The sequence below is a fragment of the Aulostomus chinensis genome, chromosome 18 (assembly GCF_037954235.1).
Source record: "Aulostomus chinensis isolate RoL2024-O1b breed Wild chromosome 18, RoL_Achi_v1.0, whole genome shotgun sequence".
NCBI classification, from domain to species: domain Eukaryota; kingdom Metazoa; phylum Chordata; class Actinopteri; order Syngnathiformes; family Aulostomidae; genus Aulostomus; species Aulostomus chinensis.
This window is the reverse complement of record NC_141337.1, coordinates 4,727,648-4,788,595: the sequence shown is the minus strand read 5'-3', so window position 1 is coordinate 4,788,595 and position 60,948 is coordinate 4,727,648. Positions and strand designations below refer to the sequence as shown.

The window sequence follows — 60,948 nt, the reverse complement described above, 5'->3', positions numbered from 1 at the left end:
GATTTTTCAGTGAGAAATGAGTGCTTAAGTCCCATTTACGACACTGGATTTCACTGCTTTTATCTGACCAAACGTTTTTGGTTCTTAAGCCTAACCTAACTGTCATACCACATCATTACTCAACAGCCCCTAAATTTTCAAGAAGCTGCAATGAGTGAATAAAGATAAACGTTCAGCTCATCAGTAAGAATGCTTGACGGTAATCGCTTCATCATTGACCCAGAGATTTCGTGACCTGCCGCTGGCTCCGAATGCCGCGCGTGTTCTGAGGTCGGGGTCATCTCACTTATTCCGAAGAGATGAGCGGCAACGTGTCGAGAGATCACGCGCTATCAGTGATTAATAGGCCCCGTTTAAGGAGTTATGAGACAGTTGATTACAGTCTACATTAATGAAATCATCTAAATCTCTCATGTCAGCAAAGTAAAGCCGTATTCATGAAAAATGAGCCAGGAATGATCGTTTCCCTCTGCAGTCAAGCTGTTGCTTTATTTTACACTTCAGTGAAAGTACAACAAAAATAACCCTAACATTTTACCACTTTATATTCCACAAAGAAACATCTTTAAAATAGCCACAACAGCGTTAACTTCAGCAGATCAAACTGACACAATTGGAGTTGATGAGAAAAATAGTGTTAAATGAGCAAAACTAATTCAGATATGTCCTTTTTTTAATGCACTTGTGGTAGTAATGCTTGTACACACCTTCACAATTAATAAAAGCTCATTTCTAGCTCGAAATTGTTTGGTTTGAGCCTTCATTACCATAATGACCAGAATCCCTTTCCAGCATTACTGTACATACAGGTTTTCCTCTCAAATATGGCAACTGGGGGCAACGAGACACTCGTCGTCGTGTCTGCTGAGCAACAATGTCTTTGAAAACAAGCCTCATCCTGCGATGTCCTGCTTGCGCGCGGTTCTCTTCACTCTCCGTAGCGTCCGACATCCTTTCAGCGAATTCACCTGCGACTAGACAGCACTTCCTCTATCACAGCCTCCTCATGTCCAGAGTTTTAGTCAAATCTTCCATCATTTCAAAAGAAAACAAATATGTAAACAACTTTAAAAAAAAATGCACACAAAAATTTATTTTCCTCACTCCTCTGCAGTGCAAAAAAAATGAAAACACAATACAAACAAAACAATAAATAGACTTCCTCTGTTATACATTTCTGTGTTAAAGTATATACATATATATTTATCATGATGGGTCTCTACATGAGGACGCAGCTTTTGGCCCTGTCCTTCCTCATGACAGGGGCTTGGTCCATTTGCTCAGTCCGTCCCGGCAGGGGTGGGAGGGGAAGCTGCGACACTCGCTTTAGCCCCCTACGGGAACTGCTACGTTTTAGCTGCGGCTTGTGCGGCCGCCGTACCGACGCCAGCGTGGTGATGTGGAACACGTCCCGAACACTGTTCTCAGAAACCTTGGAGGTGCACTCGACGTAGGCCACCGCCCCCATCTGTCGAGCTATCGTGCTGCCCTGCAACACACGAGACAGACGTAGAAAATGTCATTTACAGCAACACTTCAGCAGAGTTGTCAAAAATGTGTTGACGTCCTCCACGACATATTTATCTTGCTCTTCTCCTCTCTCAATAGTTTCATATTCTTTTGTAATAGCACCCCTGACACATTAGCGCCTGCTCTGTGGCTCTCCTCAGGCTTTTAGTGCTTATGTCAGATGTGAGTTTGCTCTACATTATGCGAAGCTCTTCAGGGAGAAATTTCAACAGTTCCTCATTGTATCTTGGCATTAACGGCCACTAAATCTCAACTGCGGAAGACCAAATGTTCCCGAAAGTGCAGCGCATCTGAGACTTAAAGCGTTGATCACACCGGAAGACTGAATGTCAACGATATAAACAAGTCCAGAGATAAATGAAGCTCCTCAATCTGAGGCATGAATAATGCAGATGCCCTGACTCCTCGTCTGTCTGTGGTGGTGACGGAGTGAGAGCGCCGGGCTGCTGTTGTCAGGGTCCATGAAGCTATTTAGAGGAGAGGAGACGAACCAGCACCGCAGCTCGCCCCTGAGTCGTGTCACAACAGTTAATTGAGACGGTAAATTATTTGCTCGGGATCAAATCGGAGACAAATCTTTAAATCCCGCTGCCTCGTATTTCACTTTACACAGCCTGTGGCACACAGCAGTTAAAAAAAATAAAACCAAAACAAAAACAACCATCACTCCCTCCCCCAGATGACGGGACTACATTTCCCATGACCCTTAAAATCTCACGCTCCCTGTTACACCCCCTCCTGCTTCACATCTTGAATGATGTGACTTGATATCTATCACTGTGTAAGAAGCAATGAAGTCCTCATTAGGTGGAAGAGTGGAGGTGTGGAGGACGGGGGGGGGGGGGGGCAGGGCGGGCGGGGCAAGGTAGAGATTGCAGCGACAAGCGGAAAAGCTCGATCGGATCTCAGGCAGATTAGTGCGGAAATGTCTGGAGTTCAGCCAGTGGTCACTCTCTCGCCGGCGACTCCTCAGCTGTGTTAGAATTCAATTTAAGATCAGCAACAGGATAAGAGTGCAAGCTATTGGATTAGAGACCCAAAATATTTATTGTGCGCGGCTTTGGCATCTGCTGTGTGACACATTTTAAAGGCATCAGTAGAAGCTGAGTCAGACGGACACAGCGACTGAGACGGAGTAGAACAATTGCTTAATATAAGCCTGGACACAAGTGCTCCCCAGCTATTTTACATTTACTGAGCCATTTGCCAATCCATCTTTTGTTTATATGTCGTATTTGCATGAACTGTCTGGGTTTTTTTTTGTTTTGTTTTGTTTTTTCTATCTCCGCTGGGCTCTCAAGCAGCAGTGGGGGGAAAAAAAAGGCTCCTTTGTTCTGAAGGCTTTTGTGCGCCGGTGAAAAAGTGTGTCCAACACGGGAGAGTACAAAATGAACATGCGGAAAGCTGATTAAAATTCACAGATTTACAGAGCAGTTTATCAACCCCCCGCCCAGCCCCACTTCTTCTCCTCCACCGCCCCCCCCCCCCCCCCTCCTTTGGCTTAGAGGTCACAGCGGCATGTGATAAAAGGGCTCACTCATTTGTCAATGTCTGTTTTATATTCAACCTGCATTTTTGAAAATCTCCAAATCTGCATGAATATTTCCTTTCAGGGAAGAAACGTGTCTCCAGACAAAACTCCTCTAGTCCTGGGTGCTCTTTGTCAGCTCTCGCTACGCGCAACCTTTCATCGCTTGTCAGCAAGTTTCGGTCAAAACGCCGACCCCAGCAACTCGTCCCAGTGGGTTTCGTCGGCTTTTTTTTTTTTTCTGCAGTGGTTGATTGCGTTGCATGAACCTCCCTCTCCTTTCTTGTGGGACTTCATCAGTAAGCCAATACCACTGCTGATCCAAGATGGAAAAATCTAATATTATTGCTGGATTGCTTTCTTTTCTGCATCCGCTGTTGTTTCTCAAAGCTGCATTCCTTCTCAGGGCACCGTCCAACCCTCCAGATTCCAGACCTTTACTGAGCTGACAGACATCTTGACACCAAACAGACGGAAAGCAATCGATGAAATCAGCCCTGTCAAACTGTGCAGCTGGTCAGTATCACAGCTTATCAATTCTTTGCCTTTACAATGGGACAACCAGTATGATTACAAGGCGACGCATCGGTGTCTAAGATTCAGTTCAGCTCCTCGCTGTCCTGTGATTCACAGTAGAGGGAACAAGCCTGAGTAATGGACGTCAGTTCCAGCAAACAAACTACAAGAGGAAAAAAAAAGAAGAAAAAAAAAAGAGTTTATTTATGAAAAAAAATTGTCAACCATTGGGACAGAATCCAAGTCAAACAATTAGTGCATGTTAAGCATGTTTACTTCACGTGGTACAAAGAAGAATTCCAACCTAATCCCTTTGACCTTGGAGAACTTGTATCTGTGCCCAGGAGGGAGCAGAACAAATCTTCTCAGGAGCGGCTGGATGGTCAGGGATGACCACGACCATCAGTTTCAGTTAAAGAAAGTGGTGGTGTGCCCACTTACAATGGTGGAAAACAAATGATGGTGTGTTATTGGGGATAAATCGGTCTCTAGTCGCAGGTTAAAAGGGTGGAGAATTCCGTCTGATCCATACAGAACAGTAGATGGAAGGAGCTGGTAGGTCTGGTGCCATTTAGGGTAAAATAAGATGATGAAGCAGGGTGTGGATTAGGGTGTGGCTACCTTGTGATTGACAGCAACAGTCTCGCACCGCTTCGACCCGTCTCTGGCGGCAAAAAGCTAAGATGGTGACTGACACACTTGGGGTTTTAAAAGCAGCGGGCGATGTCATGCTGGCTATGCTCTGATTCTCATCATCAGCCTACAACCTCTCTCCTCCCCCGGCGATCCATCAGGTTCCTCCGCTCACCTGCTCGTGGGTGACAGGGATGAGGCGCTGCTTCGAGAGTTCCCTCAGGGTGTTGACGTCCGTCCTCATGTCCAGCTTACAGCCCACCAGCACCACTTTGGCATTGGGACAAAACTCCTGCGTCTCTCCTTGCCACTGTGGACACAGGACGAGACACAAAGACCTGGATGACACTAAACATTGGGAGAGTCAATGCAGAGCTGCACTACGGTGAAGTCAAAGACATTTGGACGGGACACCTCCTGACAGCTGGGTGCTTTTGGACAGACCTTGGGACATTTATTTTTATTTATTTATGTATTTGTATTTTAATCCAAACCGTGATCTTTCCCTCACCATGAGCACTATAATTTGTACATAAGCCGCAGGATTGTGAGCCAGGAGGGAGACATCGGGACATTTGCCGCTGTTTTCTTTGCCTAACCAAGTGTTTTTGTTGCCTAAACCTCACCAGACTTTGACCGCAGCTTTGTCACAACTATCTGAAAATATAGCATTTTCCTGTGAGAAGAAACTGAAATGTCCCTCAGTCGGCTTGAGATCTTCACTGGAGAGCGGTTGTGCAGGTACACTCCTGATCCTTTCTGGACATGCGTAGGAGTAGGAGCCAAAAAAAACAATGGACATAACTTGTCATGAGATACACAATTCTCTTCATGAAACATTAACGAGCACATAGTTCAAACATGGAGTGTTTTCATGTGACTGAAATCTGAGTATCTGAATGTGGAACTTGTGTTCAGACATAATAAGGGAACTCCTTCAAAGACCTCGAGCCTGTTTTTGCTCTGTTCACTGCATCAAGGTTATTAATTTTTACTTACTTCTATTAGACGAGCCGAAGAACCATGAAAACATGGCAAGCGTATTCACAGCAGCCTGGTTCAAGTTTCTGCAGTACCTGACGTGTGTTTTACTTTCCTGACACACACTCAGTCAATAAATGGAGTTGAGGTTCTTTTCGGGAAAGGTTGAGCAGTTCTCCGTCGAGATTAAATGTCACTCCTGAAACTCAATTGGAGTAACACAGTTTCTCCATTCCGCGACACAAATAAACAGCAGCAGCAGCCTTGAAATATTCCGCATGCCATGTGCTGCATGTCAGGGTGTCCATTCTTCCTTTAAAACAACCTTTGACCTTTCGAGCCTGTCCCTCCCCTGACGATAACACCCGATCAAAAACCTTGATTGTTTAACCCTCTCTCCTCCCCCAGCTGTCATCCAGCAACCTTGGTGACCCTCTTGTCACCGGAGGTCAAGAGCTAATTTGGGATGGCGATTGCGCAACAGGTTTTCCATGTGCGCCTGAGTTGAGATTACCAGGGTGACAGCGAGGGGTCAGGGGGTCACGGGCAGCCCCCCTGCCAAGGGATTCATGGGAAAACCAAAAGCTTGACTGCTGCTCTGCCTCCCCCTGTTGACAGAGAGGGCTGAGGCTCCTGAGGTATTATTGGTCAAAAAAAAAAGTGTCTTGGTTTTGATCTACAAAGTCTGAAGGGGCAGTTTTCCCAACAGACCACTAAATACATCAGCGGGCCAGCCGTGGGAACTGTCTCCGGCCTGTAAGGTGTGCAGTTAAAAGGCAAGCACACATGGCCTCAAGATGAGAGCCCAGTAAAACGCCGTTTTAGATGACACACAAACCTATTTCACCATGTGTGTGGCACACAAGCTGCCACTGGCTGTAAAAACAAGCAGGACCGCAACCCCGCCCTCCCTGTCCCACCCTAATCTAGTCGCACATCTGGCAAAGTTTCTCGCTTTTCACTCAAGACTTTAAATTTTAAAAGCCTACAGAAATGCAATTTCTAGTACTCCCGTCTCAGTAGCAGTGAACGGGCTCTGCAACAGCTCTTCTTTGATATGGCTGCTCAGGCTAATTTGCGTATCAGATATTCCTCTCTAACCCACCCAGCCGCAAAGCCTCTCCTCTCATTCTTCATTCTGACCTTCTATTCTTCAGAGGAACGAGGGTCAAGTATCCGAGGATGTTTTGATGAGATAAAAGAACGGGAGGCTCTAACCTCTGTGGCGATTTGCTCGACTGTTGAGACAGAAATACTGAAGCAGATGGCACAGACGTTTCAGTGGATATTAGATGTTGATCGAGGATAAAGAAAGAAAGAGGATTCTTTCCGGTTCATTCTCCGGTGTCACAGCAGATTTTAAATGCTGACCTATAATGTTGAGAGAAGGAGAGGAAATAAAAAAAAATAATAATAATAATAATAAAAAAAAAAAACACTGACCTTCTTTATGACACTGTCCAAAGTCTCTGGGCGGCTGATGTCAAAACAGATGAGAACCGCATCTGAATCGGGATATGCAAGCGGCCTCACATTGTCGTAATAAGAAGAACCTGTGGACAGAAAATAACATATGGCAAAAGGTCAGGATGTCTTCAGAGAAATTCCTCTGAGCGATATTTTAAGCCAATTTAACCCCATGAGTTACTTCCTCCCCGGCCATATGGTTTATTCTGTCAATTAGGAACATATTGCACATCTAAGAAGGTGAGCTAAAGGTCATTAAAACACAGATTGCACATTAAAAAAGCGTCTATGACATGCTCTTGGACATGCCGCGGCTTGAGTCAGCTTGCAGATGCAAATGAGTCCCGATCTTAACAGTCGTGTGCACATATTTGAGTATCTTTGTCTCCTGGGCTTCCACGTGCACACAGCTGTGGCCCCTCTTTATCGCAGCGCTTCACCAGGAATGTTGAGAGGTCGAACACGCACACACACTCAAAATGAATTATAATGGGTGCAGGACCAGAGGAATTGTGCAGACCATCCATATTCATCTTGAAAGGAAAGGCAGAACAAAAACGAAAGGTTGAAACCCTTAATTCTCTCAATTCATCCCTCAACCTGTCTGTCTCGCAAATGTTTAAAAATCTTTCCGACTGTGTGAGATTCACACACACGCGCGCGCACACACACACACACACACACACTCACTTCTCATTTCTGTACCTTGATCAAATGTGAAGCCAGAGCGGTGCCTCTGTGCTTTCACAAGCCACTCACTTACACAGCTCTTGCTCTCTTAAAGCTCTCATTAGAGGGCTTGTAAAAATATCTGGGCTCTCTGGGAAATGTGGCCGGAGCGGTATGCACTCTCCCTCCTTCTTCCCTCGGGAGCTGGTTCCGACTTGAACTCTTGATCGTAGCAGCATCGTGGCTGCATATATTAAGTGTCGTAGAAGTCCTGGATTTGGTGGTAAATCATGCATTTTGCATGTTACATCGCTAGAAATGTGCGTACGAATCACGCACTGCAGCGGTTGCATTTTTCTTGGCTGACCCTTTCTAAAAATCGGACCTGTCAATTCAGATTTTTTTTCTTTCAAACACATAGAGTCTAACTGACTGTACAATCAAAACATTTCTGCAACTTTGCCGTCGTCTGACTCAACAGTATGAGAATCAGAATCACACCGTACCATTTTCCCAGTACAACGAGGCTGCAGTAAATGTACAGTGTGCTTTAGGTTTCACATTAGAAAACAGCTCCAGTGCATGTCTAATATTTACATCTTCTTTGCTTGAATAGAGTTTTCCTCTGATTTGGGATGCAACAAGCGGTCCTACTAGATTGGCAGGTCATGCCAAACATGGCTGACTACACCTTTACATGCCGTTTCCAAATACCGCAATCTGTTATTTTGGGGCCGATGGCTAGATTAAGCTGGCAAACCATCCGATTCGGGTTAGCAGCCGATCAATCAGAACATCTCTATTGTAAGTGAATGTCAAATACTTGGTTACATAAAAGATTTCCAATACTATTAATCCACCCCGACTGACGATGATAATTATGTTTATACTGTGCTTCATACCAGACCTTTACACAATAGTCAGTCAGCCTGTTCAAGCGCTGCATGCCTTTGTCAGGGTAAATGGAGTCGGCACAATGGTGCTACAGCCTGTTTCAGCATCACTATGTTCTCTTTGTTAATGATGGAATGAGACTACAACAATGGAAGCGCACGGCCGGGAGCCCCAGTCATTCAGCTGGCTGTCCTACGTTGACCTGCTCGCCTCCCTGCTGAGAACAATACCCCAGACGGCCTGAAATCCAAACGCAGGCTACGCATTAAAGATTGATTCCTGTTTGGCCTCCAAGTGAGTGAAGCAGTTTTATTTACACTCGCTGATTCCTCACCAAAACATGCCGTGACATCACGGGCCAACAAATATCCCAACCACCTTATAAGACCTCGTAAAAGTCTTGTGCAGCATCACACTTGGACTCAGAGACACAGTGTACAGGAAGTAGCTCTCTTCCAGCGTCCACAACCCTCTAACTTCACTAAGCAGACCAAACGGCTCAAATCCTAATCTGAATGAAGTCTCCTTCTTTCTTTTAGAGATGATTCTTTTATATATTTGGTTGCGCGGAATAGGTGTCTCACGCTCATCATCTGAATTCTAATTTTAACTGCAACAACGTTGCAGAATAGCAGCACAACCCTGCTGGCAATGAAAGGTTCGAATGTGTTTAACGCTCTCCAGCTCCCATCAAAACCTACACATGTTGCATGCCCTCAGGTGACAATGTGTAGCATGATGATAACCTTTCTGGCTTGTAGAACCATATCTCACGCCTGGGAATATTAATTATCCTGTTCCGAATTAGCAAACACTCACCGTCCAAACAGACTACGAGCTAGAGGACCAATTAATATCATTCCCATTCTCTTTTAAATAAAGTTATGGCTCACTTACACGCAGGGATGCACCAACTGACTGACACTTGGCCTGATGCTGCTGGTGGACTGCGATGCACAGACAGTTTACTATTTTGTACCAACTTACTTGTTTCGTAATTACAAAATACATTTCATTCCCTGAATGTCAGAAGAAAAAAACCCATAACAATGACTTTGTTTTTTTTGGCTGGAAACCTGAACAAAAAAAAAGGAAAGCTATAAAGACAGATACACAGATAATTTAACTACATTGAACTTAATAGCGAGGCACTGTCGTTTTTTAAATTTTTTTTTTTTATAATGGCACTTACCGACTCTTTCAATGTAAGTTGGTTTAATTTATGTTGCTATTTTTTGTGCACCTTGATGGAGGGAAACTCAATTTTGTTCTACTGTATTCCTACTTGATATGATTGCGGTTGGAGCGATAAACTCTGAAACAAGCCTATCATGAAGTTTCCAACTGATTGTAGTTTTCAGTGGTTTCAGTAGTTTGACAGTCAGCCTGATGTTCACCGGGCGGTAAACATTTCTACAGTGAGCAGCAGCAATCAGAGACGGGAATCAAATGTGTTTTTCCTCACTTTCCTGTTGGGGTCAAATTTGAAGTTTTTTGATGTTTTTACTTGTTTTGTTTTTTTTTGTTTTTTTTGTTCTTTTACAAGTTTTTCAAAAAGAGTATATATTTTGAGCCCAAAATTCCAAAAGTGTAATATAAAACTCGAGCTGCTGAGTTTGGAGTGGGGTTCAACAGACTTCGGTGGTGATGTATCATTTATGTCTTGCTGCCACTGTGCTGTCAAATCAGACCAAAGAGGACAACAAGTGCACAGTTGATGAGATTAAAAAAAAAAAAAGTCAATACAAGACTAATATCCTACGACCTTGAGGCTTCTGCTGGCGTACATACCATCGTTAGTCTCCCAGCTCCAGGTGAAGCCTTATGGCTAGAAAGTAAATCCTCTCGGGTGAGAATGAGTGGGACTTCCCCTCCAGAACCTCACCACTGAGCTCTCCAGTCACTCTATCCTCACTTTAACTTGTGGTGCTGTGGCCTCAAACACTGCTACCTCCTAGCATGCTGTCATCTGCTAAAGTCATACACCCCCTCCCACCTCAAGTTTAGCACCTCGAGCTAATGTTTGATCCTGCTGAGTGAGCAGAACCAACACACACACACACACACACACACACACACACACACACACACACAAAAAAAGCCCAAACACTCACATACTAAGTTCAACACTCAGCAAAGCACATTGTACGACAGCGAGCTCTGGTCACACATCAGGTGCTAAAGCTGCTGAAGTTGGCCTTTAATATGTATCGCGGTGCAGCAGACCCGGACTGAGGTGAGAGCCGATGGAAAAAAACAACAACCAGGCAGAGCATGTGGGCGGCATCAGAAAAGATTTAATTACTTCGACAGCGGGGCGAGAGCAAGGTGCAGAGGCACGCAAGGATGAGAGCAGCAACAAGGGAATTAGGCATCTAAATCAAGGGGGAGAGATGTCAAATGAAGGAAAGTTGAGAAAACACAGCTTGTTTAAGTTAAGATGTAATTAGAGGCTGTAATGAGGCCGTTGGGATCGATTTGTCTATCCCGAAGATCAAAATGATTGGCAGGACACGGTCATGACAGGCCTTGTCACGACAAACCAATTCAAAGCTCTTCTGCCCTGAGCGACAGAGAGGCTACCTCAGCACTTCTGCAAAGTCAGAGAAAAGTCCTCTGAGGGGAGCGGAGAGGAGAAAAAGTGTTTAAAACAAGCCGAGCAGGCACAAATAGAATCCAATCACCATAACCATCAAGAACATGAGCAGGAGGAGGAGGAAAAGTTTTCTCCTGATTGTAAAATATATCACCCCCTGAAATGTACTCAACCCCCCCTTCCAGCAGGGAAACATGATCAGTGATAAAAGAGTATGTAGTGTAGAGGACTGGAAGACGGGGGTTGTTCACTGTGTGTTTGGGTGGGTAATGAAAGCTCTGGATTCAGCAGGACAGATCAAATAAAGAGGTATGAGAGCTCGGGGTTGGGAGAGCTGGCCTGGGCCCATTCACTGTGAAGTGGAACAAAAGGTCAATTGAATTTCAGACAGAGGTAGTATGAGGAGAGCGAGGGAGGGGCACGCCTGGCAGGAACCACTAAAAACCATCACGCCTGGCACAGAGCGGGACCCTGACACACCATGCCAAGGACAGGCATAAAACACTCCTCACAAAAGCTCCTTGAGCATTAGCATTAGCTCGATTTAACATTGGTGATCCTTCAAAAGTGGAAAGTGGATTTCTGTCTTTATTTCCACGGGGCTAATTAGCGCTAAGCCACACCACTGCAGAACTCGGGAGACATCACCGAGCAGAGGTGACAGAGGTGGGAGAGAGGCATTCGCCAGCCGTCAGTCAGGCTTCATCAAAGGCCAGAAATATCCCAGAGGATGTTAACGCAGAAAGGAACTTAGTGGAGCGCTAAGGTACAGTAATAAGGCTGGAGGCTTTGTGCTATGACTTCATTTACGCCTCTGTCCCCTGACACGTCAACTCCCCCGGAGGGACAATCTGTCTATGACATGACAGCTCACTATCTCCTCACCGAAATGATGAAGACAAACAATGAAATAAATCTAAATGGTGCAATCGTTTGACGAAGAAGATTCTTGAGTGTGCAGCGGCAGAAGCATCCAACAAAGCCTCCCAGCCTTCAGTGCATTAATCTGTACTATCACAGCAGGACATTTCTCTTTTCCCTCTCAGTTTGTAGCATACTCATTGCAAACACAGCCAAAAAGCAAACCATTATACGAGAGGGGAAAAAGAAAAAGCCTTTGCCTCCAGGCCTTCTGATGTGTTCATGCACATATGGCAGGGAATCAGCGGCAACTAACAGCCTCATTAGGCCATCCTCTGAAAAACACCCATGCGCAAAAACAAAGGCAGCGCATGAGGAAACTAATACCCTCTAAAATGTCACCAAATAAATGAAAACAGTTAGTGTGGCTCAGTTAGCCGTAACCTCAGTAGCACATTGAGCATCATCTCCCCCCCTCTTCTCCTTGCAGCTGTTTTCCTCTTCACCTTCAAAGCAAAGGCAAAACATTTCAAGTTGGGGTGGCCAAGTATCGTAGCAACCTGGAGGGATGCAAATGGCTTCACCGTGAGGCTGTGAAAGCAAGAAAGGAGGAAGAGGGCGAGGAGATTGCGCCGGCTAATAACTTCGACGTATGGATGATTAGAGGTGAATAGAAGAAGACTGGCACTCCACATCCTCTAAGAGGCTGAGCAGACATTTCGTTGCTGAAGGTGTGGTTGCAGTTGTGGGCAATTATGGCTGCATCTCAATCAGGGTTTGACTTAAACTTGGATAAACACAGAGTGCTGCCAAGACACCCTTTGAGTGGAGGTGGAGTTGCTCTGGCTGAGTGTACCACCGCTGAGCGAGACAGCATGTTTTATTATGTGAATATAAGCCTGAGCAAAACTTTATTTTTACAACCAGAACCCAATATGGCACAGAACTCACTCCCATAGCAGAATTCACACGCCAAGAAGGAAAATGTACCTGAAAAACCGGCGCACATCTGATTTTCAACAAACTGTAAAAGTGCAGACGTATGAAGTTCAAGTCGAACAGTTTAAGCAAAGTGCTTCAAGTACTCACAAAGAGGTGTCTAAAGCGTATAAAGATGGGTTTTTCCCTCCTGAATTACTTCTTTGTGGCTCCAGAGTGCAGAAAGAACCAACCACAGTTATTTAGCTTGAAGCTAATGAGTAATGATGGCAAACAACAACTACAACAACAAAGATTCCCAAAAACATTGGTTTATAAATGTTAAATAGCATCAAGTCCACATCTCCTTTATCAGACTGTATGCAAAAAGAAAAAGAATTTTAAAACTTGAACCAACTCAAACCAGCAAAGTCAAGTTTAAGTCAGTTCGTTCAGGCATACAGTTTTGTTTTTTTTTAACTCAAAAGCATTTGTGGATGAAGAGAACGTGGATTAAACCAGACGTTGCACTTGAGAGTTTGTAGACAGATGTTTTTGGGAAACTTTGCTGTTCTTAGCCATGGGTCTCCATGAAGCTAAATATACGTAGCTGACTCTTTCTGCGTTGTTAAGTCAAAAAGATGTAACGCAGGAGGGGGAAAAACTCATCTTTCTGAGGTCAAGGCATCTATTTGTGAGTTCTCCAAAGGAAAAAAAAAACAACACTTTTTGGGTGAAGTATCACTTTAAGGTCCAAATGTATGTTTCAGCTTTTAGTTGTATTTTTCCAAATCTCCAGCTGGGTTTCCCCTCATTTCTGCATGATGATTAAAAACTGTTCGCTGACACTTGAGACTGTCTAATCCATCTGAGTGAAGTGAATTAATTTCATGTCCATGTTGCATTATCTTTGAACGGAAATCAAAATTAAGATTAACGTCAGGTTCATTTGACAAATGCTGCTCAGCAAGACTTCATAGCAATAATGTGACAAATATTAATGCCATGTTGATTGAGAGGGATTTTATAACTCAAACAGGTTTCAAGTGACTGTTAATTCATTTTCATGCAATACGACAATGAATAAAAAACGAGTGAAGCGCTTGGAGAGCACAGAACCACAGACGGGATCAGTCAGTGATTGTGGGGCCCTAAAATGACTGAAAATGTACATTTTAAAAGTCAGAGACCACACCCACATCCACAGATTATTCTGGAATGTAAATGCTTCAGGCGGCAGGGTGCAGCACTGTCGCCTCACAGCAAGAAGGTTCCGGGTTCGAACTCCGGCTGGAGCACGGGGTCTTTCTGTGTGAGTCTCCATGTTCTCCCTGTTCCTGCTGGGTTCTCTCTGGTACTCCAGCTTCCTCCACAGTCCAAACACATCAAGAGGGGACCAGGTCAATCCAGACTCTAAATTGACCGTAGGCGTGGCTGTGAGTGTGAATGGTTGTCTGTCTCTATGTGTTGGCCCTGTGATGGACTGGCGACCTGTCCAGGGTGAACCCCGCCTCTCGCCTGAAGGTAGCTGGGATAGGCTCCACCCACCCACGACCCTTAACAGGGTAAGCGGTAGAAAATGGATGGATGGTAAATGCTTCAACGTGACCCTATCGGCCTGCTGTTCTGCACACACAATGCAGGATCCACTGCGGTGTTCAACCCCGAAGTCAAACAACGATATGACACATTGGAAAATTAACAGCCTTTAGGGTCTAAGACAGTAAAGCATCTGGATCACTGTTGCTTCCAACGTGTTGTTGTTGTTGGGATTTAATTACCATTAATCCAAATCATGCTAAGATGTTTACATCATCATGCTGATTTGATTCATCTGCAAATTAAGAAAGAGGCAACTTTTAAAATCCTTTTTTCTAAATGGAGTTCAGTACAGAGGGGACCCCCCCCACCACCACCACCACCACCACCACCACCATCAATCTCTGCTGCCATGACTCAGCTTTCTTCTCTCAAGGCTTTGTTCCTCATCTCCATCCCCTGCCTGTCGTCATAAATTCTGCTGCTAGCTTCACCGATCAGCAGGTGGACACAATTAGACGGTGGTGTTGCTGTGCTCATGCATTCAGCAACTTATAGTTGCGTAAAAAGTAAAAGTGTGACCCTCTAAATCCTTTCACCAATTCTTCTGAAGAAAATCTATCAGATAAAGTGAGAGTTTGAAAGTCACAGCATGACATGTTGAGCTAACTTCCTCCTCCACCTGTGCTGAAATTTCAAAGCTATTGCTGATGATTAAAGGCCTAAATGTTTGGAATATTGGACCTGGGGAGGTAAAATTACAACTTTCAAATTCATATGGAAATGTGGCCAAATTTCAAGGCAGAAGCCACAGAACGTGATCATTTAAAGATTTGATATGCCTTAGGACTGGAAAATCAACTCAATCCTGTGAGACGAATCATTAAAAAGTCTGTAACGAAGTAACCTCAGCTGGCCTGCTCTCTGCTCGTGTAGGGAGCGCATACTGCACACGCTCACCGTACACACACACGCACGCTCAGATAAAACTGTTGATCTCTAATAGAGATGGCTGTGTCACGTTTTCAAAGGTGTTAGCCTCACAGCTGGGACAGTGGAGGTGACATTGGGTTAAATGGCCATTAACCTTCCATGTCTGCGGCTTTCAACAAGGGATATTGATCAAAGTCTTTCCCTCTGGAGGAAGTGCAGCCTTTGAAGGGCGTCAAGCTCCTTCCACGGATCTGTTCTGAGCTCTGCTGCCGAGGACTTAATGCCTGTATCTGTCGTCCAATCCTGGGTTTAAGAGCTGGGCCAGCCACCGCTCCGACAGCACAGGCAGGGGACAGAGCAGCATTACTGTCCGTCTCCTGCTCGCCCCAGGGGTATGGAGATGGAGGAGTGTGTCCGCTTTCAGCTTCTCCTGGCTCTTCTTCTATATTCACACACACACACACACACACACACACACACTCATTCCACCAAAGAAATAGCGATGCATTTCATCTCCCGTTGTTTGATCTCTGTCTGTCTGCGGCTCTGATTCCTGCTGCGTTTTGCATTGAAAGATCACTGTGCTTCTCGTGTCGCTTACATCTCACTCCTGTCAATCTATATTCTTACAAAAATAAAATAAGCCCGTCGTGCCTCTATATGAGTTTTCTTCTTTGAATTGTTCTTCAGATTTAGTGTGGCATTCTTTATTGGTGCAGCGCTCAGAGGCAGTCAATTCCTGAGAGATGTTCTGGTGTTACAGAACAAACACAATACGAACACAACCATGAATTTGTTAGTGTGAGAAAGTCAAGCAGCTGCGAACAACTGCTGGCTGCGTGCAGGGAGCCAACAAACATCAGTTTTTATCTATTTCTGTGTTTCCTCCGTCTCTGTGCCTCTCCACCACACCAGAGCAGTTGAGTCTCGTCAGAGCAGAAGCCGCAACAAATTGTTTAGACAGGATCCACCAAATGACAAAGTCAAAAAAAAAAGAAAAAAAAAAAAAGAAAAACAGACAGACACTAGTTACAGAACACCAGATGCTGACTTGAGGATTATTTGTTTTATGCACGACCTCTTTCACCGCTCAAACTAGAGTTGAACCCTTGCTGATCTCAAATCCCCGCGACAGACTGCCAGACTTTATTTGTTTTTGTCTGGTTACTCAACTTGGATAAGCAACATCTCAGAGAGGAAAGGATGTTGTTTCTTTATTTTTTCGGAGGAGAATACAGACTTTTTTTCTTTTTTTTTTTTGGAATATCCAGTTTCACTCCTTAAAAGCTAAAGTGCTGAGCAGATCACACAGAGGCCCTGAGGACTTGTGGATCCCATCTGTCGCACCCAGAGGAACGAGGACGCCCGGAGAAAAGAGGTCAAAGGTCACCATCATTGAAAATATACCCTTATATACTTGGACTGCTGCATTGCGATCGGGGTGTTACAGTACTTTGGTCTGTAGCGAAATGTCGATTAAAGATCAAATCCATCTTCATAGGCGCACCTTTACTCCGGAATATTACGGAACGTATCTTTTCAACAGCTCCCCCATGACATTTTTATATTTATTTTATTTCTTTTTTTTTTTAAAGAACAAATTGTTTTTCCATGTAATTTTATGTTTGGGATTGGACCTGCCAGTCTGATGCGTGGTTAGCATGGCGTGACATGCCTGTAAAGACGGACGAGTCAGGAGTAACACTGACGGGTGGCATGTGACAGGTGTTACATAACCGAGTCAGGTGGAGATAAGCAGGAATATTTGTTCCACATTTATGTATTTAGATGACAAGTGAAGCGAAATGCATCAGTGCAAATATATCTGCTTTTATGTCTCAGAGGAGGAAAAATACACAAGCAGAGCAAAGGCCACAGTATTTCCCTCTGTGAAACCCAAATAAATCCCACCATTAATGAATTAGTTCACATGCAGAAAACAATCATCTTCTCAGACTGCAGACGGCTGAAAGAAAATTGACAAAAGTACAGCATAATAAGTCGGGCCTATTATAAGACTTCATAGTCTGGAGCAGTTTCTTGGTTGCATGGAAACCAAATAAAAGTGAGGCTGTGCTTCTTTTAAAAGCGTAATTCCCTCAACAACCTCTTTTTCAGAGGCACAGAGACCAATGTGAGGGTAAAGCGTGACGTTTGACTGAGTTTTATGAGGTCTCAAAACTCCACTGCGTCATTCACAACCATCAGGATGAAGTCTTTCCGGGTTTGCGTCTTTCTGCTTCCAGCAGAAGAGCTGTACACTGTAACGCACCCAGAGGACAAATACTGTCGAGGTTCAAGGCAACGGGATCCCCGACACCTGACAACTACTCATGGAGATGAGCGCCGGGATGGATCACATCATAATACCCCTAAGAAATAGCAAGAATCCCAGTGACACTTCAGTATTATGAGATGTATAAATGGGGTTCATGGAAACACACGTTAATGTGAAGGTAAAACACAGATGAACATCCCGACTGAGAGAAAACAACGTGTGCCCTTGCAGGACGTGCTTTCTATGTCCCTTTACAGTTATTAATGATGCCACCCAGTGGTACCACTACAATAGTGGTACAGTACCTCTAAAAAAACTCTTCCCCTGATGACACACGTGGGCACATCCACATGGTCTCTCTTGGACTGCGTGCAGCTGTGCGCCAGCCGTGTGTTCTGAGTTTTTAAGCGCTGAGATCTCCCTCTGTTTACATCACCAGAACTTTTCCCAGAAGTGATCGGCTGCTCCTTGTGTACCATTGATCCGTTTAACTACAGTCGCATTGATTTGATGGATCTGTTTTTTTGGTTTTTTTTGTGGAAACAAACTGCCAGTGTTCTGCGGCATCACATTTTCTCTGACAAACAAGTTTTTGTATTTGTTTTTTTTTTTAGTCATTTTTCAAACTGCGTTTGTGTTTCTCACAGTTCGCTGTGTTTTCTCTCATTTGCACAACGAGGGAATACAGCAAGATCCGTCCCAAGTCCTCCAGTGGTCAGTGAACAAGTTCAACATGACTATTATGCATGTTAACATGTCGAAGACCACCTAAGCTGCTATATCCATCCATCCATTCATCCATTTTCTACTGCTTATCCTGTCCTCGAACCCGGAACCTTCTTGCTGTGAGGCGACAGCGCGAACCACTGCACCACGTGCCGCCCCTAAGCTCTTACATATCATGTTCGTTCATGAATTTGCAACACTACATACCAGAACTTGCTGCTGTCCAGGGACAAAGACCAACTTTGGGACTATAAATGAAGGCGAAGGTGGAGGATGGGCCGCATCAGAGCTCATCCAAAAACGGGTTTCCACCTTGGGTATTTACTTTTTTTCAAAAAGGCAGAAACCTCCTCAAGTGAGGGTGAAAACTATAGTGCATAACACAAAATTTGCTATTCACATCAGCCTTTTCAAAGTGATACCTCCAAATGCACAGCGAAACACCTTGACGGAAACCCTTTTCCGGTAACTTGTGTGTCACATTTTATTATGACCACACGTGGGACTCAAAATGCAAACCGCTGTCTCACACGTCAATGCTGATGTTGACTGTAATTAAATGTCCCAATAGAACAATTAGGACACAAACTATAATATACAGACAAATCTTTGAAGAGAGGTCTCCTAAAACTGGTGTAAAATGTTAATCCCGCACACCTTTCTCATACCGTTTTTGAGAGCACACCAAATTGCTTGGACTTAACTGCCGGTATTAAACACCCACTCTAATTCTCTGACCTAGACTGTCACAATTAATTTTCCTTTGAAAAGCTGCCACCATTCACACTACCGTATCTCTCACACACACACACAGTATTCAAATTAATTTCTCTATATTCCCTTTCACCTGCATAACAGCATATCCTTTATTTCCACTCCTACACATTTTAATCTCACACTCTCTCCTTTTTAAAAGTTGTACTCCAGCTTGAGGATTTTCATTAAAACTTGTAATAACACTGCCTGCAACTTCTCTGACCGCTGCCATGACAGGACTGAAACTCTTCAGGCAGCAGCTACACAGACGTATCAAAGAGTAGAAAAGGACATCCTCTGCTACATCGACTCCGCTTCCTCCAGTGCATACCCATCTAAACGCATCCCTATCATGGTGCTATCTTTCCCCCAGCCCACTCTGCAACCCCCCAGGGAGGTCACAGGGGAGACATGGCACCACTTCAAGTGCAATTTCACTTCCACAAAAGCAGCAACCGCAGGAAAGAGAGCACATTGGATGTTGTTTATAAATAAAGTCATCCATAAATGATGGCGCCTGTCGAGCGTGTGTGAGTGAGGGGAAGGTGTGTGTGTGCAGGGGGGGGGGGGGGGGGGGGGGTTGAAGGATGAAGGTGAAAGATGGCCTCTCTCCATGTATCTCCTTCTGCTTGGTTGGGTTGCAGACGGATGCTGAGAGGGTGAGCAGCCAGAGGGACTGAACGCTAGCTTTGGGAGCAGCCGAACCAGTCAGCGTGGCTGTTTGAAGTAGGCTGATCAAAGCTGGCGCTGCAGCGGCTTCTGTTGCGCTCAGCAGAGGGACTGGACCAGGAGAAAACACACAGAGACCCAGTTCCCAGGGTGGGTTTCCTGTCTGCCGGGATGAGGCATTCAGTGCTGCCGCTGACTGCTTCTGGTTCAGTGTCACTTTGGGTCTTTCCCTTAAGTCAATTTCCCAAAAACGTGGACATTATCCTAGAAATGTGATGTGTTAATTTGATAACATGACGATTCCAAGTAATGACATAGTTTCAGTTATTTGATTACAGTCACAAGCCTGCTGACAATTTTGGTCCTTGTCTTTTGTTACATTGCAGAATCATAGAAGGAAATGGAATTAAATCCTGCGGGAAATCGAGCAAAGAGCGACGGATAAGCAGAACACAGTCATTCGGCATGAAGTAAAGATTTTTTTAAATAAAGTGGGACCGATACTGGAATTTGGAGGCATATGCAATACCAATATTACAGAGTTTATATGGTCTGATATTCTGTATGTAAGCACTGAGCTTTAGGGCGAGCCTCCAACCACTGTTACCACTGTTCTGACCACATGCACTGATACGTTATGCCGGTGACTGTCTAATTTGCTCTGGTTTATAGTTTTGTGCTCTGCCAGCAGCCAGAGTGGCGAATTGCTGTTTTGAAACTTACAGACTGTCATGGGGCTAAATATTCTCCCGACGTATATGTTGTCCGCCACCGTTCACACGCAACTTCGTGCTAAACGTCACGTCACATGTTTGTTTGTTGCCCACACAAATGGCAGCTTTTAAGAGGAATATTACACCTCCATTTCACACAGACAAGTCAGCAAATTCCCACCTCTACCAGGCCACAAATTTGGCGCACTCTCTGTCTGAAAGGGGCTAAAGACAACCTGTGAGGTAACTTAGCTTAGCCAGTTAGCTACTGGCAGACACCATGCTGAAAATTTGATTTGGGACGGGCAATAAGGCTGAGCTGCTCTTTCAATGAATAGATTGACGTACAACAAATATGGATATATGAACAACAATCATTTCTGGCTTATAGAAAATAAACCAGCATGTTTTTTCTTCTGTAGCGAAGTGATGACCATTGATGTGACAGCACTACGAAGGGGCGTTTGGCTCGTCGGGACTATGGCCAACATTGCCTGTCCGCTATATCAGTCAAAGCTCCGGGTCCAAATATCAAAGTGTTTCCTGGGAAAGAGACGACATCCGCCTGTCCTCAAACTAACCATTTGTTTTGTATTTATTTACTCAGAAATACAGAAGACCATGTTTTCATTTGAATATCTCGAGGGGGAAATTATTTTTCCCCGGCTCAGTCGGTAGCCGATCAGCATTTGTGCAGTGAGCTGGATGCTTTGAAAAGTTTGATACTGTTTACTCTACATAAAGAGAAGGTTTCTTTCTGAAATTGAAAGCTGTGCCCAAGTCAAACTCGTCCAAACTTCCCCGTTTGTTGTTCACCTGTAGTCAGTTATTTATGAAGAGATAGGTAAGCTCATCTGGTCAGGTTCATGTCCCCAGAAGTAACTCCATTTCGGATCAATGGCATCTGACTGTGTGAATGGATTCCTTCACATCGTGTCCTAGAGCCTGTTACTTCAGGTCAGGAAGCTGCAATTTTTGACGTAAAACTCCTTCTGTCTCCTTGCAAAACAGACAAAAGCAGAGCGCCGACCCTCCCAGAGGACTCTTCTATACTGAGATATATAAATATATACCTAACCGCACAGCAAGAGTGCTGCCATGGCTTTAAATGTGACACAGTTTTTATATGTGCCTCCCTGATGGACAGAGTGGGTCAGGTCCCAAGGGTGCCGGCATCCAACCATAGTCCCTACACAAAGCCTGTAGGGGTGGGAAAAGCACAGATGCACACTTCTTCTTCTGTCTACTCCTTCTGTCCTCTTTCCCACTTTTCAATCTAGTGAACATTTGCTTTGCGTACAACAACTCCCCCCACCCCCCCACCCCCCCCCCAAAAAATGTCTTTCTGCCGATTGGTCGAGGCAGCTGCCGTGCCTCATTGTGTCCCGGCTCGCAGAAAAAGCACCCCTCATCAGCCCCCATTACGCCTCCGGTCAGCTGAGGAACAATAGGAAGGGTCGCAGGGTCAGAGCTGTTGGAATTCCCATACGCAAACTCACTCAGTCATACAACTGCCGACACACATGCATGCACACGCGCATACCTGTCACATATGTCCATACAATCTCTAGAATCCCACTTTTCCCATGTGACATCTACAACACAGCGTAGACTTAGTTCACTTCTTTTAGTCCTGTGATTAAGCCGCCTACTCTGATTTTTAGGTGTTTTACATTGCACGAGCTTTCAAACAAGACAAGACAAAAACCGTATGTATGACTGGCTTGTGTCACGGGGGTCAAGGTGTTCAGAGTGTCCGTATTGTAAGTCCTGGATATTAAATGCTCACCTGCAACTGTATCCAGAGGTCCCTACAATAACTTATTTGAGCTTTACATTTTGCTCGGGGATGGAGACAAGCTGCTGTCCAATCCACACTACTGGGCCCGCTGGACTGGAGCCTCAGAGACCAGTCTGAGCAGACAGAACTGCAATAAAAATTTTTGTTTAAAAGCCGTCTTGACCAGAGGAATGACATGAAACTTTTATGTTTGAGCTCCTCACAGGAAAGTCTGCAGAAAACCATCTGTTCACGTTGAGAGTCTCAGCTGACTGACACACTGTCACGCTTGTAATTGGGAAAATCTTCGGAAACGTGACGTTTAAACGGAGCTCTGAACTTTCACCACGGCTCAGACACAAACTCAGGCAAGTGACGCAATTGTAAACAATCTGTTGGAAGCGTTACAGGCTGCTGCGCACCACCGACGTTATATAGAACAATTTGTGCCAATTTATTTACAAAGAAATCCACTGGGGAAACACAACCACTACAATAAATGTGGAACATGGTCGCTAAGCTACTCAGTGACAGCTACAAGTGAAGTCTGCTGTGTTATTAATGATATGCACAATATTAAGATGATTTCCTTATGATATATCTGCTATAAATTCTCATACCAGGCCCGGCTGTATGTGCTCTGCTATGATTGTCAACTGAACACTTGAAATCTTTATCATTTCGTTCTCTGCCAGTCGCCATCACAGCTCCTCTGTTCTCCTCTGTTAGTGACATGGCATGGCAAGACTTCAGAGCCCATAATCTGAGCCAGTATGAGCCCATCAAAGGCCTCAAGTGTTCTTTTCTTCTCTGCGTACCGAGGGACGGCGTTTAATTCCAGCCAGTGAATGCCCGATCCCTCATAACTTATCACTTTGATTATTCCTTTGCCACATTAACCAAGTAAAAGCCATGTAAAGACTATCAGCAGAGAGCGGCGCTGCTCAGCACTGCTATTTAAACTGATTATACACTCTCAAAATTATCAGCCGAGGCTGAGATGTGGTGAGAGAATGCAGCCGTATCCCTGGTCACATTTACAGGCTCATCTGACAGAGATAAGAGATCAGAGTGGCTGGGAAGCTGCATCCTCCCGGGCCTCCAGAAGTGCTTGTTGTACTGTTTATGGCCCGGTGGACACGCAGGCTGCTTGGAACATGTTGTAACCATGAATGCTGGGTGCACCATGGACCGTCTGCATTTCTGTGTGTGAGTCTTTGTAGACTCGCCAAGAGCCTCACAGAGAGGCCGCCCGAGTGAAATTCCCATTCCCATCCTGCGTTGGAGTTTCTTTATTAGTCTTAACGTTGAAACATTTCAGCTAATAATGACTCACCAGTTGCTACAGGCAATTATAAGAAGACAGTATCCGCGGGCAGAAACCTCTGCTCGATACGAAATTCACAGTTTCCAGAAAACATGTTCAATTGGCTACCTCACGTACAACACTGCTACATGCTGACGACACGCACCGTTAGCATGTAAATATTCAGCTGAACCAGTTAGCCTACAATCCTTAGACAGGAACTTGACCACAGAAATATGCTTGAGTAAATGTCCTATATTTTTTTAAAGCTGTATTGACGCCACTGACAAGTGGGTTAGCCAACTGACAACGGCAGAAAGCTGGTCAAGAAATGTGAGGTCATCTACGATGGCCAATTGGTGAGTTCCTTTAATTTTTGCCTTTTATTTTTATTTTTTTTGCCTCAAATATATCCATCCATCCATCCATTGTCTACTGCTTATCCTGTTAAGGGTCGTGGGTGGGTGGAGCCTATCCCAGCAGCCTTCGGGCGAGAGGTGTGGTTCACCCTGGACAGGTCACCAGTCCATCGTAGGGCCAACACATAGAGACAGACAACCATTCACACTCACAGTCACACCTACGGTCAATTTAGAGTCTGGATTAACCTGGTCCCCTCTTGATGTCTTTGGACTGTGGGAGGAAGCCGGAGTACCAGAGAGAACCCAGCAGGAACAGGGAGAACATGGAGACTCACACAGAAAGACCCCGTGCTCCAGCCGGGGCTCGAACCCGGAACCTTCTTGCTGTGAGGGGACAGTGCCGACCACTGCACCACCGTGCCGCCCCCTTCAAATTCATATTTTCATTTTCTGTTCCTTTGTCAAATATTCTAAATAGTCACAAATCTTTTAGTTGGCTGGGTTCCATGTTTACATCTGGTTACATAAGGATATTCTGAAACGTCTGTAGAGAAAATGAAAGGGAAATTATCCTCCGGAACCAGACACACTCAAAAAGTGGGTGGTCACCGTCGGGCTGTATTTATCCTTTATTTAGTCAGGAAGGTCTAATTGTGATATGAGCTTTCTTCTTCCAGGGAGTCTTGTTCAAGAATGCGGCGGAAACCCTTTCAGATGATAGAAGACGAGGGAGCTGAACGAGATCTGGCCCACCTAAATTATATAGAGAGGTAAAAAAATAGGCTTGAAGTAGAACAATCATCCTCTTATGAATCTGTTTGTTAGAGATGTTGATTTGGACATGAACATAACCCCATTGTATTACTCTGTTTTATCTAGGGGTGTCTAATAAATTGGTGAGCAGATGTGTGTGTGTGTGTGTGTGTGTGTGTGTGTGTGTGTGTGTGTGTGTGTGTGTGTGTGTTGGACTGGTTCACCGAGGAGTGCTGGCTGATATTCTGTGAGGTAATTACAGCCTGTGTGTTCTTGTCAGTGCTGCTTGTCAGGGCTTTCATGCACCACTTCTGCCCACTCACTGCCTAACATGGCCCTTGACTGCCGGCGACCTCAGCGCAGCGCTTCAACGGCCGTCTTGACTAATGGGCTATCAGGGATGGAGAACATCCATGAAAGGAAAAGGAAAAAAAAAAGAAGAAGGGGGGAGGATGAATAAATAGCAGAGAAAATGTATGTGACAATCCGCATCCTTGGATGAAGTTATCGTCTGCCGTGACGTTGGTGTCCTGCTGCTTTTATCTTCCTTTACGTAACATGCAGGGATTCACACGCGTGTGCACTGAAATAAATATTCATGACGCACCAGTTAAAACATATACACCAAATGAACTTGTCATGCTTTGTTTCCACCATTTACTTCTGCTTTGGCATTTATTTATATACAACTTTTAGCACAGGCCGGCCTAAATATTCCTAGAACACTGTGTTGTGGTACTACATTGATGCCGTATGTAGCTATTTTTACAGTTGTTATCCAGCTGTGACCATAAACAAAGTCCCCCATGACCATTTTGCTGCATATTGTTTCTCCATTCATTCATCTCAGCTCAAACTCTGCGGAACCGACACGACAATGACAACGCTTCGGAGGTATTTCGACTTCTTCAATTACGCAGATATCAGGAAATGGACAAATCCTCCTGCAATCTATCAATTTAGGGGACGGGCAAAGTATCAGCACTGCAATACATCATGATACTTCCTCCGCCATTGATTCCCTGTCACCAAATATCCATAGTTTTATTAAAAACTGTTACAAACCAATTCACCAGCCATTTGGACAAGTTGCATTGTCAGTGTTCAAGAGGCTTTAAGACGCGAAACTTTGTTGGAGGTTGTGATGAGTGTGAAATTACTTCAAACTTACAGAACAAAGTCATATATAAATTAGTGCTGTCAGGCGATTCAAAAAAATTAAATTTAATTCATTACAGGATTTGTAATTAATCAATCTAATTAATCGCATTTTAATCTCATATCTGCTTAAGGTCCCCAAATAAGGAATTCGAATTCTAGGACAATACAGAATTGTAGTGCACGACTAATCAAATGAATACACTTCGAAGAGAAGATTTGAAATCCACATTTTCATTGGTGATTGAATAAAACCCAAGTTGGGGCATCTTAAGGCGGAGTCTCAAACAGGCGCTTTGACCAGCGACGCATGTGTGAAGCGATGAGCCACTGCCAAGTACGGGTCCTTCAATGGGCCACGTTTAAAGTGCTCGTGTCTGGGTAAAAATGGCATTGAATCGCCACTCAAGTCTGCTACAATTAATCTTGCGTTAATTTTAATAACGCATTAATTTGCAGTGTAACTAATCTAATTAATGCGTTAAAGTGACAGCCCCAATATAAATACATGTTCTCTCATTCTTTACGGGTATTTTTCCTCTGCAGTTACACAGATGTGGTGATGTATCAGGGATGCTGCCAGTTCTTGTCAAGACCCTACAGGAAGGTCCCATGTTTTAGACGAGTTCAGAGGCTGAAACATGTCAGAACGAGTCTCAGATCATCAGAGGCTTACATGCTGCAGGTTTAAGGTTTAAGAGAAGATTTAGTGGAAGCACAGGGGATTGTGAGAGGGACACTTAAGCTTAATTCAGATTTATTGCTGAGATGTGTGTGTTTGGCCGTTTACATCTCAGTCCAGAATCAAATTCGAATATGAACTGGTGTCTGTCCTGAACCGGCACGCACCAGAGAATATTAACACCGATGTCGTGCACTGTGGTACAGAAGTAAACACGGAGCCCAGAGAAGCCAGCAGACTGGTGAGCAGACCAAAATGAGGACAAGGACGAGGAGAAAGAGTTCCAGAAGAGTTCCAGGCTCCTCTTTGTCTGCGCTGCCAGAGCTGAAGCACAACTCTTACCACCTGACAGCTGGTTTTGTCATCGAGGAGCTCACAGTGAGATGGGCAGGTGATCAAACAACCACGGCTCCGTCTTTGGCTATGCAGATCTCACACTGACAACGCAGCCACATTCCTCTGTGACCGTGAGCAGCCTGTTTTATCCAATACGCTCTCAGGCCGGCCCGTTCTGATACCATCCCTCAAGTTCTGCTTGTTCACAAGTGTCACCCCTGAATACTTAGAGGGTCTAACACCTCGCTGTCCCTCCATCTCAACTGTCTATCGTGTTCTCAGAGTGACTCCCGCCAGAGCAGAACTGTGACCAACGTCCATCTTGAGTGATGGGTCAGGGGGGGGGGAGTCGACTGAATTTCAATGTGAACAGCGCCGACTGAGGCGACGCTGCAAAAAAATTACGACCCTGTAATTGGACATCGCAGGGAAACGGCTCAAATCAGACCACGTGTGATGTCGGCTGCTCACAAAGTTATAAAAACTAATTTGAACCACAAATGAATAACAACAATAAAAGAAGTCAGATTTGGGCCACTTTAGCCTGCACTCCAATTGTAGTTTGTTTGATAAAGCGACAGATGTTTGCTAGCAGCAGTGATTCAGCAGTAGGTGGGAAAGTCATATCGTCATTCGTGTCATCAATATTGTGATATAATACACAAAAAAACATGCCTTGCTTTGGTTCACTATCGCACAATTACTCATAATTTAGAAATCGGTGTCTCTCATCTCAAACATACAAACGTATACTTGCGTATATAATACGAATATAGAAAAAAAAACATTTGTGCATTGCTGTACTCTTAAAAAAAACTGGATTAACAAAAACTTATTACAGTTCAGTGCTGTTCAAAATATCTGGGTTTGTTTTTGTTTTTTTTAGTTTAATTGCAAGTGGATTAATTGTGCAGCAGCCGCTTGAAGTAAAACAGAAACTTCATGAATGAGAAATGTACGCGTGAGCAGAGCTGCAGTGCCAAAATATTAACTAACAACATCATTTTTATAGTTTGTTTGTTTCAGCTTTGGACGACACAGAATCGTAGAAGGGAATTCTGTGTGCGCCATACAGTATTGTTCTAAATCACAGTGCGTTCAAACCAATACTTACAAATCGCACACCACAGAAAGGTTGACTCATATCACGCTGGTAGTTTATCGGACCGTTGCCTGTGCAGCAACAGCAGCAGAGGAGCCCATCCCTCATGGGCAGCCGTTCCAAAGCTTGTTCACCAAGCTTGTTGACCCTTTGTTTAATAGTCTAAGAATAGGAGTCACGCAGCTCCAGGGATGGAGCACAGCTGCTTGCCTGCTCAAGAACCAAGACATTCAGCCCAGCGGTGTGGGCTGCCGGCTGTCCTCCACGCTCTCCATAATGTCACACAGCAGCACTCAGAGAGTCAAGAGTGCGGCGAACTCCAGCTTCATTATTCAACAAGTTTACAGCTGGACATCGTTGCTAGAGGGGGACTAGCAGGATAATTTGTTACTCTGACGGTAAAATAATCCACGTTGCTTACAGCGGGAGAGATTTATCGCAGAGCAGGAATTCCTCTGCATTTCTCGTGTATAAACTGAGGTATGTATACTTAAAGCAGACTGGATTTTTATTCTTTTTACAAATAAAACTATTATTAAAAAAAATGGATAGCTTTTCATCCTCTGAAGCCACCGGCACATCTGGAATTTGTGAGCAACAAGCACATTCGGTATTGATGTTACTACAAAACTGTCAGTGAAACGCGGAGCAGTGTGTCATTATCAGAGGTAATTAAGCAGCCAACTTCAACACCGCATAAGAGGAAGCGACAGTGCCTTTTTCTCCATCAAACACAGAAGTACGAAGGTTCCACCACACACAAGAGGACAACAGGCTCCACTGAGCAGTCTGCTCGTGTGACAGCACGGTGACGCACCAAGATTACACGTCCACGTCACCCCACACAGAGCTCATCATTTTCTAGCACATGGGCGTTCTCTGCGGGCTCTGACCGCTGGTTGTAATCCCTGGGATTATCGAGAGCCACAGAACCCACGGACTCATCCCAAACGCGAGGATGCCGATGAGAGTCGAGCAGGGCCAGAAGACGTCTCCTGGGACACAAGCCTCGATGTCAAAGGACTCCAAACTTAAGAAGCCTGGCATTCAACGGTGTCACCACTTGCAAACTTATTTGGGATGTGACGCAGATCTGGTAGCAACCAACTGTAGAGAGGAGTATCGCCACCTAGTGTTCTGGTGGAAGACAATAAATTGGTTCCTTGCTCAGTTCTTGAGTACTGGGACATAAACAGTCGCCCAGTTGCAACTGTGAATGGAAACTCACTGAATGTGTAATAAATCAGATGATTAATTCCCCTACACCTGTTATTATTCATTTTTATTACCATTAATATTTTTATTATTCATCTTTGATTTTCTTATACGGTTTTTCAAACATTTATTATCCGCTTGTATGATTAGTTTACAGGTCGGTGAGCCCGCAAAGACAAATTCTAATCGATCACTTTAATAGTTTGGAAAGAACTGAATCTTTAATGAATCTAATAATTACAGAACAAATTTGCAGGTAAAGAGGATTTACAAACATTTTTTTGTACTTGTTTAATCACCACGACACTAACGGTTATTTTAAGTTGCAGTGTTTCACCAACCTTGCACTATCTTCTGTTTACTCATTACCTGAAACTGTCATCCAGGCTTTCTCTCCCACTGCAGGGGAGTGCCTCCCAGCCTGTTATGCATCATCAAAACAGGTTTCATTTAGGCGGTTATCGCCCTGGGCTGGTTGGAGTTGGAGCAACTTTTGGGGCTTAGGCTGCATACATTTAGACTTGTCAGTTGAAATAATGTCGCCTGTCTCCCTGCAGGACACTGACAACAATAAACAAAAAGGTATATTCACACTCCTGGTGCTTACACGTGAGACTGCCTCGCCTCCCACCACCTGAACACTCTCAATTTTCAAAACTGTTTAGTGAAAGATCGCTTAAATCCAGCGTTTTATTCATTCCATGCCAAGTCTAAAATGGCAGTGATGGTTTCAGGGAGCCCAAAGAAACCAACAGTAAGAGCCAAGACTAGATAATGTTCTACCTTGTGATCAGCACGCTAGCCACTCAGATCATATCGGGTCTAAGAGCGGTTTGTGAGCAGCCTGCAGCTCCAGTCAGCCGTAACTTTGAGGGCAGAGCGGGTCTGTTGATTTTATTTCTACTCTACATCGCAGTTGTAGTTCACTCGCTCCCCATTAAAGATTAATCAAGCAGAAAGTGTTGAGGAACAGAAAGCCAGCTGAACTCTGTGTTTTTACAGTCCTCTGGATGTCCAACTGGTCAAGTATGCCGAGGATGTGGGGATGAAAGAGCGTAAAGATGCCTTTCATGTTGGAAAGTGGGTATGAGAGGAGGAAGCAGCCAGACTACGGCCCTGGAGTGGAGAGTAGCGTCACACATGCACCGCCTTGTTATCACTTCTCAAGTCAAAAATAATCACACCAATTACTGCGAGACACAAAAGACTTTGTTATGAGAAACAGGCTGCAAATGATCCACCTGTAACCAGGGAGGATTTGAGTAACAGCCTGAAAGACTTTCATTTAAATCTTTTATCATCTGCATCACTGAATGCTGCAACACAACAGTGATTGATGCTTCATCGATCCTGGCACCTACAGAACAAAGCCGTGTTTATAACAAACTTAATAAGCTGAGAACCGCAAAAAAAAAAACAAAAAACTGCATCGATTAACAACCGATGCAAACCAAGCATGTCCCTCTGCTGCAGCTGCGCATCAAAAACTTTTATATGCCAAAGCTGACTTTTATTCTGAAGGAGCCACAGGTAACAGTGTGTTTGTCAAAGAGTGTGGCACCGCGTCTACTCAGAGAAAAATATAACTGTTTTCAGGACAGCAGACCAGTTAAAGATATCATAGGGAGAAGTTGTTTAGTGTAGGTTGGGGTATGCCCCCCCCCCCCACACACACACACACAAACTGCCAACCCCCCCCCCCCATAAAAAAATAAAAAAGACACATTGCTCAAAACTATGTTTCTTTATTTTAATTTGTCTACATAGATCATAAATGACACTTTCAAAAAATAAATTTGATCGATGGGCAGCACGGTGGTGCAGTGGTCGCCTCACAGCAAGAAGGTTCTGGGTTCAACTCCCGGCTCCAGCACGGGGTCTTTCTGTGTGGAGTCTCCATGTTCTCCCTGTTCCTGCGTGGGTTCTCTCCGGAACTCCGGCTTCCTCCCACAGTCCAAAGACATCAAGAGGGGACCAGGTTAATCCAGACTCTAAATTTACCGTAGGCGTGACTGGTGAACCGTCCAGGGTGAACCCCACCTCTCGCCCGAAGGCTAGGATAGGATAAATGGTAGAAAATGGATGGATGGGTGGACTTTTGATGGATGTTTGATTGGATGATTCAGCTTCTGATTCAGTTTCTTCTTCACCAACGGTATGAAAGCTACACCACCGACTAAGAATCAGGTCAATAAGTGGTAAGTTAATTTTTTTATCCATCCATTTTCTACTGCTTATCCTGTTAAGGGTCACGGGGTGGGGGTGGGGGTGGAGCCTATCCCAGCAGCCTTCACCCTGGACGGGTCACCAGTCCATGGCAGGTAGACAGACAACCATTGGCTCTCACAGCCACGCCTACGGTCAATTTAGAGTCTGGATTAACCTGGTCCCCTCTTGATGTCTTTGGACTGTGGGAGGAAGCCGGAGTACCAGAGAGAACCCACGCAGGAACAGGGAGAACATGGAGACTCGACCCAGAAAGACCCCGTGCTCCATCTGGGGCTTGAACCCGGAACCTTCTTGCTGTGAGGTGACAGTGCTGACCACTGCACCATCATGCCGCCTAAATTTTTTTTATGTTAAAGTAATAATTACTGACATTTCCAGATGAATACACTACATGTTTGTGTTTTGTTTTGGGTTTTTTTCAGTCACTGGCTGCGCAGTATAATGGTGCTCCGAGCTTCAGCCAGTTTGTGAAAGCTTTTATTTTTGTTGTTGTGGACACCCTGTGTCAGGCAGGACGACTGTAGGAAAAATTCTCCGCCTCACTTGCTGTGAGGCGTTTCATGTTCACAGCAGCAGCAGCAGCACTTTGCTTGGAAATAAAACAGAAAGAACCGATGTGGTGCGAATGAGAAGCGATCACTTGCTGATCAGATGAAGACACTCCAGGCTTGAACTCTGTGAACGGGACTATTCAGGATAAGGCTGACAAAAGATCTGTGGGAAGTACGGGGTTAGACGATCTGTGTTTTGGCATTTTCTCTTTCATGAGTAAACAGAATTTAAAGAGCTGCAGTTTCCATGTGAGAATCAGGTCAGGAACTTTGGGGAAACCCAACCAGTCATGCCTTTTAGGAAGCAGCATGCAAGAATTTTTGTTATTAGCCTGCGACCAGAGTTTGAGAGAACGTTTCCCAAGCACTGCTACCATATTGGGAGCAGAGGAACAGTGAATTAATGCCTCAGGCTTGGCTTTAAAAAAAAAAAAAACAGACCGGCTGACTACAAATAGGCCCCAAGAGTGTCGGCTGTAATCACTAATGGCCCTCGGACAAGTTATCAACAAGTCACACCGACATTCTGACCACTTAACTGCTTGAGTTGCTTTAAAAGTCAATTAAGATACATGCTGAAACAGACTTCATCATCTATCAGGATGAGTGGCAACTCTCTCAGCAAACACAGAGACGTACATACAGTGGTTTTCACTCATTTGAATTCCATTCAATCACTTTCTAATTGACTCTCCAGATGGTCTGAATGTGCAGCAGAATACAAAGTTGCCCTCTGCTTCCCTGCAGCCGTAAGACTTCCCTGTGTCTGTCGGCCGCCTTGTGAAATACCCATTCATTTAGGGAGTGCAGTACAAATATACAGATTCATGCTCAGTAATGACCTCAATTAGATAACCAGCTCACCCCTGTTTTCAACCAGCCAGCAAGGACTGGACCTTGTGCAAGGAATTGAATTAATGAGAGCAGCCTAATCAATGGCGGACTTCTATTCTACAACAATGAACGCTGCAGGCATTTTAATGACAGTACACATCTGACCACGCCGCCAGAGAAATGCGAACAAGGCCAGACACAAGCCGTTTAAGTAGTCTCGCCTCGGCTGGTGATCAATAATGCTTTGTGAAGGGAGCCAGACCGCAGCCGGCAGACTTCACCAGCAATTAAAAAAAGAGACAATACATTAAGTGAAGAGGCTGAAAGCTCTGTTGACAGAAAGATATTTGCTGTATCCAGCGTGGAATAGACCGGTGGAAATGTCACATTGCAAAGTGGCTGTCCAGCTGTGGCAGAAAAACAGCCCAGTGGCATTAATTAACGCAGACGTCTTCTATATTTCTACTACTATTCATGTGAATAATTCTAATTATTTATCTATCACACACTCCCGTATTATCATGTCCATATGTATCTTTTTATATTCATTGTTTTATGAAGCACCTTGCTTTTGTATAATCCTGGATGAAAGATGCCATGTAAACAAAGCTAGATTTTATTGTATTCCAAGAAAACAGAGGGAAATGGAAGCTTGGTTATGTGAACTCTGAATTCGTAACCTGAAATTTTAAAAAATGGAGATTTACTCTTTTCATCGCATGAAAACGTGTCTTATATTCATATCATATCGAGATATTATCCAGGTTGATTGTTACACCTGGCTTTTAAGGCAATATGTCACCCAAAAACAGTACTTCTGCCCTCAAAGTCTTCACAAATCGGCGTCCTGGGTTCACAAAATGTTTTACGCCGCTGCAAATACTCTGATTTAAGCTAAAAAATTACAACTATAACTCTTCCAGTTCAGCATTTATTCATGGTGGCGCAGAACTGGAAGGGTTATCGTCCTGCCGTTTGCTTTTGGGCTCAAATCAAAGTGTCTGTGGAGTGCTGAGCTCCTTTGACTTGTGAATTTGAATGTGCCTGAGAATCAACAGTTTTGCGGTTGTTAGCTTTCTGTGGCCACAAGGCGCTACTAGCTTTGAGGTAAACATACGTGGCTGGACCGTTCTGCATTCTGGAACAACAACGGGGTGATGCAGTGGTGGGGGGAAAAAAATTGTGAGCACAAAACACTTATTTGCGAGGGTTTGGGTGAAAACTCACCCCAACCCGTCCCCAGTAGCCCTACTGATATTCGATGGAGACCCGATTGCACGGTCCGATCCAGCTCGTGTTATTTTGGTGTACGTGAGTCCAAAAAACAAAACAAAAAAAAGAAAAAGGATATAGAAGAATTGAAAAAGAAAGAATGAAGCTACACCACCGTGAACACTTTTGCTACTTTTGTTTGTTTTGAAGGGAAGAAACTGCCTTCAACATGATGGTTACACAGTTCTGTAACTGTGTTCAGTTAAGCCACCTGCAGAGGTGGTTTTGGCAGACTGGATCACCATCAGTCCTCAGTGAGTCTCGGGTGTATTTGCTCTCGTGCGGTCAAGCACCAGCTGATCACCCAACACATTTTTGTGCCAGGTGTAAAGGGTTAAATCATACCCTCTTCTTTAGTTGCCGCAAATGTCGGTAGAGCTCACAGGTGAAATATTAAAGTATAACTCAATCCGAATTAGTTCACCTGTAGAAGTGAGTCCAGGGTTTCCAGCGAGAACACACGAGAGGGATTTTTTCTTTTTTTAGCTTAAGGGTAAAAGAGGATCAAGAAATAGAAATAATCCAAAAAAGGAAAGATGGCAGGAATGCTATTTCTCTCACATGAAAGCCTTTTTCATCTGTGAGCCAATTATTTTTCTTGTTGGGAGAAAATATGAACATCTGTGTTTGCTGTGAATCGGTGAATAATGGCTCACTACACAGAGACCCTGAAACACATGCTTACCAAACACACACACACACACACACAAGCGCACGCGTGCGCATGCGTTTGCCCTATGGGATGGGTGACGTCATGTTTGTTGTGAGGTGGGCGGCTCCTGGTTGAAGATTAAAGACTAGCATTGCCAAAGGTGGTTTAGGGGGTTTAAAAGATGGACAGAAGCACAACATTCCCACTCCATCATTAGACTCTTAGAGGCAAGAGATAAGGAACTCCTCTAAGTTGTAGCCCTTGGCTCCAGAGGACCCCCCCCCCCCCTGCCCCAACCCCTGAACTCAAGATGATTTAGTCTCTGGGTCAACATGGGGTCCCAAGAAAAAAACAACATTCTTTCCCTGACAGATGAGCCAACACTCCAAATCTAACTCCCAACAAATCTAAAGATAGAATTAGTTTGGGAATGTTTATGGTGAAAAGAGGAATTCCCACTCCGGGGATCTTGGACTGGTCCACCAGTGTCACTGGTCAGATAGCAGCTGGTAGCTGCTGGATGAGAAAAGGATAAGGGGCAGTCAACCCCTCCAGCCTTCCTAGACCAAAGTGGAGCGCGGTTGTTGCTGCTTGACTTTGGCTGCTCCTGAACACTCAGTAACACTTCACCAAATCCAAGTCGTGAAAAATGGAACAATCCACTTTCAGTCCCCATTGACATCTTGCTGACTTGAAACATGACTTTTTTCGGACTGACGTCACCAGTCGATGAGCAAATCCGATGCCGTATACAAATACTACAGGAGGTTCTTCAGGAGTTTTGTCATTCAGATTTATCCTTTGGTTGCATTCATAAAATCATGAAATTCACTGCCACTTTGTGGTAGTTGGAGGGGCGTGTGAGTCTTGCGTGACCACCCAAACCGAGTGGATGAAAGGGCAGAGACCATGCAGCCACTGGTACTCCAGGCTGGAGGTTAGCTTAGGGACAAACAACCCTACCCTGTACCCTACGCCGTACCCAGTACCCTACTCTGTACTCTACCCCATACCCAGCACCCTAACCTACCCTGTACTTTACCCCATACTGAGTACCCTACCCTACCCAGTACCCTACCCCATATCCAGTACCCTACCCCGTACCTTGCCTTGTACCCTACCTCATACCCAACCCTGTATCCTGACATATATTTGTTGGCCAGTATGGAAGTAAGCATCATCATGGGTTCAACGCCAAAAGCCAGTGGGGTTGTTAAACTGAATTTCAGATGTTTCAATTCAGGAACCAGCAAGATATCCAGCCATCCATTCACCTATCCAGCCATCCATTCACCTATCCAGCCATCCATTCACCTATCCAGCCATCCATTCACCTATCCAGCCATCCATTCACCTATCCAGCCATCCATTCACCTATCCAGCCATCCATTCACCTATCCAGCCATCCAGCCATTCACTTTTTTTAAAAAATAAAAACAACACTGATTGTTGTTGATCTGATTGTTGAAGCCTTAATGCAATGGTTCAACATACAAAGCTAAAGTTACATTATGGGATAGTGTGTACTCCTCTTACCCCCCCCCCCCCCCCCCCCAGTACACACTGCACAGTTGTACCGGATTCAGGAGACGTCGGTTTATGATTGCATCATTCAAGAACACGTTCACACAGGTAAGAAAAAACAGAAATGGAAAAAAAAAATCAGACCAGTTCAGCCTGATATGTGCAGAACTTCAGTCAAGATGGGGGCTTGGTGGAGCTGGACTCCTGTTGATGCTTGTCATTGTCATTAAATATTAATACAGATTCACCAAATAAGAGTGATTCATAGAGGAAAATGCATCGTCCCTATCCAACAATCCAACCAGTCAGCAAAACAGGCTTTGGTGTGTTCTGATGGAAACCCCTTAACAGTTACAGTCCCTTCAGGCCAATCTTGTCTGAATTATTCATGCTCTCACCCCTTGATCTCACCCCCCCCCCCCCCCGACAGTGGCCTGACCCCAAGTCAGACCATGGGAAGACCCAGCCACACACAGAAGACAGCAGGCAGGAATGCAAACACGAGACACTGAGAGAAACTAGGCTGGCACCGAAGTTTCCAGCAAAAACAACAATCATAAATAGCAGCTGCTCCGAGCGAAACATACAAATGAAACCGAACACAACCACCAGTTGGACAGCAGAGGGACGCCCGCGTGAGCTGTTATGGAGGGTGGTTGGAGGTTGCCCCCGCTCACCCACCCACTCTGCGGTGGACTGACATGTGAAAGTGTCTTACCTGACGTGTCCCACATGTTCAGCTCAATCCGGTGCTTGTCTATCTCAAAACTGGCTGTGTAGTTCTCAAACACGGTGGGCACGTAGGTCTGGAGAGAAGGGATTCATTTTAGTGATCCAATTAAGCAGAGACAAGATATGAATGTGTTTACACAGGCACATGCTCCCAGGGAGGAGACTGGTGGGGATATCTTATTTGAAGTCATGCAACTGACATTTCACAGCAGAGCTAGTCGGCTACTGTTAATCCCTCAGGGGGGGGGGGAGCAGATTATAGAGATGTAAGATTACAGCAGATGAGGACAACGCCTTTAAGTTTTACGGGTGCAGACACAATAAAAGTCCATTCAGACATAACAGGGCTGCTCCAGTGATTTTACAAGCAGTCACTTCTCTGCACTGGCCCTGTCTGTCTCTCTTGTGTCTGTCTTGGAGAGTAAAGTCTTCACCTGTCCAAACATTTTGAATGCTGTGTCACTAACTCCGGCTGGTAGATACTTCCCAACAGTCAGACTCCAGGTGAACCTACCTCTGGATAGCAGTCTTTAGCAAAAACGTGCAGCAGTGCCGTTTTCCCACACTGCGTGTCCCCCACCACCACAATCTTACAGCGGCTGCCTAGACTGTCCATGGCTTGTCCGTCAGCGGTGTCTTCTCGGCTCGGGGGTGGATTGCATCCAGCATCCGATAAAAGAGAATCGGAGAGCGGGCAGAAAAATGAGCAGATACATGCGCCGACTCGGTGCGCGTTACGATCCAGCTCCTGCTGTCCGACGCGCAGCGCTCTGATCCCGCTGGCAGACTCTGGCTGACTGGTCGGTGTCACCCCAGCCAAGCGGGACGCGCTCAGCCCTTCCTGAAACTCCGGTACTTTCATTAGTGGCCACGCCTTCCTAATTCCCCCCCAAGCAAACAGCCTCACTGAGGGTCGAACTGTGACCTCATCACCGTCCTCTTGGTGTTGCATCCTTCTTCTTCTTCTTTTTTTTTTTAAATATCTGTGAGCTATTAAATAGTTTACGACAATTCTGCCTCATTTTATATCCTTGTTTATTAAATTTCCCAACGCGGGGATCGAGTAAAGGACTGATTTCCACGGAGAGAGTTTTATCACATGTTGAGATTGAAGAAATTCTCCTGCGCTCTCAAATTAGGAATGAATGAATTCTGTAGATTGAACATTTTTTAAATAACAGCAGAGCAAAGCAAACAAATGGGGGAGGCAAAACCAAGTGCAGTAAACCGTCTAAAATATATTAAAAGATAAACCTTGTACTCCACAGAGGAAATTTACAAGCAGCCATAATTGTTAAGGGGACCAAGAGGAAGGAAAGCCAATTAATTCTTCTTCATTTCATCAAAGTTCATCATACAATTGAACAAATGATCACCCCCTTTTTTTTTTATTATGCAGCACATTCATTATGTATGCAGCAGCCTGATATACCTCCATGAAAACACCTAAATATATGAAACTGTACTTAAATACAGCCCATTTTAATGAGGAAAGAGCAAACGCCCTGGGGTGTTTTTTTTTATAGCTGTGACCATGTGATACGTTCATGTAAGCGGGTTTTGAACACGTCAGGAGTAATCGAGACATAAACCAAGAGACCATGTTTGCTTGTCATCGGCTTAAAGTGAAGGTGGTTCACCCCCAGGTCACTCAAAGTGAACTGACCTTTGAGGCGGACCAGTTGTGCTCATAATACCCCCCCCCCCCCCAAAAAAAAACCAACAACAACAACAACCATGTAAATACATGTACAGCATCGTCATCCTTTCGTGTCTTTATGTACATTTTTAAACAGATTTATGTTTGGGCTTCATTACAGCAAGATTAGATACAGATGTCCTGTTACTGGTCGTGCTTCAGTAGTAGCACAGGTTTCACCATCACAATTTCTAAGCATTTTATTCTATTCCAATGAATACTGTGTCAGTGGCTGTGTTCATGTACGTGCGTGTTCTTCTAACAACATATCTGCGGATATCTGCATGCAGTTTTGACGTGACTGTCGTATTTGTGTTCCAAATGACTGCCAATGCGTGCGGCTCAGTAATGTAGAATGGCCGGACAGTTTCTTCGGTGCTGAAAACAAAAAATCAACAAATTTATTTAAAGTTACAGTTCCCGCCGGCACTGCTTGTTAAATACGTGACCAAGAGAGGTATTGCAAAAGTTCTTAAAGACTCAGGTCCTGCAGGTCAAAGTTTCCTTTGGTTCATGAAACAAATATTGGACTCGAATCCCTCCTTACTTGCATCCAGCTGATTGCATCATGCGTTGTGAAGTCAAATTATCAATTATTTGTATATAATATATAATAGTATAGTATATAATATAAGTGAAGAATAAAAGATTCTAAGTCACTGTGTGTGTGTGTGAATGTGTGTGCGTGTGTGTGTGTGTGTGTGTGTGTGCAACTTTAGGAACACAACAAATATTTTCCATATTATGTCCCTTGATTTAGTGCCAGTTTGACCTCTTAATGGGGATACAATAAATGCAGCATACCTTAGTAAAATAGTCCATTAAATTAATTAAGTAGTTACGGGTGACTGGGTTGTGTTTATGGGCTTCATTTTCTTTAGTTGGTGCTCATTTGAAGCTGAATTTGTGGTTTGGGGAATGAGATCATTAAAGGAAATACAACCACGTGCGTATCAGCACTGTTGAGTCCCCCCCCCCACCCCCCCCCACCCTCTTTCCACTCTAGAGCAACACTGCACCCCTGTGGACAGAAATGGAACAACATGCTTCTGTCTAATGGTTTTCATAAGGGATATTGTAAGGGTAGTTGAGAAATTAATAAGGAATCTCAAGGAAGTGGAGGAGAAACCCATATCTGCTCTTTGGTACGGTTCTACTCCAAATGTAATGGATTCTTCCTTCACCCAACAAACACCCCCTTCTGATATTGAAAGTCTTGCAGTTCAAAGTCCCTTATATTACCTCAGGAGAACATTTCATTTGGAATATTTTATGGTAAATTTGGAGCATTACAAAGAGGACTATTGAAACTTGGGCAGCGGTGGTAAGGTTAGAGAAGTGAGCTTGTGAAAGCGGGGTCGCCGGTTCGATCCCCAGGACCGGCAGGATAAGTCTGCGTAGGGAAAGGAACGGCGCTCGTCTCTGTACTCACTGACCCCACTGAAGCGGTGCTGGAGCAGCTCAGATCAGACTGTGGTTGTTCTGGGCAGCTTCCAGCTGTGAATGTGAAGACAGCCTTAAGTGCATTGTCAGCTGCACCGTACTCATTAATCACGAGCACTGTTACTCCGCTATCATGTTTAACATCACGCATTTTTTTTTTTTTTATTCAAGATGCAATATTTTTAATGCATAGTTATGTTTAACACCATCTGTTAACTTAATAAATTCACAATCTGGTGTGATATAATGTTTTATATTTCAGTTATTGGATGCTCTTTGTGTTTATTCTTATTTGTCTTCTGTCTCTCATCTTATCTTGCTCTGCACGAACCGCGCCGTGAATTAAAAAAAAAAAAGAATTAAATAAATCCCATATGATCTTATGAAAGTACTTTTTTTAAAGAGGAAATAGTTCCCCGGACTATAAATTGTGTGTTCTAAGAATGTTCTGAGAATCTCCCTGCTGGTATCAAGGAAATCACCTTGAAATTACCCCGCAGGTCTCAATCAGGAGACATTATAACGGAGGAGCATTCCGTAAATTCCGGGAATATTTAGGAATCACGACTACAACATAATCTGTCTGGGTCATAATGGATATAATGAATGAAATAATGCTCACACAAACAAACCTCCACTGGGATCCATTAAAAGCATGTGAATTCCCCATGTGGAGCACATGTGGAAATCATGGTACCACATGCTAGAGCATTTCTGAAACACGTGGAAAATGTTCCCACATGTTGTGGTAACACGTGGAGCTCATGTGGGAGACATCTCACCACACGTTGTATAATGTCTCAAACACTTCAACAAGCTTCACCAAAGTACCTCAGACCAGTGCAGCGTAGTGACACAAAGGCTCAGCTTCATGGAGGTGACGGTGATGACGATGATGATGGTGATGACGATGATGGTGACGATGATGACATCAGTGTACCACGACAGCAGCTACAGAGGCCAGACAGTCGAATCCCCTGTTTAATTTTGAAGTTCACTTCCTTCTTGTCTCCTTCACTTCCTGCCCTCATGTGTTTCCTGCTTCACCAGGTTGCACATTTCCCTGTTCATTTTTTTTTTTTTGCAACACCCCCCCCGTGATTGGTTCGCATGTCTTAACACATGACCACCGTGGCGCCGTGTGTCTGTGAATTGGGCTTTTGGGTCCGATTCTCGCTTGGTCCCGCCACTGCGTCACAGTTTGTGTTTCACATGCAGTCACACAGACTTCCACCTGTAATCTCAGGGTTTCCTGGGTACTTGCAAGGGCTTCACACGTCAACACATGGGTTTCACCTTTACATCCATACATTTTCTTTACAATTCCACTGGGTTCACATGTAATTCCATAGATTTCCACCGGTAATCTCATAGGGTTTCACATGGGTGTGTGCATTTCCACCTGTAATCTCATGGGTGTCACATAATCCCATAGGCTTCACATGTAATTCCACAGATTTCCACCCACAATCTCAAGGGTTTCACATGGGTATTTTGCAGGGATTCTACATAGCTCTCACATATAATCCAATAGGTTTCACATCGGGAAACAAGAAAGTCTTGTTTCTCAATAAAATTCATACTAAATATGGAAAACACATGTTATCTTGAACATGTCCAAACTGTTAAACGTCACATATTCTATGCAAATCACATGCATGCACTTATAAAAAAGACCAAAACAAAAAAAACAACAAAAAAAAAACACGTGAATTTGACATGTGATGGTAAAAGTGTGATATCGTCTGTCAGGGGTCAAATCTTATACCTCTGGTGAATTGATTTTCCTTTAAATACACAAGACAATTAGATGAACGCAAGAAACAAAACAGATACATGTTGACAAAAATATATATATATATATATATACATGTGCATAATTAGAGGATCCGGTGCTCGTGGTTACATACTTCCACTATGACACATTTCCCTGCACCTGCCAGCAGGTGGGTGTGGTGCGCTGCGTCCTCATCTTGAGGTTCCACTAAGAGACGCTGTGATGGACACTCTCACCGTGTGATTTACTGACAGCCCGTGTGAGCAGAACAGAGACGTGACAGGACACTCGAGAAGAGGGTGGATGTAAGAGAAGTGAAACGCGTAAAATGACAGAGGTTCAGTCCCAAAGAAGGAGCCAGACTGCGGGGACATCTGATTCCTGAGCACTTACCAGGCAGAACTGAAGGATCTTATAAACTTTACAGTGACATAAATCAGAGCTGAGAGTCTCTCTGTAAACCAAACATCCACAAATCACTGGAGTTTATTCACTGCACATATACTTTGGCACAGCGGCGTATTAAGCTAAATGGACTCCATACACTACAACCCTGAGGCCAACCACTGACTTTGTTTATTAGCCTTTTGAGGTGCAAGTACAGAGACGGTGCTGCGAGGCACCAGCGCGGAACCAAGCAGCTGGATGGGATGTGAGAGGTTCAGCTTCTTCAAAACCCGACAGCGTCCTCCTGAGAACAGAAACTCATATTTCTGAAAAATATGTACTTTTGTTCCGACTGCTGCACCTTTTTTTTTTTTAACTCAAAATAAAAGTGAACGAGGTGACTTGCGCACTTTTATTTTCAGTTGTACACATTTGTTGATACTTTGATGGCCTGAACACGTTCGCTCTTGACTACTCTAAAGGAACACACACAACCTGGTGACACAACGTGCTTTCTGAAGTCGGTGTTCCCATTTCTGCTTTCATCAGTTTGTTTTTGTCCAATCATTCCTGCTTCTGCTTACGCTGATCTTCTCAAAACATCATCCACCACAACCGTGAGGCGCACGGTTGCATTTTTCAGGGATGTTAACGGAAACAAATCTTGAAGCTGAGCGAACCAAATATGAAAAAGAACAACACATTTAAGATTCCTTTTGGGGGGAGGGGTTAGAGAGGGGGGGGGGGATCATACATTTTGAGGTACCAAGCCGTAACTTGTTCCCTCAGTTTAATTACTTTGAGGCATCCAGGTATAACTGCTGCAAGATATTTCCATTTCTCCACATGATTGCACGATTTTACGTGATCTTGGTTACTAGCCTCTGAAAACTTTTAAGATAAAACAACCACAGAGGGGAACATAAAGCATTCGCAACCTACATTTATATCCTTTTAAAGCTAATATTGGCCAGTGCAGAGGCAGGGATATCATATTAATACTTGAAAGAATATCATCTATCAGTGTATTTGAGGAAGGTGACCAGGCTGCATGGACCTGTAATACAGTTAGGCGCTGTAATTCTTTCAGTCTGGTGCAGTAATAAGTCACAGTCACCCAACATGAAAGGATTAATATTTCTTACAGCATGAAGACGCCATGTGTTGGATTTGCATGATTTTTCTACTTCATCCTTTTTTTCAAAAAGAACGTTTCTTCAGGAGATCAGTTGTAAATGGCTGTGAGTTTGTCATTCAGACGTCCTCAGAGACCGGACCAGACTCCCTGCAGAATCGCTCTATCTGCCAGACAAGTGGTGACACAGTATTTTATCCAGGCTGAATCACTCCACTGAGCAACGTTACGCCTTCAGTAACCTACTTAGACAACAGTCCAGGTCTCCAAGCTACACCAGGTGTCCAAGCCACTGAATCTCTGTTCCCGCGTCCTACTCCTGTACTCCTTTGACCACAGCCATTTCCTGTGAGGGATACATTTTTGAGTCCTGTTTAGCTGCTGGAACATGTTCTGAAATTGTCCTCTTGGCTTCACTGAGAAACTAAAAAAAGCTTTTTGCATTATGCTCCTCTTCTGATCCTTTTCTCCCTGATTCCAACCTACATTTCGAGTTATTTCGCCTGGCTGGATTATTACCATACCGGTCCTGTCACAGCAAATAGCAAAAGAGGCACTGCTGGAGCAGCGGAAGCATACTGATGTGTACCCAGAGCAGCTCGGTGTGGTCGGCGAGGAAGAGGAGACAATCTGCCTTCTAATACCTTGTCAAAGCAACATATCCATATTGATTGCCAACTCTGGCCTCAGAAGTGCTGGGTCGTTCTTTGCAGCCACAAGGTGTCTCACCACCCTCATTGAGGCTGCATTTGTGGACGAACAGAAATTCAGCCCCACAGCAACTTTGGAAACTCTGGTTTGGTTTCAACTTGTGACGCAGAGTGTCGCACAAAAGCTCAAAAGGTGTTAACATGTTTGTTTCTTCCACACAAGCCACCCCTCCTGTCTCAAGGGGCACAGATAAAAAAGGTCATCCCGCCCTGTGCACCCCGCTGCAAAACACAACCCAGGTTATGAGTGCTATCATTAATTAGAGACTGGCATGACCTCAGCACAGGCTGATTTTTGCCTGCACAGGGAAGTAACAACAATGAGCCTGCAGGCCCAAAGTTCCTGCAAATCCTATGGCAGCATAAACAGACATTTCCTCCAGCACCCACCTTCCTTCACATGCAGGAGTAAAGAGACAAAAAAAAAAACCAAAACAAGCAAACGGTGTAGAAATAATTGGAGTGTCAGTCGTGTTCATGTATATTGTAGACGTGATCATCATTGAACATTGGCTATTAGATCAGAATATAATAGATTTACCAAAAATATCAGCCTGGTTGTCACTGATTAACGGCAACGAGTGAACTGGAAATCCAAAATAGGAAACTTCACCAAATCAAAACAGTGACAGTGCTTTTTTTGGTATAACTGGAGAAGACGGTCGAGGTTTCATCCGCACTCTCGTGAGGCGAGGCCGGGAGAAACCGCCTTCTACGCTTATTTACTCACATTCATCATATATTTATTCAACTGTTCACCAAAAGAACCCAACGGACCTGAACTAGTTTCCGATCCTTGCTATTCCCGGCGCGGTTGCCGCTAGCCTGCAGGATCTGAGTTTGTAGCAAGAGGCATTTGGATAATAACAGCAAAAGCAGAAAAGGTGGAACATCCATCCATCCATCCATTCATCCATCCATCCATCCATCATCTGTATTCAACCACTTCAGGCCCTGGAGGTAACAGTTCCACCAGGGAACCCCAAACTTGCCTTTCATGGCCCTGTCGACCAGTTCTGACAGGGGGATTCTGAAGCCTTCCCAGGCCAACCGTGGAGATACATCCCCTCCGGGGGCTCCCCGCTGGATACACCTGGAACACCTCTCGAGGGAGGTGACCAGGATGCATCCTGAGATCCTCAAACCACCTCAGCTGACTCTTTTCCACACGAAGGAGCAGCGAATCTACTCCGAGTCCCTCACCCATGACTGAGCTTCTCACCTTATCGGCGACACCAGCCGACCTCCCGAGGAAAGACAGCTTGTATTCGAGAACAGTAGGAAATCGCAGACTCGCAATGTTCCTCCAGGAACCAAGTTGAGGTGAAACCTGAACGCTGCTCTGTGGGAGGCGCTATTGAGCCATTTTGCCACACCCATATACAAAATTCATTTAAAAAAAAATGTTAACCATACCTGATGTGTGTGTAAAATCGGAGAATGAATCATTCACTATACAATTTATTTTTTCAAAAACACACTCACACACACATTGTCTTTGCACCACTCTGACCTCTGGTTGCAGAGTAAAGGGGCATTTCTCCTTCTAAAGTTATGACTAATTGATAAATACAGTATCTTCATTTAGAAATGTGTCTTTGGCAGCCTAGTTTCCTTGAACCAGCTATCTCTTGATTTAATGGAGGCTTGCAGCAATTAACAGATTTCTTTTTTTAAAAGGGTTTTGTAAGGGTTAGGCTCCCCCCCCCCCTTTTAGTCCTAATGGACATTTCTGCAAATCACCCCTCTACTTGATGCGGTATAGATCTCTCTTATAGCCCTACCCAAACAGCCGGATCCACCCAATCACACTCAGGAATCCTGGGTTTCATCAGCTCTCCGTGTTTTCCAGCCTGCCTCTGTCTCGTCCCACTCACTCTCACTGTCAGAGCACCGCGTTGACAGCCACTGATCAGCCCACTTTGTCGGGGTTAGTGTGCATGCAGGACTGCTGAAAAAGGAGCTCTGACTCTCTGCTTTTTACTTGCACTTGCAGCAACACAGCGAGCCCCTCCACGGCAACAGAAGCACAACAAGTGAATTTATATTTTCATCACTGTCTCGCAACCAACACTCCCTACACAATGTCTGGAGAGGACGCACCTGCCCAGCAGCAAAACGCCGTAGACCAGAAGCAGGAGACCAAACCCACTGAGGAGCCCAAGTCGGAGACGGAACCTGCACCCGCCGCTGGCGCCGCAGAGGCAGCGGCTACACCCGCGGCGACCACCGAGAAGGTCCCCGAAGAGGAGGCGTTCACCTACCGCGCTCTGGTGCTCACCGGCTACGGCGGTTATGATAAGGTGAAGCTGCAGGTGAAGAAGGGCAAGCCGGCGCTCAAGGCTGGAGAGATCCAGGTGCGGGTCAAGGCTTGCGGGCTGAACTTCGCCGACTTGATGGCCCGACAGGGGCTGTACGACAGGCTGCCATCCCCGCCGGTCACCCCGGGCATGGAGTGCTCCGGGGTGGTGGAGGCTGTAGGGGAGGAAGTGACAGACAGAAAAGTAAGAACAAACCCAGTTTTTTCTCTCGAAGTCAGATTTCCAAGTCTTTTATTGTTGCGATGAGTGATGAGTCTGAATTTTAGAGCTGAGCAGAGCTGATATGGGCGTGTCAGCGCTCCCAGCTCTCAGGAGGTAACACTGTACACCCTATTAGGATTTAATGAATGAAATGCACACAGGATAATTAATTCAAGATAACATTAATGACCCAGAGGGCCTACAGTTAATGTTTGATGTGTAATTATAATTGTTCATTCATTCATTTAGTCTGCTGATGCACAGGAAGGGAGAACACTTGCCTAAGTACAAAAAAATCTGCCTGCTAATGTGGTTCATGTTGTCTTGTAATATCAAGAAAACAAAGTGTGGATATGATAAGAGTTGAGTACAATGAAGGCAGCACCAGGCGTCCCACCCTCTTCACGTTTTTGTTTTTTTTTCAATTTGCGTTGTCTTTGCGCAACTTCGGTGCAAATGCAACACAAAACAGAACTGGTGCGGACGTGGATTGGCTGTTTTGGCGCAACTCTTGCGTCTAAATGAACGCGATTTAATGAGCGGGATGATTTTTCGTCCACCCTTGCCGCATCTTCGCTTAACCGAGGCTCTGATGAGCGCCAGGGCGCGGAGAGATGCGTCAAGCCATCCAGATATCGACGAGTACAACCGGAAATGAGACTGTGACATCTTCAAAGCTACAAACGACCACACCATTTTTTTTTTTTTGATTTTGTGGAGACTGAGATGCTATAAAAACCTGGTCTGAACACGCACGGTTCGGTTGAGCGTAAACGAAATAATGAGGAGTTCAAAATGTGCAGCACGTTGTAGGAGCTGAGTCACAGTCTCGATTGCAACTGTAAGCAGAATATGTATGGATGATTAAAAACAAGAAAAATGCCAAACAAGAAAAATGCCACCATGTCTGCTGCTTTGCTTGCAAAAAAAAAAAGGTGTGATCAATAGTCAATAATGTGACTTTATTTTGGAGACTACGTGCAGATGCGGAGTGATAGGCCTACATTAAATATGGCTGACTTGACGCCGGTGGCGGAGAGACCGCGGAGTCACCGATGCCTTTTGTTACCGGGAGCAGTGGCGCACAGAAGCAGCGAGCGGAAAGGGCGAGGCAGCAGACAGCGTGGTCTGAGAACCGGGATCACTCGCCCCCTTTTGTCAGCAGACAGTGTATCCCCTCCGTAGTTGTAAGAGACTAATATTAACCGTCACCAAATCAAAGCTGAAACCTGCCAAAGAAGTGAGGACAGACTCAGTCAGACACACCGATGGTGTGGCTTTCATACTGAGTGCTCACTCCCAACTCGTCAGATACTGCACCCTGAAGGTATGGCAGCCTGGTCAGTGGCCCAGAGCTTCAGGCATTTGGGTTCCGAACCTCCCTCCAGGGGTGTTTCTAGGAACTCCAGGGGTCGCAGGCAGAAGCAACCCGGAGGGCCCCTCAGCTTCAAACTTGACAAGCCACCGCCCCATCCGACTCTGAAGCTAGCGGTGTCCTCGATCTCCAGTGAGGTGGTTAAGGTGGTTTGGTCAAAAACCACGCTGGACATTGCCGCTGGGCACCGTTGTTCAAGTTCCATGAGCTGGTTTGAGCAAATGTCTGTCTTTTAGAAACCACAACCACCCTCCTGACCTGAACCTCATGGTTCATAAATGAAACCCGACCAACAAACAACCTGAGCGCAACTCAATCACTGCAGCGGATCATCAGAAAATGTAATCTGAGGACCGATTAACTCCGGCAGGTGACGCATGACCATAACCGAAACTGAAACTGGCGTTGGACAACTGACCAACGCGATGACTCGGGGATGAGAGTGTGTTGACATATCATGATGAGTCACAGGCCTTTATGTCTTTCTCCTGATGGCTGCATGGCATCACCACGGTAACGCTTTGGGAGGCAGTTAAACAACAAAGCAAAAAAATAAACCAAATATTGTGCACCACCAGCCAGCGATGACTCACGCTGTTTGTTTTTAAGAGTACCTCGTTTTGTTTTTTTAATCATCAGCTGGTCAGTATCTCTCAATGTGGGATGCAAGCGAAGAAACTGGACGCGTCCGACTGGGAGTGGCACACGCATTTGTCAAGTGTGAAAGCGTACGGATGCGGATCGACGCCAGCGAGGCCGGTGACGGGTCGGCGGACGGCAGCCAGACATCATAGCGCGGCACAACCTTTGTGTCTCTCAAATACTTTATAGCCTCTTTCCACATTGTCAGTAATGCAGATTGGATTTAAAGGTCACACATTGCACACATACACACATTTGCGCGCGCAGCATGACATGGCGGCCTCGCACCCCTCCCAGATCCCCTTCCTGCCTTTAGTTTATAGAATTAAAAGCCAATCTTACTAATGGATGGAGATCTATGAGGTATTTTGGCGGCTTGGCAGAGCGTTTGCTCTGACCCTGATGGCGCTGGATATTTTGGAGGCCCATCAGTTGCTGCAACTGCATCCGCCTGACTATCTATCTTTTGTTTCTCTGACAAACACACATATGCAAACAGGCATAGATTAATTGGTGTGTCTGACAGGCCGCCGCGCGTTCTCGGCACACACGGCGATAAACGCATTCACAGCATTTAATTAGATAATGCGACAGAAACTTCAGCGGCGGAGTGAAGTGTGTGTGATTTTTATGGAGTCTTTCTGACATTTCAGTCTAGTTTTGATCCTTATGCTCTCTTGTGCGCCTGCCTGCTTTCTCTCACAAATATGAGAGGGACACTTCAGGGATGAGTACTGTTCACATTTTAACCCAACATCGGCACCGGTGCGCTCAGGTTTGGCGCTGTTCTGTCTCTGTAATTACAAAGATGTAATTTCAGTTGTAGAAATCAATAACGCAGCACTTTCACATATAAATGCACTCCCCTTGGGTTCAAGTTCTTGCCAAATGTGTTCACACAATACACATTAAGCTGATGGCTGCGAGGTAAATCTCTCCGCCTTTAACAGCATATGGAGTTTTGTTGATGGCGACCGTGCCGCGCCCTGTGGGCAGCGACTTCTTGTTAGCCCTCTGCTAACTGGAATGTGCAAAAATGGTTTAATCGGCAGCTTTTCTTGACTGTCCAAATGTTGTCAGACCGAATGGCTAAAATTCGGACTCTGAAACGAGTCTTTTTTGCGGCGGTCACGACACTCAAAACATTCAACACTCAAAAACAGACTGTTTTTTCAGTCAGAATGGTAAAGACGCCGGGCGGCACGGTGGTGCAGTGGTCAGCACTGTCGCCTCACAGCAAGAAGGTTCCGGGTTCAAGCCCCAGCTGGAGCACGGGGTCTTTCTGTGTGGAGTCTGCATGTTCTCCCTGTTCCTGCGTGGGTTCTCTCCGGTACTCCGGCTTCCTCCCACAGTCCAAAGACATCAAGAGGGGACCAGGTTCAGATCCAGACTCTAAATTGACCATAGGCATGGCTGGGAGTGTGAATGGTTGTCTGTCTCTATGTGTTGGCCCTGCGATGGACTGGTGACCTGTCCAGGGTGAACCCCGCCTCTCACCTGAAGGCAGCTGGGATAGGCTCCACCCCCCCGACCCTTAACAGGTTAAGCGGAAGAAAATGGATGGATGGATGGTAAAAACTCCGTGGGCTGCAGCGGCGGAGCCTATGATGTGGCACAAGTCAACAGCGGTGTGTAATACAGCTCACTGCCAGGAGATGGAGACAAAAGTGTCGCACGAGAGCTTTACTCCCTCTCGATATGCAGGCTTGCTGCAGACATTAGCTTATCAAATAGCACATCTTCTTTAGGTATATGTTGTGTTCACACAGGTGTTAGGTTCCATTGTGCCACGGCCTTGGAAATACGACGTTTTTTTTTTGCATCAAGTTTTGAAAAGTGTGACGGATGGCAGCCCGTCATTGTCCTGACTGTGGGAGGTCACATGGTCTCACTGCTAAACGTACGGAAGGTCGAACATGATAAATGCTAACTGAGCTAGCATCAACAGAAACGTAGGTCATATGAGAATCGTCTGTGTTACTGCTAGTAAACAGAAACAATGCTAACTGAGGCAGCCCAAAAAAAACAAACCCCAAAAACAAGATGGATTAGCTGCTTGCTGCGTTTTGCAGAAACATTGAATGAGCTATCATCTGTGGCTGCGCGTTGGCTTTATATATTTATTCTAAATTCATTCTGCCCTGGTGTCTCTCACTAAATTTCAATAAAAGATTTCAATAAAAAAAAAAAAAGTCTTGTATCCAAATGACTTCGCACTCAATATTGCACTTTCGCTGATCCACCCGCAAAGTTTGAAAAAGACTGGCTGGACGACTGTTGAGAAAAGTGAAGGAACACTGACACACACACACACACACACACACACACACACACACACACACAGCATATATTCTCTCTTCTTCCAATTTATTTACATTTGGAAAGCTGATCAAGGTGACACTCACCCCTAATGTCTTTGGCTTGTTCGCAGCCTTAATGCCGGCCGGCCCGACCGAAGGCTTTTATGTGTATTAATTATCCTCTGCAAGTCTTCTATTGTATTTCGATAACTTCAGCAAAACAAATGCCTATTTTTGATTGGACGGTAAAAGAGAGTGAAGTCATCCTACCCCTTACCCGAAATGACCTAAGAAGGAGTGCGGGTAAAAGAAGAAGGGAAATATCACAAATCACGCTGCAACTCCTGCGACACAGCGAATCAGCATTTTTTTTCCCCTAGACCTGCTTTTTTTATGCTCTCCCTTGGTGAAGTTTGGTAGGAACTGACCCATATGTTCTCAATTACCCCTGGCTCACATTGTCATTCTGGTATTTCCTCCATCCCGTCTTCCCTCCCTTTATCTAGATCTCTCTCTTCTGCATAAACTCTTGATTCCTCCTTGCGCTGTCAATGAATACCTCATCACGCTGCCCTCGCTGTCTGCTAACAATCTCGCTCTGTCCGTATCAATCTGCTTATCGTGCTAGGACGCTCTCACAGAATAAAGGGGTCGCTTTTGTTTCTGACTTGCTGCTGATCAGTTCAAAATCAGGCGTCTTTTCTCCAAAGCGGCTCGATGTGGGTTTGGTGAGCAGGAGCGACCTCTGCTGATGGCGAGTAGGAAGGACACTTGTGTGTGCAAAGTTTGTTAATTTGGAAATTAGCAGAGTTCCTGTGCTGTTATGTCGTGATTTCAAGGGTAACAACTGATTTTGACGAGATGGAAACTTTAGCATGACTTGAAAATAGGTTCCTCTTTGACAACCCTCACTCTGTCGGTCTGGACGCAGCGCTCATGTTAAACTTAATTACGATAACGGTCTCTGTAGCATTAGGAAAGCGTCCTTTGTACCAAGTTCCCTGGTCTCCTCCCTCCACCGCTCTCCTGCGTCGTCTCTCATCACGTGTCGCTGCATCATAGGGCCAGCTAGAATGGAAAGCCTTACCAGTTTTTGCGCTTTCAGTATTGAACAAGCTAATTAATGTTTACATGCGCTGCTCTTTAAAGAAGCTAAAAGACCTGTCGGGCAAAAACCGGTGCTGATAGCACCTTTGGTAGAAACAGCAGAGCTCAGAGGAGGAATCAAAGTGGCCCTATCATCCTTCCTGAAGAGTCAGATCATCTTCAAAATTACACTAAAACTGGAAGTTTAAGCCAAACAAAAAGCTGCATACGGTTGTCTCATTTTATACAGTGAGAGTGCATCCAGGTTGCTGACTCGCAGCGGCATGACTCAAGTAGAAAAAAACGAGACGTGGACTAATGGCTCTTTTATAGGCTGATTTGCATAATCGGTGATGCAGTCTAGTGTAAAAGAGAAAGAAAAAAAAAGCAAGTCGGTCAGACGATCCGGAGCTGCATGGGCACAGGGCGTGGTCTCTTGTCTTACATCATACAAACCAGGTTAAATCACCACAAAAGCTGCCCTTACAAACCAGGGAGATCTAACGTTTCTCCTCTCAACCACATTTACAGGAGCCATTCAGGTTGTGTTTGTTACATTTAACCTTCATCCTGTTCCAAAGCCTGAATCAAATTTAGTTAATGCCCCCTCCCCTCAACCACCACCACCATTTTTTTGCTGAGATCATCGAATCTCCAACCAACAAAACAGCTGACTTGGAGGCCTGCATACTGCCAAACTGAATCACCATCTGATTAAGTCCATTCATATACTGCTAACTGGAAGTGTCTTTGTTCCTCCCTCTTGCACCCTTGACCCCAGCTGTGACTACATTGAATGCAATGACAGGCAGGCCAAAAAAAAAAGAAAGAAAAGAAACGCAAGGCATGCTTGTATCTATTTGTGTGTGTGTGTGTGTGTGTGTGTGTGTGTGAAGATGTTGTAACAGAAGTGTCACAAGTGTCACAAGGCTCGCTCGTTCAGTTTTGAGTGTTCCTACCCAGCTTCTGTGTGACTGACAGTAACTCAGATGCATTACGTGGGCATAGAACAATAGCTGTAGATGCGTTGGAAAGCAGTGTGTGAGTCATGTTTGTGTGTGTGCGTGTGTTTCCTGCAAAGTCTTGATCGGCACCATCTATCAGTTTGTACCCCCAATTAAACCAGCAAGGCTGATGAACAAAGAGTTAAAGACAGACACGGGGAAGGTGGAGACTGGAGAGAAAGAGAATCAGCGTGATTAATAAAGGAGAAGGAAGGAGAAGTCACATACAGTGGAAAAGTGAAAGTAGAGTTTGACAGTGAACTAAATGGCCTCGCCTCAGATAGAAATGATGCAGAGAGACAAAAAAGATGCAACTATAAAAAGAGAAAGAAAGGGGGGGGGGATCTCTCTAATTGGAGCGGATAGACAACAAGGCGCACGGCTCCCTCCAGACCATTAGAGGGGCCCGGGTGGAGAGGGTTTATTCCCAGTAGGAGAGAGCTTGTCTTATGCTCAGCCATGGGGAAGAATCTGGCAGGCCCTTCTGATGAGTGGAGAGGAGCCAGGGGAGAAGATGGGCCCCATTGTCCTGTCTCGCTGATGATGAAGAGGGGATACGAACACTTCTCGCTGGGGAAAAAAAAAAAGAGTGAGCATGGCAGCTGACGAGGTGTAGATAGAATGAGACAGTTGAGGATTAAGAAATCGGGATGAAAGAAAGAGCGTTGAAGACGGTGGTAAGACCAAGATGCACACAGGATGAGCCAAGGGACTGGAGAAGGGGAAGGAAGGCGTTCTAAAGTTGTAAGAGGAAAAGGAGTCAGGAAGTGAAAGAGAAAGAAGGGAAGAGAAAAAAAAACTGAGGATGATGGAAACAGGTTGGTAGGGAGAGGGGTGTATATGTTGGTGGAAGAAAACAGGAAGAGCGTTATAAGGCTGCGGTCTGTTTCCTGTGTCCCTCGAGTCGGTTCTCCTGACTGGGTCGCACGGCGTTGGGGGGTATTAGGGTTCTTCATTCTGGAAAGAGAGAATAGAGTTGAAAGAATAGAGAGTTGTGAATCAGAGAGCCCTGTTTTTAATAAAATGACAAGATGGAGATCACATTTTTAGTCAATGAGGAGCCAACTGACACTAGTGACCTCGGGCCCGTATTCACAAGGCTTCCTCGTACAAAGAGTCGCTCCTTGTTCTGACACTCGACGGAAATTCCCAGAACTGACATTTTCTCACAATTCCCCCTTACAGTTAGGAGTAAACTGTAGTAAAGATAAGTTATTCATAAGGCATCTCTGTCCTTCAGAGAGGTCCTAAGGTGGAAAACTGGTGGAATTATGGGAGTTTCCTAAGCAGAGAAGGAAAATGGCAGCATGTCAGAGAGTTCGAGGAAATATTCTCTCAACCCAGGATGACTCTGACTTATTGAATCAAGACCAAGGGATCATGCTGTGATAAAGCTTCGCTCACGTCTTTCACCCGGTGCAGGAAAGCCGTCATGCCAAATATGACAGTGTTGCACATCATTCGCTCTGAGAATACACAGCTTTGCAGGGCACAGCAGAAGAAATACCAATGGGACGTCAACTAGCAAGGGGGTGGACTCACCTTTTTCATGTTTGATATCAGAAAATGGGTGTTGGTAATGGCAGGGGTGTAACAGATGACATGACTCTATAGATAACTATAATGAGCCCAGATTACATTTCAAAAATGAGTAATAAGAATGGATTAGTCGGTTGCACTGTTGATTAATCCCTGAAAGGAACTGCTGGGGAAGTGCGTTTTTGCCGTCCACCCCAGAACGGCTAACTGCTAGCTGGCTTAGCGCAGTGAATGGACGTGGATGGGCTGTGTAGCATAGCTTCATTGTGCCTGCTGATCTTCCAAAACCTGTGTTTCCTTCCTGTGTACTCCGGCCCAGATGGATCAGGTTTAGACTCTTGGTTTGTCCAGTGGTGATCCTCCTCAAAGTTGGTCATGATTAGTAGTGGCAGTTCATCCAACAGATGTTTTGTCTCTGTCAGGGAAGTAGCTCTAGCAACGTATCTGATTCTAAAATTACAATATCTCACAATTTTAAAGTGACGTTCATTTTGAATATGATGCGCAAACAGTTAACCGAAGTCAGGAATAAGTCAGTTCAAAAACTTGGGCACTTTTCCCAAAGCACCTTCTCTATTTAGCAATAAAATGAACAGCTTCCTACTTTTCCTCCATCCATCATCTCTTACTCCGCTTTCATTTTTCCACTTTCCTTGTTTTGCTTTCATTCTTTCCGCAAAGCCAACTCTTCCTGGCTTGGCAGCCGATGTGGCTGCATGTTTGCATGTCTGCCCTTGTTGTGAGCAAAACAATCAACCGCACTTTCTTTTCCCGCTACACATCTCACGTCATTCCCACTGCGCCAAGAACCCGAGAGGCTGCAGAAGGCAGGATGTACCAGACCACCTCAGAATACGATAACTGTGGAGTCTCTGGGGTGTTGCGGCTCCAAAGCGGCATTGTAGAATTTCGCTTTAATATTAATGAAGTGCTTTTCTTTTTTTGATCATTATTTCCATCTCCAGTCTGGCATTGCCTCAAATCTAATTCTTGTGGGGAAGGAGGATTCAACCAATGACTAGAGACCGAAGAATCCGCCTGAATCTACTGTCCTTTTAAGTTGACAACCATGTGTTGCTGTGCCAACATACTGGTCTTCCTGGACTTTGAAGAGCTGAGTTGAGTGAAGTAAAAACAAATGTTGATATACTATCAGGCCACACGGCATTAGAACACTTGACAACGGTGGTAGTCCCACACGTGTAGCTGATTAGCTAATCCCCCCTCGGAGCTCGATGGATCAATCACTTTTCGAGAGAGAAACCGCTGTTCCGTGTCATGATGCCAGATGAATCAATCAGCTTGGTGGAGTTAGGAAATTCAGATGTCTGGACCAAGGCATATTGACCTAAGGAATGTTTCTTTCTCCCAAGATTAACCAGTAATACAAAGCAAAATTTTAGCTACAGCTGTTCCAACTTTGCTGAAATGTGTTTCTCATAAATGTCAACTGTTTTTAGAAACCGATATCTGCAACGAAGGCCCGTATCTGCCTGCATTTCCATTGCATTTGAAGCGTATAGTCGAGATGTATTCAGGATGTGGACAGAGCAGACTGAGAACCCTCTGCTGCCTTTCATCCCATGTCTTCATGTGCTCTCTGTTCCAGGTTGGTGATAAGGTGATGGTGCTGAACCGCTTCGGCCTGTGGCAGGAGGTGGCGGTGGTGCCAGCAAGCCACACCTTCCTCATCCCAGATGGCATGAGCTTCGAGGAGGCGGCAGCCCTCCCTGTCAATTACATCACTGCCTACCTGATGCTGTTTGACTTTGGCAACCTGCGACCCAACCAGAGCGTCCTCATCCACGCCGCTGCAGGTACGAAGCTAACGCAGAATGAAGCACGGTCGACATGCACGTGAGGTCATTAGTCCCTCCACCGAGGAGGTCACGTTTTTGGTGGCATCTATCCGTTTGTAAGCAGGATTACGCAAAAACCATCAGGCCGATCTCCACTGAACATGGTGTATTGGTGTATTGGTGTTTTGTGTTTCTGGGGCACAACAGTCACAGCGCCACCTGGTGACAATGTGAAATGACATTTGATGTACATTTTGGTGCACCTCTCCCAGTGGGTCAACCAGAGCCCTACTGTCACTCAGGGACTATCTAACTTTTTATTACTAGGGAGGAGAAAAAAACATAACCCTACTTGTAATCGTTGTAATTATGCTCATAATCTGCCAGGTTTTTGCAACAGTCCCTGAACACGTCGACTGTTTATAGAGCAGAGCTTGCAGATAAAGTGGAATTTGATGTTACATGCATCAAAGCTATCTAATCATTGTGTGATGATGTCATTTATCTCCCTGTACAGACAAACCCAGTTGAGAGCCTGACAGAAAAAAAAAACAACTTCTGATTAAAACTCAGGAGCACTTACCAGCAAAGACCAGTAAAAAAAAACAAAAAAAAACATGCGAAGTTTGATGTCAGTCAGATTTATGGTTGTCCAGACACATGCATACATGCATACATGCATGAAAACATAGATCGAGTCCTTGCTTTCTAGCTAAATTATCCCCCGAGAGACATGCTTTACTGCTCCTGAGTATACGTCTATATGCGTGGTCACATGGAACGTTTGGGTGCACGTGGTCAGTCAGTGCCATGCATACTCAGTGTTGGACCGCTTCACAACTCAGTTTCACTTCCCGCTAATTGATTCCTAATGATGCAACATCCCGTTTTTGTTGTTCTACCCGTAAGATCTAAGAGAATTGGTTCCTTATGGGGCTATCAACAAAAATGCTGCACGCTTTTGTAGGTGGTTTTACATGTAAATGGGTTCATATGACAGACCCTTGACTAGGACACTCAAGTGGTGTTGAAGCGGATAGAGAGTGGGCGTAGGTGACGGATTGAGAAGAGCTCAACATGATTCTGCCTTCTACCCCGCCTGCTGAGAAGATATTTAGAAAGTGCGATAGATATGAGTTTGGCATCCACTGCACAGGCTCAGAACAAAAGATTTGAGTTATGGGATGGAGGAAACGCCCCTGAATGTTTACAGTACCAGATTCTTTCCTTGTCGTCACCTTCTCTTGAATAATTTATTTTCTACAAGAGTTATTTCTGCTGGAGACGTTCCCGCTCTTCATACGAGACAGCGATTTGTAGTCGGTGTGACTGCAGTAATTTTGGAGCACCTGCCACCTGGACTGTGAGGTTCAAGTTCAGAATGTGTGGGCGGGAGAAAGATGGGGATTGAGGGAGTAAAAGCACCTGTTTTGGGGTGTAATACTCAGAGAGCATGAGAACATTTGATTTTGCTGTGTTTATACAGTCAGGCCAGCTGCAGAGAATGAAAGTGCATGATTAGCCAAAAGAAACTGTTCGCTATCTGCTGGCCTGCAACTCTCACTTTCCTCTTATTCCCACTCTTTGTGTGCTGCGGGAATCAGAGCAGGATCCCTCTGCATTTGGGACAGTGAGTGGGTGTCAAAGAGAAGTGAGGCCATAATGAAACCAGAGACACTTTTCTCTCTGTGAGACAAAAAGTCAGCACTGGGAGGCAGCCAGCCCAGGTGCATGTATCCCTTGGCATTAGCACTGTAACAGTTGAAAAGAATGAATTAATATATATATTTATATTTTTTTATTTTTTTTCCCCCCCTTAGCTGAATGACAACATAGTTGTGGGACTGTTGGTCCACAGAGGAATCCTGGATGCTTGTGTGCAGCATGTCATCAAGCTGATGCCTCTCATCCCTGTGAATCACATGTTAGCCGAGGGTTTCTGGGCATGCTATAGGAAGAGTGTGGTGGAAATGTGGTGCAAGACACTTATCCCGCTTGGTTTCGCGGAGGGGGCGTCTCTGGTTTCTCAGGGCAGTCTGCCAGTCTTGGCTCGCCAGCTGTCCGGACATCAGTATTGTAAAAGCACATTACTGACGCTACGAAAAAAACATTTGCTTAACAATCTGCCTCGCTGCACTCGGTCATTCCCTTCATGTGTAAATCATTACTGAACCGCACGCCTGGTGCCGCTCCGTTGTGACTTGTAAAGCATTGTTGCAGCAGTGTGGATGCGTAGCGGTGAGATGTGCACACATGGTGAGCTCACATGGTGATGGAGGAGGTGGTCTCCAGTGGGAGGTCTCACCTCCAAGTCTGTTAAAAATTGCTCCTGATGTTGTCTGATGAGAGAGATCAAAGGTATCTGCTGTGACTGGGCCAGCGAGAGATCAGGCCTGTGTGTTTGTGCCTGTGCTGCCTTATTAACTCTGATATTTGTGTAATATTACCAAGGAAATTGAAGCTAAGATTTCATAATAATGCCACTACATGGTTATTTTTCTCTTCAATAACGTCGCACCGAATGAAAATTCGCACTATGCCGTCGTGAAACAATGCAGAAATATTTGTTCACCTGTCTGTACGATAGATTAATAGACAATTTAATAATCATTTAAGGAACAAGGAAGCTTCTGAAACAAGGGCATTTTCTCTGTTTCTTTATTATTTACCTGATCACCGGTGTGTGTTTGTTTGTTTGGATATCCTTGTATTGATTAAATTTGGTTTGAAGGTAATACTACAAGGTACAGGGGATTAACTTTTGGAAGAGATCCGGATCAAATTTTGGATCCTGGATCCTGAAAACTGTTCTGGGTCACTGGCTGGATGTACAGTAGCTGTTAGCGGTGTATTTCACGTCACGATGAATTCCTTGATCGCAAGAGAAACGTTCGAAAGAGGAATGTTTGGGCTTCTGGAAATCATCTTGATCCGGCCGTGGATCCGTCGTTCGGAAGATTTATCCTCACTGTAATGGTGGATGAGTCATAAAATGTGAGCATAAATTTTTGATGGAACTTGTTGAGGCCGTTCTTGTCAATATTAGAAGAGAAAAGTATTACACTCGCAGAGATGGATCGGGTTGGGCGGAAGATTTGTGAAGATATTATAGAAGATAGGATGTTGATATTCCTCACCCATGTTAGCCTCAATTATGAACGAGTTGGACTGACGACAGGTAAATAATTTAAAATGCTGACTTTGGGCCTCTGATTTTTGTTATTTCACAGTTTTCTGACATTTTGACCGGATCATATGAAAAATAGTTGACCTTGCACTCTATCAAAGATGTGTTACAGCCCTGCAGCGATATATTCTAAAGAGGCGGTTCCCTTTTTGGCTTTAAACACAGAAACGTCCGCTTCCCCCTTCTATCAAGTCCATCTTCTGGTCAAGTATGTTGGATGAATATGAACCATTCTTAGAATTCTGCTGTGCACATTTGATTCGTTTTCTTTTTTCCCATCCCACCTGATCCAGATCAATAACAGCTCATCCGAGCACAGAACGCCACAAAAATTAGCAGAATACGTCCGTGTGTCACGTGAAGATGCGGAAAGCCGCCGCCGCCGCCGCCACCATCGCCAACAGTTGTTTCACTGAAAAGGTTTTCTTGGAGCTTCTCTCCGCTTTTCCTTCATATATGGAGTCAAAATTCCCTTCAGAGTAAAACATCCATGCAGTGTTTATACATTATAATGAGATTTCGAGACGGTAATTAACAAGTACCACACAACCCTTCTGCCCACAGTGTCAGTGAACGCCCCATTTAACCACATATTTAATAAAGCGTGTGGTTAAATGGGGTGTTCACCGCTTTACTCAACATCTACTGATTGCATATGAAGTCTGACTGTGTGTCTGCACGACTCTGCATTCCTGCTGCGTCGGTTTATGCTGTGCAAAGACCAAACCAGTGATCTTTTACACAAGATTAATTTTCACAAACCAGGAGTCACGGTGGCAACACAGACAGATAATGATTTGTTTTTTACTCTGAGTCACAAGATACAGTGAGGTACAATCTTTACTTGAAGCACTGTGTTTGTTATTGGGGGCCCATATACGTGCAGCTTGTTGTCACAGCAGCCATTGGCTCTGTTTGAGGAGTTTTTTTTTCTTCTTCTTCCCCTGTCATAAATATTATTGTCAGCTCGTGTTTCCAGGAAATGCTTGAGGGGCTCGTCCTCAGTTGACCTGTCTCATGGCTGACCTGTTGATACGGGTGTATGCGGCAGGGTTGATCAGATTCCTCCCAAATAACTCCCTCAACTGGGAAATGTTAGAATATTTTGACACCGCTATCATCTACTACAGGTATTGACATTTATTTCAACATGTGCAGAGGAATACCTCGTGCTGATATTCTTTCCCCTGTCATAAAACAGAAGGAACGCTGCTTTAAATCACAAACACGGTGTCTCGGAGGTCAATTCAGTGAACAAGAAACACAGAAAAAAAACAGTTTAGAACGAGAACTAATTGGCTAATAGGTAAACCCAGTAAGACAATCCTCCTCTGAGATCGGCAACAGGTGCATGGCAGGGCCAACACATAGAGACAGACAGCCACTGGCTCTCCCAGCCACGCCTACGGTCAGTTTAGAGTCTGGATTAACCTCGTCCCCTCTTGATGTCTTTGGACTGTGGGAGGAAGCTGGAGTACCAGAGAGAACCCAGCAGGAACAGGGAGAACATGGAGACTCCACACAGAAAGACCCCGTGCTGGAGCTGAACCTGGAACCTGGAACCTTCTTGCTGTGAGGGGACAGTGCTGACCACTGCACCACTGGTCTGCCTTTATCTTAACATAAGGAAGGAATTTTTTTTAAAACA

At 44.9% G+C, this 60,948-nt stretch overlaps 2 protein-coding genes across 2 annotated transcripts in view; one reads left to right on the top strand and one right to left on the bottom strand.

The window, feature by feature from the left end:
* Positions 1-462: 462 nt before the first annotated feature.
* LOC147244772 (rho-related GTP-binding protein RhoN-like) lies at positions 463-37,615 on the bottom strand. The gene is made up of 5 exons (XM_086184072.1): positions 37,210-37,615; positions 36,682-36,769; positions 6,632-6,741; positions 4,383-4,517; positions 463-1,489 (listed from the first exon to the last, which is right to left on the bottom strand). Exons 1-5 carry the CDS (start codon positions 37,555-37,557, stop codon positions 1,220-1,222), a joined length of 951 nt encoding a protein of 316 aa, XP_086040198.1. The 5' UTR covers positions 37,558-37,615; the 3' UTR covers positions 463-1,219.
* Positions 37,616-45,731: 8,116 nt separating this feature from the next.
* vat1 (vesicle amine transport 1) overlaps positions 45,732-60,948 on the top strand; it is a 41,084-nt gene continuing 25,867 nt past the window's right edge. Inside the window, exons 1-2 of the mRNA XM_086184675.1 lie at positions 45,732-46,350; positions 55,924-56,131. Coding sequence (XP_086040801.1) covers positions 45,931-46,350; positions 55,924-56,131 — 628 coding nt within the window. The 5' untranslated portion in view covers positions 45,732-45,930. The remainder of the gene's footprint in view (positions 46,351-55,923; positions 56,132-60,948) is intronic.

What these genes read in the sequence shown, in the direction of transcription:
- LOC147244772 (XM_086184072.1), bottom strand. Translation starts at nt 37,557, where the DNA reads ATGAAAGTACCGGAGTTTCAGGAAGGGCTGAGCGCGTCCCGCTTGGCT. An exon ending in CTAAAGACTGCTATCCAGAG is followed by an intron (nt 36,770 to 37,209) that starts GTAGGTTCACCT and finishes CCTTCTCTCCAG; the next exon opens with ACCTACGTGCCCACCGTGTT. An exon ending in TGGACAGTGTCATAAAGAAG is followed by an intron (nt 4,518 to 6,631) that starts GTCAGTGTTTTT and finishes CTGTGTCCACAG; the next exon opens with TGGCAAGGAGAGACGCAGGA.